General features: G+C 38.7%; 7 protein-coding genes across 9 annotated transcripts in view; 2 read left to right on the top strand and 5 right to left on the bottom strand.

Annotated features, from left to right (window-relative positions):
- Positions 1–13,034: 13,034 nt before the first annotated feature.
- Positions 13,035–16,585, bottom strand: LOC137026458 (rano class II histocompatibility antigen, A beta chain-like). Its single transcript, XM_067393814.1, has 5 exons — positions 16,573–16,585; positions 13,793–14,059; positions 13,406–13,687; positions 13,206–13,319; positions 13,035–13,099 (listed from the first exon to the last, which is right to left on the bottom strand). The coding sequence occupies exons 1-5, from the start codon at positions 16,583–16,585 to the stop codon at positions 13,035–13,037; spliced, it is 741 nt and encodes a 246-aa protein (XP_067249915.1).
- A 2,123-nt stretch (positions 16,586–18,708) lies between these two features.
- On the bottom strand, positions 18,709–20,285 carry LOC137026457 (rano class II histocompatibility antigen, A beta chain-like). The gene is made up of 4 exons (XM_067393813.1): positions 20,178–20,285; positions 19,665–19,934; positions 19,297–19,578; positions 18,709–18,872 (listed from the first exon to the last, which is right to left on the bottom strand). Exons 1-4 carry the CDS (start codon positions 20,230–20,232, stop codon positions 18,709–18,711), a joined length of 771 nt encoding a protein of 256 aa, XP_067249914.1. The 5' UTR covers positions 20,233–20,285.
- Positions 20,286–21,799: 1,514 nt separating this feature from the next.
- Positions 21,800–44,737, bottom strand: LOC137026456 (uncharacterized). The gene is made up of 7 exons (XM_067393812.1): positions 44,672–44,737; positions 43,901–44,152; positions 43,523–43,804; positions 43,348–43,445; positions 22,360–22,531; positions 21,997–22,278; positions 21,800–21,921 (listed from the first exon to the last, which is right to left on the bottom strand). Exons 1-7 carry the CDS (start codon positions 44,730–44,732, stop codon positions 21,800–21,802), a joined length of 1,269 nt encoding a protein of 422 aa, XP_067249913.1. The 5' UTR covers positions 44,733–44,737.
- On the bottom strand, positions 33,159–40,684 carry LOC137027185 (HLA class II histocompatibility antigen, DQ beta 1 chain-like). The gene is made up of 5 exons (XM_067395100.1): positions 40,611–40,684; positions 34,914–34,983; positions 34,551–34,832; positions 33,459–33,572; positions 33,159–33,325 (listed from the first exon to the last, which is right to left on the bottom strand). The coding sequence occupies exons 2-5, from the start codon at positions 34,927–34,929 to the stop codon at positions 33,312–33,314; spliced, it is 426 nt and encodes a 141-aa protein (XP_067251201.1). The 5' UTR covers positions 34,930–34,983; positions 40,611–40,684; the 3' UTR covers positions 33,159–33,311.
- Positions 44,738–49,059: 4,322 nt separating the features above from the next.
- LOC137026455 (DLA class I histocompatibility antigen, A9/A9 alpha chain-like) lies at positions 49,060–54,122 on the top strand. Its single transcript, XM_067393811.1, has 8 exons — positions 49,060–49,254; positions 49,305–49,374; positions 52,391–52,645; positions 52,818–53,093; positions 53,246–53,536; positions 53,654–53,779; positions 53,944–53,988; positions 54,100–54,122. The coding sequence occupies exons 1-8, from the start codon at positions 49,060–49,062 to the stop codon at positions 54,120–54,122; spliced, it is 1,281 nt and encodes a 426-aa protein (XP_067249912.1).
- Positions 54,123–57,647: 3,525 nt separating this feature from the next.
- Positions 57,648–58,793, top strand: LOC137026454 (uncharacterized). The gene is made up of 3 exons (XM_067393810.1): positions 57,648–57,993; positions 58,074–58,394; positions 58,479–58,793. Exons 1-3 carry the CDS (start codon positions 57,691–57,693, stop codon positions 58,791–58,793), a joined length of 939 nt encoding a protein of 312 aa, XP_067249911.1. The 5' UTR covers positions 57,648–57,690.
- An 8,768-nt stretch (positions 58,794–67,561) lies between these two features.
- The window catches only part of LOC137027184 (major histocompatibility complex class I-related gene protein-like), an 11,937-nt gene continuing 8,552 nt past the window's right edge, over positions 67,562–70,946 (bottom strand). The window contains exons 4-6 of one of the 3 annotated variants that reach the window (XM_067395099.1): positions 68,222–68,335; positions 67,982–68,026; positions 67,562–67,786 (exon numbers count right to left, since the gene is read on the bottom strand). In XM_067395099.1, coding sequence (XP_067251200.1) covers positions 67,770–67,786; positions 67,982–68,026; positions 68,222–68,335 — 176 coding nt within the window. In that variant the 3' untranslated portion in view covers positions 67,562–67,769. The remainder of the gene's footprint in view (positions 67,787–67,981; positions 68,027–68,221; positions 68,336–70,946) is intronic. The other 2 variants (XM_067395096.1, XM_067395097.1) reach the window with 2 other exon arrangements.

Here is a 70,946-nt window from a genome sequence, read left to right as displayed (position 1 = left end):
GCTGACAGACATTTGTAGAGCTGCGGGCTGGGCGACACCTAACACGTTCGCTAGATACTATAGCCTTCGTGTCGAGCCGGTCTCCTCCCATGTTCTCGCCACAGGTCAGAGGCACGGAGAGGCCCCGGCTTAGTGTCGGCTTGCTGCGCTACATGCGCTTCTTTTCTCCAGAGAGTCCCTACAAGGCAGACCCTGTCGAGTCCTCCGATATCCCTTCGGCAGCCGACGTGGCGGAGCGTCTGGCGCCAGGCCTATACTCCGTTGTATCCTTGAGAACCGGGTTTAGGCTGGGTTCCATATGTGTGACCCTACGGGGATCCCATATGGTTGGTTCCACGGTTGCTCCTAAACGAAGCCTGTGTCTTTCCCTCTGGGAGAACCTACCCTTCATCGGGTTGGAGTCACCCCAGCTCTTCCATATGTAGCACAGCCCTACAGGGTTAGTCCATATGTACTTCTCCACATAACTCCTTCGGGGAAGGATGTGGCTTCCGCAGCGTTCCTTTCCCAGCGAAGGGTACGCTTTCCCAGCGTTATCCAATAGTCTCACTGAATGGGTTTTGGGGAACAGCAGTGATCGACTCTCTCTGTGTTAGCCCTGTCCCACCATCCTCAGGCAAGGGGGTTCAGGTGGCTTACAACAGAGCGCTGGAAGGGGGCAGCTCCTGTGGCGCTTTGGTAGGGATTCCTATTCGTCGGTCTGTCCGACGTACGTCGAACGTGACCGACTGAATGGGAACGTCTCGGTTACAAAGGTAACCCTCGTTCCCTGAAGGAGGGAACGGAGACGTACGTCCCGTCGCCACAGTCGCTGTACCCCGCTGATGCTGCCGCCTATCCGGTTCGGCTCCTCAGCGAAAACCTGAAGATGCAACGCACCTGCTGCTCATTATATACCCGCGCTACGAGGCGAGCAGCTGATGCATATGATTGCATGCCAATGTGCATTGGCTTGTTTAGTTACACTCGAAGTAGATTGGCCTCTCTAGCGAGATTCCTATTCGTCGGTCTGTCCGACGTACGTCTCCGTTCCCTCCTTCAGGGAACGAGGGTTACCTTTGTAACCGAGACGTTAAAAACATAAATCGGAAAAAGAAAGACAGCGGGTCGGATTGAAATGTTTAGAATCTGAAGTAAATTCCCCTGGGCGCATAAAACCGTAGAAAGCTGATAGAAACACAGCTTCTAGCAGAGTGTTAATATAAGGGGAAAAGAGACCATTGCGGATGGAAAGAATTAATCTTTGTAAAATGGATAAAGTAATTGGAAGGCGGCGATCTGGACGTTTGCTGGACGAGTTAGCCATGCCTTTGAGTAACAAACGAATAGATGGTACAGTGAAAAGACTAGGATAATTAGGATTAAAATACCTTGCATAAAATTAAATGCCTGCGAGCAACCTACGAATGGAAGAAATTTTTTGATTGCGATTTTCAAAATTGTGAACTAGAAAAGCATAGATGGTCGATATTAAAATGGGAAATAGCGGAATCTGAAAGGGAAAAACAAAACATAAGAAATGAAGAACATGCTGAAGTATAAGCCTTGAGTGTGGAATAAGACATGCCTTTGTAGATATAGTGACTAGCCGATTTGAGCAATTGGTCTTTGTAACAATGTTCGAGTTGTAGGAGGGAAGACAACAGGGTCGGCTTTCGACTGCTGACTGCTCTCTATTTTCAATACAAAACAAAAGTATGCAGACAGGCACAAAACGGTCACAAATCAAGAAATCACTCCAACTAAAATAAACACAGGAAACCTGGAGTGTGGCAGCCAGCAGTCCTTCTCTCTCTCATTCGCTCCTGTTTCTCCTGGCGTTTTATACTCTCTCCACGCCAATTACTGCAACAAGAGACAGGTGTTTGTTATTTGCACTTAACCCACTCACTCACCGCGCCTCTCCTGACGCTCTCCCCCGCTGCAGCGTTCGCTAAACCACGCCCCCTTGCCACATACCCCCACCGCCCGGGGAGCCATCCGGACTGCAGCCAGGACAGGACAGCACCCAGCCCCCTGTCCGATGCGTCCGTCTGCAACAAAAAAGGGAGAGAGAAATCAGGAGAATGAAGCAACGGCCTGCCACACAGAGCAGCCTTTACTTGGGTAAACGCCTGCTGGCACGGCTCCGTCCACTGGACCGTATCTGGTGCTTCCTTTTTAGTAAGATCAGTCAAGGGGCTGGTGAGGTCCGAATAATTAGGCACAAACCTTCTATAATATCCCGCCAGCCCCAAGAACTGTCTCACCTCCTTTTTGGTCTTGGGACGCGGACAGGTCGCAACTGCTGCAGTCTTATCAATTTGTGGACGCACCTGCCCGTGTCCCAAGTGAAAACCCAGATACTTTACCTCCACGCGTCAATCGCACACTTCTTCGGGTTGGCCGTGAGCCCAGCTCCTCTCAGCGACCTCAATACCGCCCTCACATGCTGCATATGCCGCTACCAATCATTACTAAATATAATGATATCATCTAGGTAGGCAGCCGCATATGCACCATGGGGCCGCAACACCTTATCCATCAGCCGCTGAAAGGTAGCCGGTGCCCCGAACAGCCCGAAAGGATGTGTAACAAATTGATGTAATCCAAAAGGCATCGTGAAAGCTGTTTTTTCTCGGGATAATGGAGACAAGGGGATCTGCCAATAACCCTTTGTTAAATCCAATGTCGAAAAAAAAATGAGCCGAACCAAGCCGGTCAAGCAATTCGTCAACCCGCGGCATTGGATATGCGTCAAATTTCGACACAGCATTCACCTTGCGAAAATCCACAAAGAACCACACTGAGCCATCCGTCTTAGGAACCAAAACTATCGGGCTCGCCCAGTTACTGTTGGTTACTTCTATTACCCCCATTTCAAGCATTGCCCCTAATTCCTCCTGAACCACTTTTTTCTTTTGTTCAGGAAAGCGATAAGGCCGGCTGCAAACCACCACGCCCGGCTCTGTCTCGATATGGTGCTGAATGAGGTTTGTACAACCAGGTAGGGGAGAAAACACGTCAGCAAACTCTGCCTGTAATGTAGTCAAATCAATGAGTTGGGAGGGCGAGAGGTGATCTCCCCCTGGGTCCAGAGCGAGAGATTGTTTTTTTATATTCGCTTCTGGTCCAAGATCATCCTCTCCGCTAATCAACGTCGCCAACATCACTGATTCTCCCTCATTCCATTTTTTAAGGAGATTGAGGTGATAAATTTTACGTGCTCCTCTCCTATCTGAGCGTATTACCTCATAATCGAGCTTTCCCACTTGCCGTGTGACCTCAAACGGTCCTTTGCACTTTGCAAGTAATTTTGAACTTGACGTTGGGAGTAATACAAGCACTTTATCTCCCGGTGCAAATTAACGCAAATTAGTTCCCCTGTTATACAGCCGGCTCTGTTTGTCCTGGGCCTGTAACAAATTCTCCATAGAGAGCCGCCCCAAAGTGTGGAGTTTTGTTCTCAGGTCCATCACAAACTGAATTTCGTTTTTAGATTGAGAAAGTCCGTCCTCCCAAGTCTCTCTTATGATGTCCAACACCCCTCTGGGCTGGCGACCATAGAGCAACTCGAAGGGGGAAAACCCCGTGGAGGCTTGCGGGACCTCTCGCACAGGGAACAACAGGGGTTCCAACCATCTGTCCCAATTTTTGGCGTTTTCCTGAACGAATTTACGAATCATTGTCTTAAGCCCGTCCGTTTGTGGGTGAAAGACGCTGGTCCGAATCGATTTAATGCCCAATAATTCGTAAAGTTCACGTAACGTCCGTGACATAAACGCCGTGCCCTGATCAGTGAGGATTTCCTTGGGAATCCCCACTCGGGAGATTAAAGAAAAATATTTCCTCTTAGCGGAAATGTTGCGGAGCAGCACTGCTTCTGGATATCGTCTTGCATAATCCACAATGACTAATGCAAAACGATGTCCTCGTGCTGATCGCTCTAATGGCCCGATGAGGTCCATGCCAATTCTCTCGAAGGGGACCTGCATTAATGGAAGGGGGCGCAAAGGCACTTTTGGGGTGGCCGGTGGATTTACCAACTGACATTCACGACAAGCCGCGCACCACCTGCGCACATTCTCGTGAATGCCCGGCCAAAAAAATCGGGTCATGAGGCGATTTAGTGTCGTTACCTGTCCTAAATGACCAGCCATTGGATTGGAATGAGCCGCCTGAAAAAGCATTTCCCGGCGGCTCCTAGGTACTAATAACTGGGTTGTATCTTCTTTTGTCTGAGCGTCTTGGGTCACTCGATACAACCTATCTTTAATTATTGCAAAATATGGATATTTAAGCGGTTGTTCAGGCTGGAGAGGCTGACCGTCGATGGTCCTGACCTGTTCAAATGCGCGTTTCAGCGTCTCATCCTGAGACTGCTCCAGGGGAAAATCATCGTGCTCCGAGAGAATTATTCTCTCGATTTTGCTCTGTTCACCCGAGGCAGTACTCAGTGGTCCCGGTTCAGTCTCTCCCAGCTGCACACTCTCACTCCCCTCCGACGCATTTTCCCCCCAAGAGGCATCCGTACATAAAATTCCCAATAATTCTTTAAACGCTGGCCAATTCATCTCCAAAATTAACGGATGCCGGAGGTGCGGATTAACTGCCACTTCAACACTATGATTTTGTCCCCAAAATTTAATAATTACCGGCAAAATAGGATACTCAACCACGTCCCCGTGCACACACCATACTTTAACCATGCGGCTTGTATCCAATGCCCCGGATTGTATCAAACTTTAATGGATTGAGGTTTGATTACATCCTGAATCCACCAATGCCTGATAGGTACCCCCCTTGATACTCACAGGTATTTGGTACCACCCAGCCTGACCGGGGGCAGCCTGTGGGACATCCGGGACCCGGATCATCGTCCCCACCTCCATAACAGGACACCTATCCACAAAATGGTCCGGGTCCCCGCAACGCCAGCAGGCCGGCCCAGACCTCCCCACTGCTCCAGTGGCAGGGAGTGAGTTAAGTGGCTGATGTGGAGAGAGCGGAGAAACAGGGGCGGGGTCCAACCCGGCGGGACTCAGGGAGCTGCATAATGGTTCTGGCCATTCCCTCCCCGCCCCCGGGGCGGGACTCTAGGAGTGCTGGGCGGACGGGACCTGGGTAAAGGGACAGGCCGAGAGAGAGAAGGAGAAGAAAAAGAAGGAGAGAGGCGGATGGCAAAGGTTCGCTGACCCCGGGGCACGCCACCATATGGTCCTCCGCGAGATGGATAGCCGACTCCAGCGACGTGGGGCGGTGGCACTGGACCCACTCGGCTGTTCTTCTAGGGAGCCGAGTGACGAACTGCTCCAGCACCACTCGATCGATGATCTCAACCACGTCCCCGTGCACACACCGTACTTTAACCATGCGGCTCGTATCCAATGCCCCGGATTGTATCAAACTTTGATGGATTGAGGTTTGGTTACATCCTGAATCCACCAATGCCTGATAGGTACCCCCCTTGATACTCACAGGAATTTGGTACCACCCAGCCTGACCGGGGGCAGCCTGCGGGACATCCAGGACCCGGATCATCGTCCCCACCTCCATAACAGGACACCTATCCTCAAAATGGTCCGGGTCCCCGCAACGCCAGCAGGCCGGCCCAGACCTCCCCGCCGCTCCAGTGGCATGGAGTGAGTTAAGTGGCTGATGTGGAGAGAGCGGAGAAACAGGGGCGGGGTCCAACCCGGCGGGACTCAGGGAGCTGCATAATGGTTCTGGCCATTCCCTCCCCGCCCCCGGGGCGGGACTCTAGGAGTGCTGGGCGGACGGGACCTGGGTAAAGGGACAGGCCGAGAGAGAGAAGGAGAAGAAAAAGAAGGAGAGAGGCGGATGGCAAAGGTTCGCTGACCCCGGGGCACGCCACCATATGGTCCTCCGCGAGATGGATAGCCGACTCCAGCGACGTGGGGCGGTGGCACTGGACCCACTCGGACGTTCTTCTAGGGAGCCGAGTGACGAACTGCACCACTCGATCGATGATGTCCTCCACGTCGCTTCTGTCGGCCAGCAACCATTTGTGGCAGGAGTCCCGGAACTGTTGGGCCAACACGAAGGGTCGGCAGGACTCGCCAAGCTCCAGGGAGCGGAAGCGTTGGCGGTGCAGCTCAGGACTCCGGCCTCCGGGTCGTCCTCAGGCCCCATCTTGTTCAGCGGGAGATGGGCGGGCACAGCTTGATGGACCGTGGCTTCCGGGCGAACCTCCCGGTCTATCCGGCTCCAGAACCTCTCGCGGTCTTCCTGCTGGGCTTGGAGGACGGCTTGGAACCGCCTCTCCTGGTCATGTCGTAAGTCAGCTCTGCAAATGGTATAGCAGAGGACGCAGTTGTGGCGGTGGCATCCATCTTCCCTCCTGGGTTTCGGCACCAGTGTAACAATGTTCGAGTTGTAGGAGGGAAGACAGCAGGGTCGGCTTTCGACTGCTGACTGCTCTTTATTTTCAATACAAAACAAAAGTGTGCAGACAGGCACAAAATGGTCACAAATCAAGAAAATCACTCCAACTAAAATAAACACAGGAATCCTGGAGTGTGGCAGCCAGCAGTCCTTCTCTCTCTCACTCGCTCCTGTTTCTCCTGGCGTTTTATACTCTCTCCACGCCAATTACTGCAACAAGAGACAGGTGTTTGTTATTTGCACTTAACCCACTCACTCACCGCGCCTCTCCTGACGCTCTCCCCCGCTGCAGGATTCGCTAAACCAAGCCCCCCTTGCCACAGTCTAGTTTAATATTATCTTTGCTAGCGGAGGGCAGGGAGTTGGATCCTGATTGGCTGAAGGGCAGAGCCGTCTGAAAGCCTGAAACGAAAACGAGACAGAGAGTCAGCAATGATATTACAGTGACCAGGAATGTGCGCAGCCATAATGATGAAATTATGAACGACGGATTGCCAGATTAAACGTGTCAGAAATGGCATAATGGTCAGACTGGAAGATCTACCTTTGTTGATAATAGCTACCGTAGCTTTGTTATCACAAAACATCATAATACGTTTGCAAGACCACTCGGAGCCCCAGAGAACACTAGCTACCACCAAAGGATAGATTTCATGGAGCGTGGAAGAGACGGAACCTGATTCAGGCTTAGGAAATGCGTTTGGCCATTTCTCGGCAAACCATTGCCCTTGAAAGAACCCCCCAAAACCAATAGAAGGAGCAGCGTCAGTGAACAATTGCAAATCTTCGGACGATTCAGGAACTTCGTTATAGAAAAAGGAAATACCGTTCCAATGATTTAGTAAGCATGACCAAAAACTGAGATCGGACAAACACCCTTCTTCTAACCGAATTGGATCGCTTAATTTTGGCACGGAGTGAGCAAGAGTTAACAAACGAGAAATAAATGTCCTGCCTAGAGGAATAATAATCATCGCGAAATTTAGGTGACCGAGCAGAGAAAGCATGTCGCGCTTAGATACGGATCGTAACGAAGAAAAAGATTAAAGAAACTCTCTGATTCGTAAAAGCTTCTCGTTTGGAATAGAGGCTTGCATGTTAACCGTGTCGAGAAAGATGCCGAGAAATTCTAGCGTAGCTGAGGGGCCCAGGGTTTTCTCTTCCGAAAGGGGAACGCCGACATCACTAAAAACTTGTTTAAGCGTGTCAAGAATTGAAGATTGGGAAGAAGGAAAATCAATAAGCAAAAAATCGTCAAGCAAATGTAAAACGAAAGGAAACTTACAGGCGTTTAGCAGGATCCAACACAGTGCTTCAGAAAGGGAATTAAAAATGTGGGGACTACTTCTACACCCGAACGTGAGCCTCACTGCAAAGTAAAACTTTGATTCCCATCTAACGCCTGATCTTTGGTAGCGAATGCTTTAGGGCAGAATGAAGCCGAGTGTCTGTGAGCGCTGCATATAGCACATGATAAGATCTTTTGACCGCCAAAATGACGGACGAGCAGTTCAGTGTCTGTGACAGACCAGTTCATTCTTGTGTTGTACAGACAAATGAAAGAAGCGGATTTAGCAGAGAAAGATTAATGATATTCATAAAATAATGTCCCTCCATATCTTTGATTAAAATCCGCCATCATTGATAAGTAAAGATCGAGTTCTTCCCTTCGATCTGGGAAAGCTTGGCACAGAATGTCTCGGTAAATGCTGAAAGCAACTATTATAAACATGTATAATTATGTAAACTAATATAAACATGTAAACAAATATAAACATGCAAATTTAATAACTTAAATTTGCCAAATGAGAGATTTCGTTGTAATCTGGGATTGGAAGTTTTGAGAAATACTGCCATGTCACCACAATTCACCATTTGTCTGTCAGCTGCGGGTAAAGGAAGCAATAAAGTTGCCAGGTTTATATCCTTACCTTGGATGATGTTAGCTCTTATTTGGGGAGACACCGTGACTGCAGCAGGTGAAACAAAACGCCTACCAAACTCTTGGGCTGGAAGAGCCGTGGAGAGACTGAAGTTTGATGTAACGGGCGGGGCAGAAACCTGTTGGAATGGCATCTGGATTGTATGATGAGAAGCTGGCAGTGCAGAGGAGGTCGAAGGCAGACACGATGAAAAGCTTGATACGGCAGGTGGAGGAAGATCCGTTGGAATTCCTAGAGATCTTGAAGGATGATTTGCTGAAAGGTTAGAAGTCGCGAACGCATTTTCGAATTTCAAAACCTTCGATTCTAAGCCTTTGACAGTGTCTGAAAGGCTATGAACGACCTGAATGAGCTGCGAATTAACATCCACGGATCCGGAGACGGCCGTGGGAGAAGTTATCCGTACTGACTGCGAGGATCTTTTGGCTGGATGTGGAGAAGATGACTTGGCTGCCCTCTTCTTGCCGGCTTGCTTAGTCTGGCCTGGCGGCGCTGAAGTTGAAGCAGCGGTGTCGGCCGTAATTGGTGGACTACCCAGGGTATTTTGGGCCATGAGAAGCAGGTCTTCTCTGGATAATCCTTGACTGAGAGGTATTCCGACTGCTTCGAGAGTGTTGATTATTTTATCCGAAGACCACTGAGCCCATGAGGTGTCGCGGCACTGAATGCGTGAACTACGATGCAGGGAAAGAGGAGATGGTGGAACAAAATCCTCTTCGGAATCTGAATATGCGCACACGATATGTCTGTTAGAAGACATTTGTAAGGTTTGCAACTGACGCTACATTAATGAAGTTCGCGTCGGCATCTGCGAACTCAGACAAGTGTAAGTACCAATCTTTTATACTCCAAGTGTTAGATAATGATTGGTTAGATCTGAATTAATAGTGACATAACATTTGAGTCTTCCCGGCAGAACTTGCGCTAGAGCTTCATTTCTTTGCTGGTTTAGAAAGGTATAAACAGAAAATCACAACATATGTTGGACGCGATCCTTATGTTATGAGGAGGAGCTACTTTTCTGCTGAATCGAGGAGGCAGATATAGAGGATGTGAAGCTGCCGTCACGTACAGTTCTAGTCTGGGTTTGTTTATATCGCGAGCTGCCTTTCTACTGTGAAGTTAGAGCAGTATTTTGATTTTCTGTCGTTATTGTGAAAAATGCTGAATCGGGAATTGTAATAGGAACTCACGATGTTGTTTGTGGAAAAAAAGGATGCGTTAGCGCCTAAGCACCAAATTTACTTTTTATGTTATAACTAATGCCTGAGTGCCATTATAGTGTGAGTAATATCTCTGGATTGTGATTTATATTGCTATTTGCTCATATTTGTATATATTACTTTATTTTTTAGTTTCTTTATCTGCAGCCTGGAGTTTCCTGACATTTATATGTGCCTGATTGCGACGGCGGGGAGACACATAAAGCAAATCTGCCTGTGAATATTTTATATAACTACGATATAGGTAGGTTTAAATCCGCGTAATCACTTATATCAATGTTCTATATATAGTCATATTGTCCATCCCTAAAAGTTTTATAGTATAGTGTTGTTGAAAAACACCCAATTATGCAGAATATAAGATGGAAAATATTTAATTGAGTTGTAAAACTAATATATAACAATACAATATATATATATGATTTTACCTCAAAATCCAACAATTTGACACAAAATGATAACTGCAAATACATGTTTCTCTGCCTGGAGTCTAGCTGTTTCTGTGAATTGCAGTGATCCATTTGGTTTTTTCCCTGTTGCTTTCTGCAGTTTTTAAATATATACCTCAGGGTTTGTGTCAAAGCTATTTGTACAGTCAAAGCTCTTTCCCGTTTTGGATGTGTTTTGTGTGTTATTCGCGACATTCACGCTGAAAACCAATGCTGCCGCTCAAGGGGCTCGCACACCGGACGCGAAGCTCAGCGCCGCGACACGTCTTTCAACTTCGAACACATTTTTTAATATTTTTTTCGGAGTCATAGCTGGGCGCCGCGGACAGGCACCGAATGTCGCTGCCGGTGTGCGTAAGTTACACTCATAGAAAACAATCCCTGATAGCACACGTACATCTCGGAGACGTCTATTTGATGTGCGTGTTTACTGGAAGACGTATTATTTAGGGTGTTTGCTCATCTGGAATACGTCTATAGGACGTATCCTGTCAGATGTCAAATAGACGTTTAGAAGACGTCTTTAAGATGTTAATGATTTAGAATGCATGTAAAACTGACATCTTATAGACATCTATTAGATGTTTGTAAACAGCAGATGCTTTCCAGATGAAGTGATCTTTAACAGACGTACGTGTGCTATCTGGGATGCTTTCGAATTTTAAAGACGTGGCGAGGCGCTGAGCTTCGCGTCCGGTGTGCGAGTCCCTTCAGTCTTTTGCCACTCAGTGGCCGTGACCGCAGTTGTAACGGTCGACGGTGACGTCACGTGCATACCCTCTATTTCCATGTGTGAGCTCGCGATGCCATCTTGTGGACAGATTGCAACAACTTTAATAATGTAACCTGGATTGCCTATGTGAATGTTATTGATTTAGATGTATAATACTTATTGTTATTCTTTAATATTTTCAGACCACTCACTGTTACCACTTCCTGTTACTGCTTGAAATGAATCATCAGTAAACCTCAAACTCTGGTTCAACTGTGTCTTATGTGTTCTTGCCGACACACCAGTGCGGATACAACTCCACCTCCACCAGCACAAATACAGTCCTTACCCAAATCTTCATAATAGTTGTCATTTGTTGAAATAAATACAAAAATACAGCGTGTCTGTGTCCTGAACGTGACCCTCCGATTCTCCTCCGTCGTCATATGGGAAAGTGAATATTTACAAAAACAACAATAAAACTAGTTACATTTACACGCTTCCAACAAATAAATGGATCGACTTCTGTCAGCTTGTTGAACACATTTATTTTATTTGGACATTTTCTACCATACGATGGCTGAAGCAGCAGCTCGTGACACTGTTCTCATGGTAACCAGATCAACTTTGTGAACAGAAGCTACTACAAAACTGAAGTGAAAATACCAAATTATAATTAAATAGGATAAAATATCTTCTCCTCCCTGCAAACGATAGCATGAAGAACGTGAATATTTACCCAAGTCAAAAAGGTAAGCAGGTATCCATATTCATTTAAGTATTAGCAGATGCAAAACGCTAAAAGGCGACAACTTTTAAAGTTAAAAAACGAAATAAGTTATAAAAAACGGTATAAGTTATGTAAACGATATAAACACCTTCTGGGTTCTCGATTTTATCGATGTGAGCAACCATAAACGACGCAAAACATGCAAATTTTGAGTTTTTGATATGATTCCTATATAGCTAGAAACATCACTCCTTGCCCTCCTGACTCATTCGTGCTGCTGTTGTGACGTCATGTGCTCAGTTCGTACAGCTTATAAAAGCTCTGAACGCACGATGTATACAATTAATTAGTAGCCTGACGATTCTGTTCAGCACCGACAACATGTGAGAAGTGCCAGTGCGCGAGAAGCGTACCAGCCCACTTTGAGCACTGACTGTTACTACTAATAAAACCGATCTCTGGGGCCCCCAAAAGTGCGTGGGCCCTTAGAATTGCCCTAACTTTTCAGTGACCAGAAAGCTACTAAAAACATATTTAAAACCGTTTATGTGAGTAGGCTTACAGTGATTCAACCTTATTATTATAAAGCAAATAGAATATTTTTTGTGTGCCAAAAACAACAAAATAGTGACTTTATTCAACAATATCTAGTGATAGGCGATTCACAGTGGTTCAGAGCGCCAAAATCACATTATTTCAGTAAACGAGGCTTTGTTACATCATAAGTGTTTTGAAACTTCAATTGTTCACGTGAGTTTGGCAGTTTGATGCGCACTCCGAACCACTGAATCAAAACAAATGATTCTTTAAAATTCAAAGCTTCATGAAACAGTGTTTTTAATTGCCCATAGATATTGTTGAATAAAGTCACTATTTTGTTAATTTTGGCACACAAAACGTACTCTAGTCTCTTTATAATATTAAGTTTGAACCACTGTAGTCGCATTAACTGTTTTAAATATGTTCTTAGTAGCTTTCTTGGAATTGAAAAAGGGAGTGTTATTGCTGGCGATGCAGGCCTTACTGAGCCATTTTATAAAAAATATCTTAATTTGTGTTCTGAAGATGAATGAAGGTCTTGCGGATTTGGACCGACATGAGGGTGAGTAATTAATGACAGAATTTTAATTTTTGGGTGATTTAACCCATTAAATGGACTATCTGCCTTTGACATCATAGCACATACAATGGCAAGATGGGCTCAAATGTGTGAAATGTTTTAAAATATTGAGAAATCCAGTCACACCAGTTTACTGACTATTTAATTAGATGAATATGATATATGCAGCTGCATATACATTTACTAAAAATGTAGTAAAGCAGTTCACAAATTTGCAAACGTTTTTAAATGTGAATGCAAAAGTCTCGGGGCAAATGCCATCGTAGGGACTCAGAAGACACAAAATTGAGAATCATAAGCCAAGCAGAAAATCAATAACCAAAGAGAGGTGACAGTGAAGAGTTTATGTACTTTATGACTACTTAATAAACATGGACAATCAGAAGATGTGGCACAGGTGACTGATGCCTGATTGTTGTCATACAGTCCTCATGATGGATCTCTTGAGATGTTGCAGTCCCAGATGTTGTGACTTACTGCTGGTCATCACCGTCCATTGTTTGCAGTGGAAGTAAACAAACTAGAAGTCTATAAAAGCCTGTAGACAGCATCAGAACAATAAATTTCCAATTGATAATGACAAGGAAGATGAATTTTCTTCACACTACCAGCACACCAAATGTGTCTTCATTATGAATACCAACCTGTTTGTTTTCTTTTATGGTAAATCAGACCTCCGGCTGCCATCACGACCCCCATCACCAGCCCCACAGCCCCAAGAATTATCTTAGACCTTTCAGACTCAGATAGAGAAGGATCTGTAAAAAATGAAAGGAAATTCATAAAAATGTGCTGTGGGGCAACAAACCGATTCTTAACACTATCAGTATAACTCTGTTCTGACCCCAGTGATAGACCATGGGTCTATGAAAGCTGGCGTGCTCCACCACACAGGAGATCTTCTCTCCAGGTTTGGGAAAGTATTCCAGGTGGGAGTGAATCTGGTAGTACCAGTCTCCATCAGCCAGCTCCTCAGTGGAGGTCACATCCGCCGTCATCTCTTTATCATCTCTCATCCACGTCAGCTTGATGGGTTTGGGGTAGAAGTCATAAGCACTGCACACCAGAACAGCTTTCTGATTCCCATTAGCTTCTCTATCCAGCCGGATAATGACTTCTGGTGGTACTGTGTAAGTGGAAAAACAAAATACAAGGTTTTTATTCTAATAAAAATATATCTTACATCTTTAATTTAAGCATGTGTAGTGAATAAGTGGAAAATTTCTTTCACCTGTCAACCCTACATTAAGGAATATTAAATCTCCAACTTTTTTGCATTGATCCAGCACAAATTCTGGTTGCGCACGTAAAAGCTTATTATTATTATACTCTTCTGCCAGTTTCTCTCCAAATTCAGTGAAACCAACAGCCTTATCCTCTGTGCTGTTATATCTCAAATGTTCAATCATGTTGTAGTTGACCGTGAAGATAAATTCAGTGTTTTGTTGAGTGTCAGGTAGTCGACAGCGAACTTGGACATATCCGTAATTTCCCTGTACTAAAGTAGAAAAAGGAATGAAATTAGAGAAAATAAGAAGATACTAAAAGCAAAATTAAAAGCAAGCTTGTCAGAAAGAGTAATAATGAAAAAGAAGTGTGATTTTTGTAAACTCTACATTAGTAGAACCTTTGAATATTGCAGTTGTTGAGGAAATTATTCAAGAATTGTTTAGTTATTATTCAAGATTTGCTTAGTTCCAATAATGCAACATGATTATTAAAAGTGATTCTTAAACAAAAAAACAAACAAAATACCCCCCCCCCCCCCCCCCGCATTATTTAATTTTGAGAACTAGAAGCAATAAGGAGCTTTTAGCCTGGTTTTAGTTATGTTCAGTTCAGTTCAGCTTCTTTCATGTCACTATAGCTGGGAAATCTTCCAAACCAAGAAAGCAAGACCAAAATGTAAATCACTGATGATAACATAAAAAGGCCTGTTTCTGCATTATTTAATTTTTGAGAGCTTAGGAGCAAAATCAACACAAGGTATTTTGCAAATAATAATACAAAAATATTTAAACTTACCTGCTTTAAATAAAGTATACAAAAACACTGCCAAATGTACCACAAGATTGTCCTGCATTTTTGAAGTCCTGCTGCTATGTGTAGTTGTGACTTTGAATACAGTGTGCTGCATATGGACTTAGAAAAGGCAAAACCAGTTTTCATACCGACACTGTATGCTAAATTTAGCTTAGATTTCCCCTGCATAATGTTAACCCCACTGATGCTGTATTGTATGCTCCAAAACTGAAACTTTTGGTAATTTTTAACTCAACTCTATCTTAAACTAATTTGATGCAAACATTTGAACTTTTCAATTCAATAAGAAGGATCTGAAACGTGCAAACATTTTGGTACAAATACAGAGAATTGGGATTAAATAGGTTTTTAAATCTTTTAGAATCCCTGGACTTTATCCCAGAAACTATGTGAAATTAATAATATGTCAATAATACTGTGATTGTCTTCTTTCTGAATTCGTCCCTTCACCTGTCAGACACTAAGGACAATGTGAATGTGACAGATGGATCAATAGTCAGCAGATATTTCCCCAACAAAAATGGGACACTGAATGTATTTTCATACCTGAGCTTTATTCCAAGAAGACGGAGACATTTACAGCTGATCTGTGGAGCACAAAGCACTTCAACAACCTCAAACCAGAACATGGAAATAGTTATACTGACACAATGCCATAGTTGTCATTAGTTGTGCTGTTTTTCCCATACAAATTTGCATTGCAAAATACATGACAAAAATACTGATTCTTCTGTGTACTGTATCTTATCTAGATCAAATCTGAGTAATTATGATGATATTCGTCTGTGCTGTTCCTAATCATCTCAACATAGTTGGTGCTTCCCAATTCTTATTTGTGCATCCTTGTTTCCTTTCCTCGCGTCTCTGGGATGTGAGTGAAGGATGCAAGGAAAGAAAGCGAGGATAGAGTAATCGAAGGAAATGTTATTTGTATATTGGGATATTCATGATCACTCAAGCGTCACTTCACAGCATCATTACAGCTGCGCTCGATGGATCTGCCCTTATGTTGTTGAAGTTTGGTTAGAAACAACTTGTAAACACTCCCTGCATTCCATTCGGAAGGGCTCATCCCTATGCCCTAATCCCTTCAAAGGGTTTACCCTCCGGAGTGAGAGCTTCGAATGGATGAAGGGTGTAGGGGTCAAAAAACTGCATCATCTTAACGAGACAATCAAGGAGGCGCCTTCATCTTTTTTTCCCCCCTGGTTTACTCTTTGTATTAATATGCATTAATTTACTGTAGTAACATTATAAGGTTGCCTACTGCTGGTCTTTTACATTAAATATAATGCATATTGTGTATATGTATTTTAAACATTTAAATGGACTGATAATAGGAGCTGTAAAGTTTTTTTTGTCATTTTGACCATAATAATCAAACCAAATCTAACTCGTATAAATATTACAGTAGTATAGAAAAATACTATACATACATTTATAGGTAAAATCATTCTGTGAAGTCAAAGAACTTCCCTGTGCAAAGGATCATGGGGGCCCGAAGTGTCCATCAGTTGTACTCTTCTGCCTTGTCCAAATACCGACACTTGCGGTCTTCGCCACTTGAGAGCTTGTGCATGCGACAGGAAGTAAGTGCGCAAGACTGTCCAGTGTCGTATGTTTGGGTACTCACACACCCCGAAATCGCAAGATGTCAAGGAAAACATAGGACTGCAAGTTAAATTAATTATATACATATAATAAAGTAGTAAAATATAAAGTATCACACATTTTATTGATGCAAAGATGAGTGGGCTATGTGTATTTTGTACAACTGCTTTTTATCACTTAAAGAAGCACCACAATTTTAAAATAGCGTTAGTTGCATATCAACTGCTGAACAGATATTTAGAAGTGCATTTTAAAATGCAAAGTACTGAAAATAATAATAATAATTTAAAAAAGTTAACACTTGCATTTTTTGCAAGACTGTGTGTCCCATTGGGCAATCAAAAGATCTACACACACTTGCAGTCTTCATGCCCACTTGAACACTTGAGCCAAATACAGGAAATACGTCATGTAAGTAGACAAGTGGTCAAGTGCAAAGACCGCAAGTGTTCATTCCGAAGGGCCCTTTGAAGTGGCCATTTTTCGGTTTGGAAAGACCCTTCAATATGGCGGCCATGATTGTTTTCACTCCGAAGTGCCCTTCAGAGGGCGATATATCCCGTTTGGAACACACTGAGTATCACACATTTATCTTAGAAATGCCATTCAGTGAGTGTCCACACAGCTTGTTAGTTCACTAGAGAATAACTCTTTCATTAGGCCTATATATATGCTATGCACTATATTATTTACATCACCTGTCTTGATTATTTGTGGTTTATGTTTAATGTATGTAAATAAAAGTTACATAAAAATTAAATAAATCTGTCATGAAAACAAGTTATGATGGCCACTATGTAAATGAATATATTTTAACAATGAATTGAAGTAGAAACAGATTTTGAAGTTAATGCAAAAACTGCCTTATATGCAATTTACATTCTTGAATACAAATTTTATGTTAGTTTTTATTATTACATCAAAAAATAAATAGCAAATTAATTTAAGAATTTGAGCTCTGTTGTTAATATTATAGTAATGTGCAAGAACGTGCTCCCATATTACAGCATTAGCAGAGATAGATTTTTTTTATCTTTTTAAAAAAAGTAAATATAATTGAATTTATTTAAAGAGAGAGAGACAATTTGTTCAGTAAACCACTGTTTAAAAAAAAATGAACCATGACTTCAATAGCGACCAAGGTAGTAACCGTCATTTCTGTGTACCTTTACACTAATAATCGAGTTTTGTTTCTATAAAACAAATCAACAGAGGTCATTTGACAGACTCAGGAGGCAGCAAAAAAAAAAAAAAAAGAAAAAAAAACCCTGAGCTCTCCACTTTAACATGTGCTTTACTTAATCACTCGCTTTTTCGACCTCTATATTCTTAGGTATCTTAGGTATACTGCTGCCATCTACAGGACAATAATGGGAATAACAACTGATCACCACAGTGTGAAGGTTTGGCAGGTTCGCAGCAGCAGTTAGGCCTGCTAACACATGTTGTGTATTCTTCCAAACAATATTTGTAAATATATTTAATGTATTCATATTTTCAAAAATATGTATTAACTTTTATATAAGATATGATTTAACAGTAGCCTACCATTTTTTTTTTTTTTGTGCTTCTTTATATTTATTTATTTAATATACTTCCTTTTTTTCTGGGGAAAGAATACTGTATGTATTACAGAGATCAGGAATTTTTTCTGCCAAACTTCCTCATGCTTCTTATAAACATGGCTATTCTATTGTGTCTATCAGTCTTAACATCAACTTACCGTCATATAATGTCCAATTATTGTAATGTTTGTAAGTTCAAATGAAACAAAAAACCATTACCATTGTTGTCATCTTGCAGTTAAAACATTGATACAAATATTACAAATAGTACATTCATAATATGTATTTAGAGTTAAAAACACCTGATTATCAGATTTTATCTTGAAAATTGATAGCAGCTGCATTTAAATGTAACCTGAATTACAGAATTCAGATTTTTTCCCCAGCTGTCATTGGTGGTGCACTTTTAAAAAGATTTAGAATAGAGCCACTGTACTTTTTATCCATGATATAAATTCCGATTGAGGATATTTATCCATAAAGCAATATATCAATTTATCTTCACTGAGATGTCATACACTCTAGATTGTAGACAGATGATGAATCAACATAAAGCATGGATTCAATTGAATTAACCTTTACCAAAAAAAAAGGAAAAAAAAATGCAATTATAGAACAAACCACAGAGGAGAACTTCTCTCTTTGATCAATCAATAAAACAGCTGTGTACATTGGCATTGCAGTTGAACTGGTTGTGTTTGGTGTCTCTGAAGATCTTATGGAAGGTTCATGTCTTTCATAAGCTGATACAGTCAGTCACTCATTGTTCACTGTTAATTGCTGCTGAGTATCGGCAGAGGTGCAGAACATCTGATGTATTGACTTCCAGCTCATATGATGTGTGCTAGTAAATGAGGGAACATGAATATGAAGTCATAAGTATTTTACAACATAATAAAAATGGAGACATCATGATATTTCTAATGCCTTATTGCAATTTTGTTTTGAAAATGTGTATGTGAGTGTTTGTAAACCAACCTGTGTGTTTTCTTTTGTAGTAGATCAGTCCTCCTGCTGCTATAATCACCCCCAAAACCATCCCTGCAGCACCAGTTATCATTTTATTTCTGTCAGACTCTGACAGAGATGAATCTGAAAAATAAAATAAAATTGTGCTGGAATATTCTATGGTTTGTTAAGCCTTGAGATAAAATTGCAGTTGATAACCAGCAACTCAATGAGTCACCTGAGAGTTTCACTTTTAAAAAATACAATAGGAACCTTTTTTTTTTTTCATGTTGATTTATCTGATTTTAGAATAAATACAAGACTTTCAAAAGGAGGCATCAAAATGAAATAAAAACTGAGAACCACTGAACTATAGTGATGCTGGCCTAAACAAGATTCCTCTGTGGTTGGTTAAATTGTTTAGGCTATGAAGCAAACATAATGGTTTCCTCTTTTTCAGATGAAAACAATAAGGGAACAACATAACAAACAGACACAGCAGAAACTATAGTTTGGTTTCTGTGGTCATCTGTCTCAGTGTATTTTATAGTATCAACCCTGTTCTTACCCCAGTGATAGACCATGGGTCTATGAGAGCTGGCGTGCTCCACCACACAGGAGATCTTCTCTCCAGGTTTGGGAAAGTATTCCAGGTGGGAGTGAATCTGGTAGTACCAGTCTCCATCAGCCAGCTCCTCAGTGGAGGTCACATCAGCTGTCACCTCTTTATCATCTCTCATCCATGTCAGCTTGATGGGTTTGGGGTAGAAGTCATAGGCACTGCAGATCAACATGGCTGGACTTTTACCACTGGCCTGCCTTACTAACCGGATGATGACTTCTGGTTTCACTGTAGACATTATGAGGTTCATTTTGTGTTTCATGTTGATTCACATGTGTGGTTTCAAAACGTTTTTAGTGTTCAATGCACCTTACCTGTTTGTTCTACCAAAGGGAGGAATTGCTGCCCAAAGTACTTGCATTTGCCAACAGTTATCTCTGCCTCCTTATGTAGCCACTCAGGTTTTTTATTAAAATCATCCGCCCATTTCATCGCATATTCAGTGTAAGCAACAACTTTATTTTCAGTACTGCTGAATCTCAGCAATTCAGTTTTGTCAAACTTAAATGAATAGATAATCTCAACATTTTGTAGAGAACCATGTACACGACAGAGAATTAGGAAGACGGCATAATGTCCATGAACTGAAAAACAAACAGCCAACAAAACTTTTGTAAGTTTATTAATAATAATAATATGTAATAATAGAATAATACATGTTCTGATACAGTCTGTTTAACTTTGAAAAATCACAAATATTTCTAAACTAAAAAATTCAGAGTAAAGATATTTGTATCTACAATTTCAATTTAAATGGCATTTTTCGTAAAAATTTAATTTAATGTAGAACAATATTAAATTGCTATATTAAAGTCAGATTAGCTTACCTGTTTTAAACAAAACATGCAACAAGGCCAGGTGTATCACAATATCATACCGCATTTTGCATTCAGAGTTGTTTTATTGGCATAGAGATGGAATGAGCACTAAAGCAGTTACAGTAAATGTCATAAATTAATGCCAGCCCAGTTTGGCATCTCAACTCATCAAACTGGAAAATCAAGCTTATGACTGACCCACAAAATAACATGTGATTGAGTAACTTACACTGGGACATTTTTCATAAGAGCTGAGCTACAAAAACTGAAGTGAAAGTTCTGTGAATATTTGCTGGCAGATTGTTCATAAAGTAACTGTTCATTCATTTGACTGTAATAGTTTTTGTTATTTGTGTTTTCTGACTGAGGATTGAGATTTTAGTTCACCCTCTCACAAAAAAACGATTAGAAATGTGTGTCTAAAATGTGAATGTTTCTGTTCTTGCCCCAATACTTTACATCATGATCACAATGTGCTCATTTGTTTCTATAGTTACCCATTAGTTTCTTCTTAAAGGTGCTAAAGAGGATGTTTTGTTTTATACATTTTTGCAATATTACTTGAAACTGTCTTTACTAACTGATAAAAGACTATGTATTAGGTGCACTGAAAGTAATAATATTAATATACATCATCTGTGCACGAGGTAGGGCCTTAAAAACATCAGCCAATCGTTTACATGATCATCGCATAAACGATTGGCCCTCTGGCTTGTCAATCACTGCCATGACGTTCCTTGTGAGAGACGTGTGCGGCTGCGCGCTCCAGTAACTTTCCACACTCCACAGGTGCCGCATGCAATGTTTTTGTCAGGAGACAGGAGTAACAACTGCAGATTATGAGTTACCTGCGGTGAGTCCGACATAATGAATCCACTAACACGACACATCGAATGCCGGTGGTAAATACTCGTGTTCCAATTCTCGTGCTCAAGTTTTGGGAGGCGTTCCCTCGAAATGAACTGTGAAGGAGGGGGGTTGTTCTTACGCATACGCTCATTTCAAAAACTCACTTACAGTCTTTGGTTTCTCAGTCGACGAAAAGATCCTCTTTAGCACCTTTAAGTTGCCGTAAGCCCTGTGTGTGGTTTGTGTTTGTAGTTTGTGTTGCTATTGTGATTTCCTGTGTTTTGTTAAACAATGTCTTTATATTTTTTGGAATACTCCTTACACCTTCATCAGCCAGGTGTAACAACAGTGGGACAATATATATATATATTATCTTCAACATTTATTTGAGAAGAACAAATTAAAATTTTAACATAAAAATATATGATTTGACATATACTTTTCCATAGTACCATACATATTAAAATTGTAATCTTCAAAGGTAGTGTTGAAAAAGGGAATTTTTTTACAAGTTTCTCATGACCCATGATGCAGCTTCTAAGTATAGAATTTAAAGTTCACCACACTAAATGCAACAGTAGAATATTATATCATGGCTTATAAAGACTTTTATAGCTGTATAACACTTCCTCTGCTGTGTATAGCCTACAATACAGCCCTGAAAACATAAAATCAAAGCATCTCACTAGCAAAATCAGTGCAAATGCCATTTACAGTTATTAACATTAAAATAAATGTATCTTTAGCACACAGAATCAAAACATCTACATGTATCAGTATAATTAGTTGCAGTTGATTCTTTTGGCAATGAAAAAGACTCCAGTGGCCAAACCCAGCAGCCCAAGAGCCAGACCAACTCCACAGAGCACTGATGGACCGATGCTGGGCTCCTTTATCTCTACATCTGCACAGACACAAATGTTTGTTAAATTCATCATGTGTTTCTAAAAGGAATTAGATATGAAAATTAAATACCCACTCCATGTTCTGGTTTGAGGTTGCTGAAGTGCTTTGTGCTCCACAGAACAGCTGTAAATGTCTCCTTCCTCTGGAATGAAGCTCAAGTATGAAAATACATTAAGTGTCCCGTCATTGTTGGAGTGATATCTACTGACTGTTGTTTCATCTGTCACATTCACATTGTTCTTGGTCCATGAGACTCTGACGGGTGGAGGGAAAAATCCAGTCACATGACAGATCAGGGTATTCTTGACATTCAACTGTGCATCACTTTTGGGATATATTGAGGTCCAGGGGGATTCTGAGGAGACGGACACCACCAATCATAATATGACATTTCAAGCATTTCAGTATTTTTTTGTATGCCTGTTTTATGTCTTACCAAGTGGTACAGATGAATTAGCATATGCCTCTTTAAACACTTCATGAAAGATTCTGCAAACAGATACAGCCTTTTTTGCGTCCTCATACAGTGACGAAAGCTCAATTTGGCCAGCAAAAAAGTCAGGTAATGTCATGATTCCTTTTTGCTCTTTGAAATCCACATGTGCCACCTGATCATCATCACATTTGACAATGAAATCTTCTTGATCTGAGTCACCGCATGCTAGTATCAGCCCAAATTCATGATAACCTAAAATATTAGGCCAGATTATTATTATTGGGAATATAGAGATATAATTATATTAAGGAAGTTATGATCCCTTTAAATAGATGTACTTTTGCAACTATTATATAATTTTTTAAAAGTATTTATCAGCTATTTATAGTATATAAAAACATATGTACAGTTACCACTATCATACCTACAATACTGTATACTGTGTGTGAAAATATCAAGTTATAATCACTCATACTCACATACTTACTGCATATACTGGAACATTAAAGTTACAAAATAACAGAAATGTATTTATGGTACCTCAACTGATATGTACAAAGATAACTGTTGGTTATTAAGATATTAAACAGGTGGTACAAAACAAAGAGCATATGGGTTTTACTCATTTTTTCATGATACAAGAAATTTAGGCAATTTATGATGAAGCAATAGTGATTTTATACTTACTTTGGGTGTTAATGTAAACAACACAGACACAGATGACTATAATTCTCAAGAATCCTTCCATTTCAGTAAGTCAGTGAACAGTAAGAGGATATAGCAGAATATGCCACTCAAATAGTATCAGCGGCTTTTCATGTCAAACAGCACAACCTTCTCTTTTTTTTTTTTTTTTTTTTTACTTACATCATCCAATTTGGTCGTGTAGTCATCCGGTGACATAATAGTCTCTAAGGCAGGGGTGTCAAAAATGAAATACTGCCATTTATTACTCACCCTCATGCCAATCCACACCCCTAATACCTTCGTTCATCTTGGGAACACAAATTAAGATATTTTAGTTGAAATCCGATGGCTCCGTGAGGCCTCCATAGGGAGCAATGACATTTCCTCTCTCAAGATCCATAAAGGTACTAAAAACATATTTAAATCAGTTCATGTGAGTACAGTGGTTCAGTATTAATATTATAAAGCGACAAGAATATTTTTGGTGCACCAAGTAAATAAATAAATAAATAATGACTTATTTATGACCGATTTCAAAACGCTGCTTCAGGAAGCTTCGGAGCATAATGAATCAGCGTATTGAATCATGATTCAGATCGTGTGTCAAACCGCCAAACTGCTGAAATCACGTGACTTTGGCACTCCGAACAGCTGATTCGACACGCTGATTCATTTATGCTCCGAAGCTTCCTGAAGCAATGTTTTGAAATCGGCCATCACTAAATAAGTCATTATTTTGTTTTTTTTGGCGTACCAAAAATATTGTTTTTTTAATATTAATTTTGAACCACTGTACTCACATGAACTGATTTAAATATGTTTTAGTACCTTTATGGATCTTGAGAGAGGAAATGTCATTGCTCCCTATGCAGGCCTCACTGAGCTATCGGATTTCAACAAAAATATCTTAATTTGTGTTCAGAAGATTAACGAATGTCTTACGGGTGTGAAACGGAATGAGGATGAGTAATTAATGACAGAATATTCATTTTTGGGTGAACTAACCCTTTAACACAGGCACATGCTAAATACAGACAAAAAGAGGAGAACAGACGTGCCAGCAGAGAAAATACTGTACCATGCACAAGCTCACTGTTCGCAAAAAATAGGAAAAATAATATAAATATTGAATTGGGGATGATATGAATGTATCTCTGAAGGGAGCTGTCTTCAGAAAAGTTTTGATGTCTTTCCTCTTATCTCTGTATAAAGTAGTAGCCTATTGATGCTTTGTGAATAGTGTTAACGATGAAAACGCTATCACTGCTGTTCCATAAGCGCCACCTACTGTCAGAGAGTGAATTTGCATTTCATTCAGTCCTTCTGCTGATTTTGTTTTGTGCGTCTTATGTAGAATAATATCACAAAGCTAAAGTCAGACAATGCTGTTTTTGCTGTTAATCTTGAAATTATACAATAATTTATCCCTCTACCGCATAGTGTTGCCATATGGCAACATACTCTTTATGTTCATTTCCTTGCCACCGTCTCTTTAAGAGAACATTGTAGTTTTTTTTATTGGTAAGAGAAGACCTTGATTTAGCCAATGATGTGCTTTGGTTAAGTCACATGACATGCATTTTTTTTCTGTGACGCGTTATCTGACAGACTGCCATCTCTTGTCGGTAGTTGCTGAAAGCAAACTAAAACGTCAGTAACAAACAAGGACCTGCCCATGTCACATTCACAAAAAAAATGTTAACATCATCTCAGGTAAGGTATGAAGACACATTCACCACTCAAAAATGTTTTTATGAAATTAGTTTTTGGTAAATCGAGAAAATGTCTGTGTTGCCATATGGCAACACTGCGCAATAATGGAATGACATTATTATAATATGTTAGATAGCTAGCAAAGATCAGCTGCAGTCTGTTAAGCTGTAACAATAAAAACATTTATGCTAGTGATATAATGTTGATAGTCGGTTGGTAGTCGTATGTTAAGGACTGCCATGGCATTTGTATTATGGATAAAATCAACATCAGAGATCTGCCATCACAGCCATGTATACTGGCCCAGACCTACCACTGTCCTACCATGGTGTCTCAAAAAGGCAGGTGCAAGTGTCTGTAAGTGTATTGTAAGTGTGAAGAGCACCAAATGTGATGTCTACATGTGTCTCACCTTTGGAAAAAAAAAAATGCTTTTTGAAGTTTCATACAGAAAAAAGGTTAAATTTAAAGAATATAAAGCATTATTCAGCAAAAGAGAATGGAAAAACACAAGATGTTGGAAAATAAGTATAAGGTATTGTTAATAATTACTGCTAAAACTTATAATAGCACTAATTGATTCAATACAAACAACATTTCTGAGGAAAAATATGAACTATATACACTTACACTTATTCTAAGTTTTTCCACTATTGTACGTTGTTGCCATATGGCAACATATCATAAAGTACCTTAAAATAATATTTTTTTTTTCAAATTGTTTTTACAGCACTTTAAGTTAAGCCATTCTAAGAAAAGAAAAAGAGTCAAATTTTTTTTTTATAGATTTATCATAATGCGTGCGGTAGAGGGTTAAATTAAAAACAACTGCTTATGCGCATAACATTTTTGTTGGGATTGTGATAAAAATGCAGTGTTTGCCTCTAATATCAAAGAGCTACACATATTTTTTGAACAAATAAACAACAAATAAAAAAGAATCTGCACCCAGTATCAGAATCGCCCAATTTGCTTCTAAAAAAATTGGAATTGGCCATAAAAAATCAATAGGTGCATCACTAATAAAAAAATACTAAATAAAGCATTACTTTAAAAATCTAATAGTCTTTCCGCTGTAAAAACAAATGCAGTTTTAAAGAGCAGTGTACTGTAACTGCAAATTAATTTGTTGTTTATATGGTTAATATTAATGCAAATATCAGCGTACTAAGGTTTTTTAAATAAAGGTCATTCGGCCTGCACACGGTTAATTTTTTTTCCAATCCGGATCCAGCTTAAATCAGCTTAATCAGTTTTAGCAGTTTCTTTTCAGCAGAGTTGTATGTCTACATAAAGACCTTTGGTGGCAATAGTTTCTTTTTTCTTATGATGCTTTTGGGAAATGCAGCCATGTTTGAGCTACTAACAGGCTAAAATCCAGTTCAAGGAATGTATGGATGTCATAATAAGTAAGACTAAAAAAATAGGTAACAGTGACCTCTGGTGGTTAACTTGTGGAGTATAAGTCTCAAATGTGATGGAAGCAGAGACATGGTGAAAAAAAATGTAACCCTTTATAGTAAAAGCTGTAAATTAAAGTGAAACAAATTTTCTTGCAAACTAATTTGTATTGACAAAATACAATAAAACCTAGAAATAGATCACTAGAGTGAAGAAATCTTAAAAACCAAGAAAACAAGACCAGAATATAAATCACTCATAACTGACAATAACATAAAAAGGCCTGTTTCACACGGTTGACACAAACAAAGCGAATAGTAGATGATACTTAACAGTAAGTTTGGCTGGTCATAAGTAATCAATTCAAATAAAATTTTATTATAGGCATATTTTAAAAGTTTTACAAATACATGCATTTTGAATGCCATTTAAAGCTTAAAATAAACATTAAATGGAATATTTTACCTGTCTGCTGCCTTTGACATCATATGGAAAGATGGTCTCAAATAGTATAATTTTAAAATATTGACAAATACCAACCAATTGTACCAACAGTCTACTGATTATTTACAGTTTTTCTCAATCGATTTGACACATTTCTCTGAATGAATGTAGTTGCTCTCACAATTAACACAGCAAACTATACACACTCTTATGCTGGCAAAACAGTTCAGTATTTACTGCATAATACTGCATTATTCTAGTAAGGCATTTATCTGTAAATAAATACTAACATCAAAACTACAAGTGTGCTCTCTGTTGATCTGATAACAAATTCAGTTGTAGATACAAAACATGAATGATATGACAAGTTTAGTTGCATAATGGTGAGTTTTTGCCCCCAAATAAATAAATAAATCAGTGAATCAGTGAAGTTTATAGATCTTGCCTCTCATTTACATCTGCAGCAAAAAGTTTGTGGAAAAAAGTTGTAGTTTATTGCGCTTTGAAAGTAATGTTATAAAAATGTGATAAATGCTGTTTTACCAATTGATGTTTTTCTTTTTGGTTGATACATTGACACACACTACCACAAGACAGACTGTTCGTCACTGTATACAAAAATGTCTGGTTTCAAAGTTAACAGACTGAACAAAACCTATAGTCACCATCATAATAATACTATATAGTGTAAAACAACAGTAATCTGCTACTGAATATGAATAGCATAATCTTTTATTGTAAGGGACATGTATCAACATAGGCTTAAAATTTTTTATTTACAGTTTTTCTCAATTGATTTGACACATTTCTCCAAATGAATGTTGTTGTAACAGTTCAGCCCATGCACAGTTCATCCCTCCAGCAGAGGGAGCCGCCACCTGAGTTTTAGCGGTACTTCCTGTTTGTAGCCTTGTAAGCCATGTGCTTTTCTGAATACCTTGCGACGTATTGCATGTTAACTCTGCCTTACCAAGCCTTTAATCTTATCTCTGTCTATTCCATGTGTCTTGACCATTTAGCCTGTGTTTGGATTTACCCTTTTGTCGACTGTTTTGGATTTGGCCTGTTGTCTGCTTGCCTTGCTGTGTTTTTGAACCTTGCCTGGACTTTGACTACGTCTTTTGCCTGCCGTCTTGTATTGTTCATTGGCTGCTCCAAGTCTTTATTAAAACCAACAACTCATTTGTTAATCTCGTTCAGGTGACTAGAGCTGGGAAATCTTCAAAGCCAAGAAAGCAAGACCAACATTTAAATCACTGATGAAAACATAAAAAGGCTTGTTTCACAAAGTCGACACAATGAGTGAATCATTGAGTCATTCATTCAAACATATTTTTTAATAATTAATTCAAATTTAAATTTTTAAATAGACTGCAGCGATTATCATTTTGTCAGAACCTATAGTAACATACATTATCTTGTTTAGTATTAGAATTTTAGACAAAAAATATTTCATCAAGGTCCACCCACTTGAAGATTTCTGGCCTTGCCACTGGGATACACCTGTGTATCCTCACCCATAGCTCCTCAGGAAGCTTCCTCACTCCTCGATCCTCACCTCCTCATAGTGAAATGAGACGGTGCATTCCAAACGGGAAATATTGCCCTCTGAAGGGCTCTTCGGAGTGAAAACAGTCACGGCCATATTGAAGGGTCGTTCCAAACCGAAGTGCTCAAAACTGGCCACTTCAAAGGGCCCTTCGGAATGAAGGGTACAACTGATGGACACTTCAGGCCCCCATGATCCTTTGCATAGGGAAGTTGTTTGACGTCACAGAATGGGTACAGGAGGTTAGGAGTTCGATTTTACCTATAAATGTTTAGGCCTTTATATAGTATTTTTCTATACTACTGCAATATTTATACTAGTTACATTTGGTACATTATTGTGGTCAAAATGACACTGTACTTCAACAAAAATACTTTACAGCTCCGTTTATCAGTCCATTCAAATGTTTCAAATACATAGACACAATATACATTATATTTAAAGTAAAAGACCAGCAGTAGCTTATAATGTTACTACAGTAAATTAATGCATAATAGCCTACAAAGAGTAAACCAGGGGAAAAAAGACGAAGGCGCCTCCTTGATTGTCACATTAAGATGACGCTGAAGTGCGTTCCAAAAAAAAATGTTTTTTTTAACCCCCTACACCCTTCATCCCTTCGAAGCTCTCACTCCGAAGGGTAAACCCTTTGAAGGGATTAGGGCATAGGGATGAGCCCTTCCGAATGGAACGCAGGGAGAGAATCGAGATGTCCATCAAGATGGCTAACTTTGATCTGTTTCCGGGTCACAGGCTGCAGGACAGAGGAGAGAGGAAATAAAGAAGCATCAGTTTGTAGCAGCAGATAGTGATGGGCGATTCCAAAACGCTGCTTCATGAAGCTTCGAAACCTTTATGAATCTTTTGTTTGAAATCAGTGGTTCGGAGCGTATTTCAAACTGCTAAAGTCACGTGATTATATCATAATTGTTTCGAGACATTTCGAAATTTCAATGCTTCACTGCTGGAGGCGATCTTTCTGAACCCAGCAGTGAACCATTGAACAAGTGTCTATGGTTTTTACCTGATTTCTGATCAGTTTTATACATTTGTAGACGTTTCAATTACACATTAGTATAATTAAAATGAATAGTTAATAGTCTTTTGGCCTGTTTAGCTCTACCATAAGTCTACCATGGAACAAACAAAACAAGAACTAACAATGCCATATTTGTAGTTGTGTTGATTTGCACAGATCCAATGCAAATTTGCATTGCAAAATCGAAAATAATAATAATACTGTCTTCCTTAAATTGACATTTAGATATATTTTATTACTACTCATCTTTCAGTAGATGTTCATTCATTGTGGTTTAAAACTGTTATTAAAGTTTATGTTTTAGATATTTTTTTTCATTTTGGTGTGGATAAATTTTTACACACTACTACAAGATGCAAAAAGTATCAAAATGATGTCTGGTTTGCTTCAACAAAACTTTATTTTCACTATCACAATACATCTACACCATAACTACACTCTTGTCGTGGCTGGAGTTTAAAGTTGAGGTGGCAAAAGTCGTTGGTCAAACTTTGCAGCAAAACTTAACTTAGAACACGAGACTCTCAATTGAAAACAAAGTTAAAGTAAAAGAAAATGAAAGTTAGTAAGAAATTGGATGGCTTGAATGAGCTGCTTGTCTGTCCTTCATAGTCTGTTCTTTTCTACGCCATATTATTCTGTTGTCTTATTCTTTGTTCTTACTTCAAGTCTTAGTTTTAGTCCTAGTGTTTTTCTCCTATTGTCTTAGTGATGTGACTGTTTAACCTTAGGTGTTTGTCCAACCTCTTTGAGGAGTTCTGGCCAATCAGGTATTGTCTTGTTTCAAAGGTGGCTTTTTCCGAGGTGTTATCTCAGGGCCTTTTGAATTACATGATTTATATTAAACGGAATATGGTACATAGATTTCATTCAAGCCATGCTCTAAATTGAGAATAAAGATTTGCGTTCATACCAGACAAGACATACTTTCAATCAACCGTTCAAAAGTTATACAATTACATGAACTGTAAGTGTTTATCACATGTATAAGGGGTAGCGTTATGCAGTTGCAAGATGTGTGATAAGTCTGTTTTAAATTGTCTTGGAACAATTAGATGCAGTTTTAGTTGTAGAAACAGTCTCTGTGGGGTTTTCTTTAAAGTTTCAACAGTGTCACTTAGGGCTGGGTACCGAACTCTATACTTTTTAGGTACCGATCGAACTGCCTCGATACTACCGAATATCGAAAAGTGTCTTGTCATTCGGTACCAAATTTCGGTACCTCAGAATGGAGCCGAGTAGAGGGGCGGAGAAATGCTTTCGCTGTCTCGTTGAGGAGCAAGTAACGTTGCGCTACATTATTATTTATATCTAAATATATAAAACTATACGCGCGAGAGAGACTCTATGTGCGAGAGGGCGAGTGAATCAACGGTTTCGTTTTCAGTTTATCTCCGAATGGACGGGTGAGAAACGGCTGTTTATGTGAGCAGCCGGTTCACTGCAGATACTGTTAACAGAAAACAAAAGTGTCGCACTGCCTGCAGAAACAGCGGAACGCGCAATGTTTTTTAGACTAGTTATGGACAGGTACAACACACAGCAGCTTTACATCAGCGTTCGTCCCTCAAGTCTATGGAAACACGCGACCGGTTCGTGACAGGCTCGTTCGCCTGCACGAGCACAGGCTCTGCCTCTGGCTCCAGAACGCGAACAATTCTGCTGAAAAAGGGGTATCCGCGTCCTCCTGATACTGCGGATAATCTGCGGGTCGGGCCAAGTAATAAAAAAATAACATTCAAATTAATTGCGGGTGGATGAGAGAGGAATCATTAATGTTTTGATTTTAATAAAGACACAGAACTCTTATTTCAACGAACTTGCGTCACTCTTACTTCCGCTTTGATCTTGTTAATAATAATTAATTTTTTGAAGAAGAACAATTGCTGAGTGATTTAAAAAGAGCCTCACATACTGAATTTTTGCATTGAAAACTAAACTTTATTAAAACTATTTGCACTGATTTATTGTGTTGGGTAAATTTAGTTAATTTGTGCTTTTTTTATTCCCCGCAGTGGCTCAGGAGATGAGTCTTTGAGTCTGAAAAAAAGTCAACAAAATTAAAATATAAAACCAAATATTTTTTTTTTGAGGTTATGTAACCTTGTTTAAACAGATTTTATAAAATTGGTATCGAAAAAGGTATCGTTTAGGTATCGGTATCGAAGTCAAGGTATCGGTATCGTCTCGGTATCGAAAATTTTTGAACGATACCCAGCCCTAGTGTCACTCATAGGTCACTCAGAGAAGCAGGTCTGCATTGTCTCTCTCTTTTTATCTGGAGATCAAAGACTCTGACGTTATCTTCTTGTGGCCTAAACTGTGTTATCTTTTTGACCAATTAGTTTCTACAAATGGCTTAAAGTTTGCCACCTTTCTCCTCAGTCAGAAAGCATGTGTGGCCATAAAAGTACCTAGCAGGGGGTTGTTTTGTAGACGGACTGGTGCTGAAAATTTGATTCTCTAAGCTTGGATCCTGCAATGTTGATTTGGGCCTCTGGAATTATGTTTTGAAAGAATCATCTGAAAGATTCATTTGTCTGGTTCGTCCTCAATCCCTACATGAGTGATTATTATATCTAAAAATAAATAGCAAATTAATGTATGGTTTAATTTGGGCTCTGTTGTTAATATTATAGTAATGTACAAGAATTTGCTCCCTATAGTTTACAGCATTAGCAGAGATTTTTTTTTTTTTATCCTGAAGAAAATTCTAATTATATTTGAATTAATTTAAAGACACACAATTTGTTCAGTAAACCACTGTTTTAAAAAAAGAAAGAAAGGAAAATAAGCAACTTTGTTTAGTTTTCTCCCTCCTGCTGTACCAAATTGGTACCGAAAAGTGACTTCAATACTGAGGTACGTACTGAACCGTCATTTTTGAGTACCGTTATACCCCTATTACTCAGTGAAAAATATTTCATACAGTTGCCCTTTCATGGTCATATTGATGAGAAATCAATGTCAGATTAGTAGCAAATTGTAGGTCAACTTAATCAAGTTAATGATAGAGTTTTGTTTCTATAAAACAAATCAAATCATTTGACAGACTAAAAAAAAAAAAAAAAATTATTATTTAACCTTTATTCCTTGAGCACTCCACTTTAACATGTGCTTTGCTTAATCACTCGCTTTTTCGACCTCTATATTCTTAGGTATCTTAGGTATACTGCTGCCATCTACAGGACAATAATAGGAATAACAACTGATCACCACAGTGTGAAGGTTTGGCAGGTTCGCAGCAGCAGTTAGGCCTGCTGACACATGTTGTGTATTCTTCCAAACAATATTTGCAAATATATTTATTGCATTTATATTTTCAAAAATATTTATTAACTTTTATATAACATATGATCTAACTGTAGCCTACCATTGCTTTTCTGTGCTTCTTTATATTTATTTATTTATTTTACTTCCTTTTTTTTCTGGGGAAAGAATACGTAAGAGGACTGTATGCATTACAGAGATCAGGAATTCATTCTGTCAAACTTCCTCATGCTTCTTATAAACATGGTTATTCTATTGTGCCTATCAGTTTTAACATCAACTTACCATCATATACCCAGTGTCCAATTATTGTTTGTAAGTTCAGTGAAACCAAAAACCATTATCATTTTTGTCATCTTCTGGTTCAAACATTGTTACAAATATTACAAATAGTACATTCATAATATGTATTTAGAGTTAAAAACACCTGATTATCAGACTTTATCTTGAAAATTGATAGCAGCTGCATTTAAATGTAACCTGATTGGTGGTGAAAGATTTATAGAGCCACTGTACTTTTTATCCATGATATAAATATCCGATTGAGATTATCCATAAACCATACATCAATTTATCTTCACTGAGATGTCATACACTCTAGGATGTAGACAGATGATGAATCAACATAGAACATGGATTCAATTGAATTAACCTTTACCAAAATAAAAATCAATAAAACAGCTGTGTACATTGGCATTGTAGTTGAACTGGTTGTGTTTGGTGTCTCTGAAGATCTTATGGAAGTCTCATGTCTTTCATAAGCTGATACAGTCAGTCACTCATTGTTAACTCTTAATTGCTGCTGAGTGTCGGCAGAGGTGCAGAACATCTGATGTATTGACTTCCAGCTCATATGATGTGTGCTAGTAAATAAGGGAACATGAATATGAAGTCATAAGTATTTTACAACATAATAAAAATGGAGACATCATGATATTTCTAATGCCTTATTGCAATTTTGTTTTGAAAATGTGTATGTGATGTTTGTGAACCAACCTGTGTGTTTTCTTTTGTAGTAGATCAATCCTCCTGCTGCTATAATCACCCCCAAAACCATCCCTGCAGCACCAGTTATCATTTTATTTCTGTCAGACTCTGACAGAGATGAATCTGAAAAATAAAATAAAATTGTGCTGGAATATTCTATGTAAGCAATAAGGTACGAGAGGCTGTGCTACTGACCAATCAGAATCAAGGACAGGAACTAACCGTTTTATAAGTAAGCAGTAAGTTATGAGAGGCTGCTGTATCGTGAATAAGACACGGCCGAAGGGTGTTGTATAGGCACAATGGGAAGCGAAGTACTCACGATACAGCACCAGCCTCGAGTACCTTATTGCTTTTATAAAACTGTTACCACACAATAACTTAACTGTTAAAAGGACAAGATATTGCAGCAGACATTTAAACAGATTTTTTCATTATGAACATAGGACTGACCTGAAGGAAAATGCTAAATCTGAATGAAGGTAATACTGTAAATTCGCTCACTCGATCTCTTTCTGATACATAATACAGTAAGCTTCAATGAACAATATTGAGAACAAGCAGTTTACGTTGCTAAGAGTGGTTACTAAGGGTGTTGTGTAGTGATACACAGAACTGTTGGGTGAAGCGGCCATAGCCATGTTTTATCATGAATAAAACACAGCTATTGACCAGTCAGAATCAAGGACAAGGAACTAACCATTTTATAAGGTTTGCTATGTAATGGACACAATTCTGTCAGTTGCCTTGAGATAAATTTGCTATTGATAACCAGCAACCCAACGAGTCACTAGAGTTTCACTTTTTAAAAATGAAATAGAAATTGCTTAACAAAGTTTTAATTTTGTTAAGAATAAGTTCAGAAGACTTTCAAGGGAGGCATAAAAAACAAACTGAGAACCACTGAACTACAATAATAGTGATGCTGCCTTAACAAGAGTCCTCTGTGATTGTTTAAATTGTTTAGGTTATGAAACGAACAAAATAGTTTCCTCTTGTTCAGATGAAAACAAAAAGGGAACAAGCAGACAGTAAAATCTATTGTTTGGTTTCTGTGGTCATCTGTCTCAGTGTATTTTATAGTATCAACCCTGTTCTTACCCCAGTGATAGATCATGGGTCTATGAGAGCTGGCGTGCTCCACCACACAGGAGATCTTCTCTCCAGGTTTGGGAAAGTATTCCAGGTGGGAGTGAATCTGGTAGTACCAGTCTCCATCAGCCAGCTCCTCAGTGGAGGTCACATCAGCTGTCACCTCTTTATCATCTCTCATCCACGTCAGCTTGATGGGTTTGGGGTAGAAGTCATAGGCACTGCAGATCAACATGGCTGGACTTTTACCACTTGCCCGCCTTACTGACTGAACAACGACTTCTGGTTTTACTGTAGACATGATGAGGTTCATTTTGTGTTTTGATTCACATGTGTGGTTTCAAAAAGTTTTTAGTGCTCAATGCATCTCACCTGTTTTTTCTATCATAGGGAGGAATTGCTGCCCAAAGCGCTTGCAGTCTGCAATGTTTTTCTCTGCCTCCTTATGTAGCAACTCAGGGTTTTTATTAAAATCATCCGCCCATTTCATTGCATATTCAGTGTAAGCAACAACTTTATTTTCAGTACTGTTAAATCTCAGCAATTCAGTTTTGTCATAATATATTGAGTAAATGAGCTCAACATTTTGTAGAGAACCATGTACACGACAGAGAATTAGGAAGAATCCATAATGTCCAAGAACTAAAAAACAAACAGCCAACAAACCTTTTGACAGTTTAATAATAATAACACTGATACAGTAATAATAATCATAAAGTTCTGATACAGTCTGTTTAACTTTGCAAAAACTTCACAAATATTTCTAAACAAGAAATTTCAGAGTAAAGATATTTGGGTAACACTTTACATTAAGGTTCCCTTTGTAAAGGGTTTATAAAGGTGTTTGTTAATGAGTAATAAGTCATTTACAAATGCATTATAAATCATTAATAATGCAGTTATAACTGCATGAATAAAAAGGCGACTTTAATGCAATACCTGCCAAATAGTGAGCCGTTTTTAACTCACATGTTATAAATGCTTAATAAATGTATTTATTAACATATTTAACTCAAAACCAGATTTCTGGTTTATTTTATGATGCAGCAAAAATTGACTATCATAATTAGACTGAAGGTTGTTGTATTTGTGCTTTCTTATTAATATCTCATGACTGCCACTTGTCTTACTATGTTGCTTACCAGAAGTTTTTGTCTTACCCATGATACTCTCCAAAAAGGTCATGATGCCTCTCCACAGCAGTGTATAAAAACAAAATTATTGTTTTTTTAAAGACAAAATTCCAACTTTATTTTGAAAATAAAACAAAAGATAATAACCATAACTTGATTAGATATTAAAGTCTGTGTGAACCGGAAGTTGCAAACGACTCTTCTCCAGTGTTGTGACGTATTTCCAAGTGAAACAGAATATTGAATAGAGGGCAGAGTTTTACTTTAGTGCTCCTCCTTTCCATCTCTCGCACTCCTCCTCTCCATATCTCACTCATAGCAGACGAACGGTTGCAGAAGAGTGGTTTACACGTTTTCAACCCAAGCCGTCAAACTGACGTTATCAGAGAAGGAACGCCATTCCAGACCAGAAGTAACTTTTCAGATTTTGATTAAAGATTACTGCGGCAAACAAGTTTTTTCTGTGTTTTAACTTGCACGGATTCATTGTTCACCACAAGACCCGTAATATGACCAGTAATAATATTAATGTAAAGTGAAAACCTGTGAACCATTTATTAATGAGTTATGAACATTAACAACCTATGAAAAGGAACCTTAATGTAAAGTGGAAACCTGTTAACCATTTATTAATGAGTTATGAACATTAACAACCTATGAAAAGGAACCTTAATGTAAAGTGGAAACCCGTGAACCATTTATTAATGAGTTATGAACATTAACAACCTATGAAAAGGAACCTTAATGTAAAGTGGAAACCTGTTAACCATTTATTAATGAGTTATGAACATTAACAACCTATGAAAAGGAACCTTAATGTAAAGTGGAAACCCGTGAACCATTTATTAATGAGTTATGAACATTAACAACCTATGAAAGGGAACATTAATGTAAAGTGGAAACCCGTGAACCATTTATTAATGAGTTATGAACATTAACAACCTATGAAAAGGAACCTTAATGTAAAGTGGAAACCTGTTAACCATTTATTAATGAGTTATGAACATTAACAACCTATGAAAAGGAACCTTAATGTAAAGTGGAAACCTGTTAACCATTTATTAATGAGTTATGAACATTAACAACCTATGAAAAGGAACCTTAATGTAAAGTGAAAACCTGTTAACCATTTATTAATGAGTTATGAACATTAACAACCTATGAAAAGGAACCTTAATGTAAAGTGAAAACCTGTTAACCATTTATTAATGAGTTATGAACATTAACAACCTATGAAAAGGAACCTTAATGTAAAGTGAAAACCTGTGAACCATTTATTAATGAGTTATGAACATTAACAACCTATGAAAAGGAACCTTAATGTAAAGTGAAAACCTGTTAACCATTTATTAATGAGTTATGAACATTAACAACCTATGAAAAGGAACCTTAATATAAAGTGAAAACCTGTTAACCATTTATTAATGAGTTATGAACATTAACAACCTATGAAAAGGAACCTTAATGTAAAGTGAAAACCTGTTAACCATTTATTAATGAGTTATGAACATTAACAACCTATGAAAAGGAACCTTAATGTAAAGTGAAAACCTGTGAACCATTTATTAATGAGTTACGAATATTAATAACCTGTGAAAGTGAACCTTAATGTAGTGTGCATCGTGTTTATTAAAGCAGACGCAGATCTCTTTTGTTTTTTTCCTGGTGACATATTTTATTGTTGAAATATTAATAAGCAATTAATAATTATTCTTGATACCATGATAAAGGATACTGTAATTTTTTGGGAGTGCCAGAGCGGTTATTTATTTAATATAAAAAGCTAACACCGCGAATAAACATATAATATACAAACTAACACAGCGATTATAATATAAACACTTGAAAAACATAGTCTGCAATGTCACTTCAGTTAGCTTACCCATCAAATCAGTAACTTTAAACACAAATTTTACTTTAGAGCATGCCCTGGTAACTGCATGACTTCTTCTCATGATAGTGGCAAGGCTTTATTGGATGCTCACTAGCGCCAACTCCTGTCACACGCCAGAACACGCATGCTTAGTGATGTAACCCTGAAAGAGTATATAAGTATACAGAGTATATAAGTATATAAAGAGTATATATAAAGAGTATATATTAGTATAGCCTAATATATTATTGTCATGTCTAGTTTTCTATAACTTTCTTCATAATAAAAAAAATGCTTCATCTGAATCCTGCTCCCTGACTGCTCTTTACACCAAATGTGACAATAATGTATAATGAGCAATGCATTCTTCTTCTATTTATAATTATTATTATTATTATTATTATACGCAGTAGTAGTAGGCTATATACTTTATTATTCTCTTTCGGGTTCTCATCACTATGCGTGTTGATTCTGGCGTGTGACAGGAGTTGGCGCTAGTGAGCATTCAATAAAGCCTTGCCACTTTTGAGAAGAAGTTACACAGTACTGTTCCAACATGCGTTGAAGGGAATTTGTGTTTACTGATTTGATGGGTAAGCTAACTGTGGTGAAATCGCAGACTTTGTTTTTCTAGTGTTTATATTATATTAGTAATCGCTGTGTTAGTTTGTAGTTATCTTAAACAAATAACCGCTCCGGCGCACCCGCGCATGTACTGTACGGATGACCAAAGCCAAATAACGTACTCAAGTTACAGTGGCCTTTATCATATCAGAAATATCTATTAAATGCATATTAATATGCTGCTAATGTTCTGTAATGGTGCATTAGGTCATTGATTTAATGGTTTACACAACTGTTAATTTAAAAAAATACATATTTAGGTGCCTTTATTCAGCTTGTATCAAATATGTTTGGCTTATAGGTGTGATGTTTATTATCTTTTCTGAATACTTGATTGTTTCTCTGAATGTTTTAATTTAAGTTTACCTGCATAAGCCACTTTTCATGAGAAGTCATGCTCTGTAACTTTGTGCTGTAAAAGATTTTTTATTTTTTTCAAGTTTAAAGTTGTGTTTACTGAGACATTCATCAAAAATAAAATATTTCATCTGAAAAAGATATTATCTTCTGTGTACATTAATAATTAATAAATACATGATTAACGTGTGTTCACACTACATTAAGGTTCACTTTAATAGGTAATTAATGTTTATAACTCACTAAATGAGTTCCACTTTACATTAAGGTTTCTTTTCATAGGTTGTTAATGTTCATAACTCATTAATAAATGGTTAACAGGTTTCCACTTTACATTAAGGTTCCTTTTCATAGGTTGTTAATGTTCATAACTGATTAATAAATGGTTCACGGGTTTCCACTTTACATTAAGGTTCCTTTTCATAGGTTGTTAATGTTCATAACTGATTAATAAATGGTTCACGGGTTTCCACTTTACATTAAGGTTCCTTTTCATAGGTTGTTAATGTTCATAACTCATTAATAAATGGTTAACAGGTTTCCACTTTACATTAAGGTTCCTTTTCATAGGTTGTTAATGTTCATAACTGATTAATAAATGGTTCACGGGTTTCCACTTTACATTAAGGTTCCTTTTCATAGGTTGTTAATGTTCATAACTCATTAATAAATGGTTAACAGGTTTCCACTTTACATTAAGGTTCCTTTTCATAGGTTGTTAATGTTCATAACTGATTAATAAATGGTTCACGGGTTTCCACTTTACATTAAGGTTCCTTTTCATAGGTTGTTAATGTTCATAACTCATTAATACATGATTAACGTGTGTTCACACTACATTAAGGTTCACTTTAATAGGTAATTAATGTTTATAACTCATTAAATGAGTTCCACTTTACATTAAGGTTTCTTTTCATAGGTTGTTAATGTTCATAACTGATTAAAAAATGGTTAACAGGTTTCCACTTTACATTAAGGTTCCTTTTCATAGGTTGTTAATGTTCATAACTCATTAATAAATGGTTCACGGGTTTCCACTTTACATTAATGTTCCCTTTCATAGGTTGTTAATGTTCATAACTCATTAATAAATGGTTCACAGGTTTTCACTTTACATTAATATTATTACTGGTCATATTACGGGTCTTGTGGTGAACAATGAATCCGTGCAAGTTAAAACAAAGAAAAAACTTGTTTGCCGCAGTAATCTTTAATCAAAATCTGAAAAGTTACTTCTGGTCTGGAATGGCGTTCCTTCTCTGATAACGTCAGTTTGACGGCTTGGGTTGAAAACGTGTAAACCACTCTTCTGCAACCGTTCGTCTGCTATGAGTGAGATATGGAGAGGAGGAGTGCGAGAGATGGAAAGGAGGAGCACTAAAGTAAAACTCTGCCCTCTATTCAATATTCTGTTTCACTTGGAAATACGTCACAACACTGGAGAAGAGTTGTTTGCAACTTCCGGTTCACGCAGACTTTAATATCTAATCAAGTTATGGTTATTATCTTTTGTTTTATTTTCAAAATAAAGTTGGAATTTTGTCTTTAAAAAACAATAATTTTGTTTTTATACACTGCTGTGGAGAGGCATCATGACCTTTTTGGAGAGTATCATGGGTAAGACAAAAACTTCTGGTAAGCAACATAGTAAGACAAGTGGCAGTCATGAGATATTAATAAGAAAGCACAAATACAACAACCTTCAGTCTAATTATGATAGTCAATTTTTGCTGCATCATAAAATAAACCAGAAATCTGGTTTTGAGTTAAATATGTTAATAAATACATTTATTAAGCATTTATAACATGTGAGTTAAAAACGGCTCACTATTTGGCAGGTATTGCATTAAAGTCGCCTTTTTATTCATGCAGTTATAACTGCATTATTAATGATTTATAATGCATTTGTAAATGACTTATTACTCATTAACAAACACCTTTATAAACCCTTTACAAAGGGAACCTTAATGTAAAGTGTTACCGATATTTGTATCTACAATTTCAATTAAATGGCATTTTTAGTAAAAACAAATTTAACATAGAACTATTTCATCACTACATTAAAGTCAGATTATAGCTTACCTGTTTCAAACAAAATATGCAACAACAAGGCCAGGTGTATCACAAGATCATATCGCATTTTGCATTCAGTGTTGTTTCACTGGCATGGCGATGGAATGAGCACTAAAGCGGTTACAGTAAATGTCTTAAATGATGCCAGTTTGGCATCACAACTCATCAAACTGGAAAATCAAGCTTATGACTGACCGACAAAACAACATGTGATTGAGTAACAATGGGACATTCTTCACAAGAGCTGAAACACAAAAAACTGAAGTGAAAGTTCTGTATGCTTTCTGACAAATGGACATTATTCATAAACTAACTTGACTGTAAGTTTTTTTTTTACTTGGGTTTTTTCATCTGAGGACTCACATGAGATTTTAGGTCACCCTCTCACCCAAAAAAGATTCAGAAATGTATGTGTCTAAAATGTGGAATGTTTGTGTTCTTGCCCCAAAACTTTATACCCTTTTGTGTGTGTGTGTGTGTGTGTGTGTGTGTGTGTGTGTGTGTGTGTGTGTGTGTGTGTGTGTGTGTGTGTGTGTGTGTGTGTGTGTGTGTGAATAAAAATGCACTCTCTGTAATATATATACAGTACAGTCCAAAAGTTTGGAACCACTAAGATTTTTAATGTTTTTAAAAGAAGTTTCGTCTGCTCACCAAGGCTACATTTATTTAATTAAAAATACAGCAAAAATAGTAATATTGTGAAATATTATTACAATTTAAAATAACTGTTTTCTATTTGATATATTTCACAATGTAATTTATTCCTGTGATGGCAAAGCTGAATTTTCAGCATCATTACTCCAGTCTTCAGTGTCACATGATCCTTCAGAAATCATTCTAATAAGCTGATCTGCTGCTCAAGAAACATTTAATGTATTTAAATAATATTTGTGTACAATATTTTTTTTCAGGATTATTTGATGAATAGAAAGTTCAAAAGAACAGTGTTTATCTGAAATCTAATCTTTTGTAACATTATAAATGTCTTTACTGCCACTTTTGATTGATTTAATGCTTCCTTGCTGAATAAAAGTATTCATTTCTTTAATTTCTTTTCAAAAAAATAAAAATAAAAATTCTTACTGACCCCAAACTTTTGAACGGTAGTGTATAATGCTACAGAAGCTTTGTATTTCAGATAAATGCTGTTCTTTTGAACTTTCTATTCATCGAGGAATCCTGAAAAAAAAAGTACACAACTGTTTTCAACATTGAAAATAATCATAAATGTTTATTGAGCAGCAAATCGGCATATTAGAATGATATCTGAAGGATCATGTGACACTGAAGACTGGAGTAACGATGCTGAAAATTCAGCTTTGCATCACAGGAATAAATTACTTTGTCAAATATATTTAAATAGTACACAGTTATTTTAAATTGTAATAATATTTCACAATATTACTGTTTTTTACTGTATTTTTAATTAAATAAATGTAGCCTTGGTGAGCAGACGAAACTTCTTTTAAAAACATTAAAAATCTTAGTGGTTCCAAACTTTTGGACTGATATATATATATATATATATATATATATATATATATATATATATATATATATATATATATATATATATATTCATTCAGGAGAATATGCTATGATATTATCTAATTGTCCTATACTGTTGATCCACCACTTAGTTCTATTAAAAACCCCTAGTTTGACCAGTCCTTCAAGTCACTAAGACACCCAACCAGAAGAAGCTCTTGATATATTGTTCAGAGAAACCTCTAACTTCATGTGCTGTTGCAGTGAATGAAGCAGTGAGAAAAAGGCTTCAGTCTTTTTGCTATGATTACAGTATTAACTTATTGTAAATTTTTATTTTAACTGTCCATTTTGTAACTGTCTATTTTTCATTCACTGTGACATTGCAACACAGTATTTCAAATGGCTTTTTTAAAACTGTACAGTTACAGTGCAAAATGCAGTTAGTTGAAATATAACTCAGAATCAACTGTCAGATTATGTTATGTTTAATAGTTCCTGTGTTCATGTTTTCTCTCTTTGTCTCCCTGGTTACTCATTATGTGCTTATTTGTTTCTATAATTACCCATTATTGCCACCTCTCTCTCCTTAAGTTTCCTTTGTTTGCCCTGTGTGTATAAGCCCTGTGTTTCACTTACTCCTTGTCTTTTCTCGTTGACACTAACTGGGTCATTGTGTTGCTATTGTTTGCTCTTGTGATCTCCTGTGTGTTTTGTTTAATAATGACTTTATATTTTTGGAATAGTCCTTCCATCTCCATCAGCCACACATAACGTCAACAGTGGGAAACAATTGTTTATATTTTTAATCAACATCTTTAACTTCAATATTTGAATATAAAAAATATGTGATCTGACATATCTGTCACAAGTAGTTTTTTCATAGATAAGTCTACGAAGGTAGTGAAATTTATTACAAAGTAAGAGTAGTTTCTCATGATCCATGATGCAGCTACTACTTATAGACTTTAAAAACCACCACAATAAATGCAACAGTAGAATATTATATCATGTCTTATGAAGACTTTTATACTATTGTATAACCTCCTCAGCTGTGTATACAATATAGAGCCCTGAAAACAAAACCAAAGCATCTCACTTGAAAAATCGGTGCAACGGGCATTTATGGTTAATTAACATTAAAATAAATTCTAAAATGTACCTTTAGCACATATGCAACTTCACAAGAGAACCAAAACAAAAAGAACATCTACAGGTGTCAGTGTTATTGTATCAATATCATTCAGTTTCTTTTGGCAATGAAAAAGACTCCAGTGGCCAAACCCAGCAGCCCAAGAGCCAGACCAACTCCACAGAACACTGATGGACCGATGCTGGGCTCCTTTATCTCTACATCTGCACAGACACAAAACTGTTTGTGAAATTCATCATGTGTTTCTAAAAGGAATTAGATGTGAATAATAAATACCCACCCCATGTTCTGGTTTGAGGTTGCTGAAGTGCTTTGTGCTCCACAGAACAGCTGTAAATGTCTCCTTCCTCTGGAATGAAACTCAGCCGAGAAAATACATTCAGAGTCCCATCTTTGTTGAAATAATATCTGCTGACTGTTGATTCATCTGTCACATTCACATTGTTCTTGGTCCAAGAGACTCTGACGGGTGGAGGGAAAAATCCAGTCACATGACAGATCAGGGTATTCTTGACATTCAACTGTGCATCACTTTTGGGATATATTGAGCTCCAAGGGGATTCTGAGGAGACAGACACCACCAATCATAATATGACATTTCAAGCATTTCAATAAAAAATGTTTTATTGTTGTTGTTTATGCCTGTTTTATGTCTTACCAAGTGGTACAGATGAATTGGCATATGCCTCTTTAAGCACACCTGCAAAATTTCTGCAAACAGATACAGCCTTTTTTGCGTCCTCATACAGTGGCGGAAGCTCAATTTTTCCAGCAAAAAAGTCAGGTAATGTCATGATTCCTTTTTGCTCGTCAAAGTCCACATGTGCCACCTGATCATCATCAAATTTGACAATGAAATCTTCTTGATCTGAGTCACCACATGCTTCAATCACCCCAAATTCATGATAACCTAAAATATTAAGCCATATTATTATTATTATTATTATTATTATTGGGAATATAATCATATTCATATGTAAATGTAGACAGAGATATAATTATATTGAGACAAGTTACAATCCCTTAAAGAGATATACCTTTGCAGCTATTACAGGTGTATATTCATTTTTGGAGAAGTATTTATCAGCTATATATAGTAGGCCTATATAAAAACACACAGGTCCCACTACAATACCTGTAGCCTACTGTATATTCTGTGTGAAAATATCAAGTTATATATAATCACTCACTCACATACTTGCTGCATATAGCATTAACGTAATAACAACAACAACATAACAAAAATGCACACATTTTTATTTATAGCACCTCAATATGTGCAAAGATAAGATAAAGATATTAAGGATAAAGATATTAAACAGGTGGTACAAAACAAAGAGCATATGGGTTTTACTCCTTTTTTCATGTTATAAGATTTGTTGAGGAGCAAAGGTAATTTATGATGAAGCAATAATGATTTTATACTTACTTTGGGTGTTAATGTAAACAACACAGACACAGATGACTATAATTCTCAAGAATCCTTCCATTTCAGTAAGTCAGTGAACAGTAAGAGGATGTAGCAGAATATGCCACTCAAATAGTATGTCAGTGGCTTTTCATGTGAAACAGCACAACCTTCTCTTTAAGTTTTTTTTTTTTTTTTTTTTTTTTTTTTACATCATCCAATTGGTTGTGTAGTCATCCAGTGACATAATAGTCTCTAAGGGAAGTCCTGAGCAGTGCTGCAAGAAAGAACAAAGTAGGCTATAAGGAAGTTTGACTGTATAGGTTAAGTTGTTTGTTGACCACTAGATGGTACTGCTGGATAACATTAATTAAACATAATCTAAACGGGCCTTCTCTGTGAATTTCATTAAAAACTAACTGATCCACAACTCTGCGAAGTTTAAATGAGACTGATTTTGTTTTTGTTTGTTTTTTAGTTGTTGTTTTTTTTTTTGCATTGCATTGCAGATTAGGCTATATGTGAGAATGAAAAAAATAGGCTTCAGATTTGAGAGGTGATAATAATAATATGCGGAGTGAATTCACGCCTAAACAAGCAGAACCGGTTTTATCATACTTTAATATCAGATGCGGAGAAAAAAATCGGGCCTATAACTTTGAATGAGATCTGCATGAGTGTGGAGAAAGTTATGCTGAGACAATAACTGATGAGAATGCTGTTTTTTGTGTATTTGTTGACATGCTTTGTACTCGCCAAAGCAGGTAAGAGGACGTTATTTTCCTTTAGATCATCTAATGCACAATCAGATGTGTAATTTCAAAGGTTTACGTTACATACAGTAAGCCGAAAGTTACGACAAAAAAAGTCAGATCGATATATGCTTTAGCTCTATGAAAGTGAAACTCATGAGAACTTGAGACTTGGCGCTATTTATGAAATAGCCGAGCAAATACGATTCAAAGTAATAAAATCTGTTACAGCTAATTTGAAAACGACTGACGAATACCTTCATCTGATCGATTGAAAGCAGCATATAGTTCTGTCAGGGCTGTGATGATTGACAATAGCATATGGAGCAACTCAGCGTGTAAAGGACTCTATATAATTGTAGTCTAGTATCTAATCTAATCTAATGCTGCTAATTATAGTAGTACCAATATAATCTGATTTTTCAGCGATGCATGACTTTTTAATGTGACATTTAATTTCTTACACATATAGGATATCTCGACTCAACCCCTTCATTCAGGTATGGCAGAAAAAAAATCTTCCCTGTTTCATTTAAAGGAGTAGCTCACCCAAAAATGAAAACTGTCATTATTCTTATTCTTATGTAGGGTGACCAGACGTCCCGAAAAATTCGGGACAGTCCCGAAATCTAAACTGTTGTCCCGAATCCCGAATCTGGCCCTAATTGTCCCGAAAATTATACTAAAGCAAAATCTTGAGAAGTTATTGTCTGATAAACATTAAAAACTGTCTGCGGAGGTTGAGTCGTCCTGCAACCAGCCCCCGCCGGCTGCTCATTGGCTGCAGCATCTTTTTTCTAAGTTCTAAAAAAATACCGTAGGCGTCTAGGCGCGAATTTAGATATGCATGTCCTTTTTGTTTTAAGCCTTGATGAAGAGAGCGCAAGTTGCTGCAGCCGCGAGGAGGACAGTGATGAACGCGTACACTGAGTGATTGATTGTTCGCAGCACTGTGTACAAAAAAATACTTCACTACACAATTATTTCGTTATTTTCGTTTAAGCTTATTAGCGTTAGGCTATACAGAAGGTCTGATTTATGCACTGTTACTTACAACAGTCATTGTTGTTTTTCTTTTCACAATGACATTTGAGTTCATGATTTTAATGTTGTTTTTTTGTGGCAGACTAAAGACTAATGACAGACTGTTGATCTTTGAATAAAAATATGTTTGGTTCAGGTTTGAAATTCATTATCTTTTATGCTACGCAGTCTAATATCATAGAATCGTAGAATTGGTTAAAGGATTAGTTCACTTTTAAATAAACATTTGCTGATCATTTACTCACCCCCATGTCATCCAAGATGTCCATGTTCTTCTTTCTTCAGTCGTAAAGAAATTAAGGTTTTTGATGAAAACATTCCAGGATTTTTTTCCTTACAATGGGCTTCAATGGGCACCAGACGGTTCAAGGTCCAAATGACAGTTTCAATGCAGCTTTAAAGGGCTTTACACGATACCAGACGATGAATAAGGGTCTTATCTAGCGAAACAATCGGTCATTTAAAAAATAAATAAATAAAATGTTTTATAAGTTTTATAAGCACAAATGCTCGCCTTGCTCTGTTCTCGGATGCGCATTCGTGACGTCACGTAATACGCAATTACGTTGAAAAGGTCACGCTTGACATAGGCGGAAGTACCAAGTCAGTGTTTATAACTTGAACGTGCAAATACTAAGTCAAACGCCGTTTACAAAAAAATGCAAAAGAATTAGGCTATAAAGAACAACAGATAACACTTTACTCTATTTAATGCATTAACTAAGATTGAGCAATAGCTACATTTGTTACAAAAAGTGTTATTTTTTGTTAATGTTAGTTTAGAAACACAACTGATCATTGTTAGTTTTATCTCAGGTCCATTAAATAAGTTATTTTGATTTTAGTAATGCTATTAAACGGTAACTAAGAAATTAGCATTAATTAATAATAATTAATACTTTATAAGTATTTTTATTGTCAGTTTAGTGATAATGAATTAACATGTTAACTAATGAAGCTGTATGTTTTACTGAACAATAACAAATAATCAGAACATTTCTAATCATTAGGGCATGTTGTAGTCCAGATTAAAATATAAAAATGTTTAGGTTTGAAAATAATATCCTTTTAAGTCTTTTTTTAAGTATTCAGTATTTGGTGCTGTGATGAACAACACTGAGATTACAAAAAAATGAATGGCTGTTTGAAGCATTTTAAAAACTTCACCAGCGCAGTTGCTTTGTTTATGGGGTTTCCGTGGTAACCGCTGCATGCTGCTGTTCCATCAGCGCCCTCTGCTGTCAGAGAGTGATCGCGCACTTTCATTCAGCTCGTCTCCTTCACTCGTTCCATGTGCTTCTCGTGCACGTTGGGATTGTTTACATCTGAGCGCATGTCCTTTTGACGCAGAATACAGCGGTGTTGTGCATTTTATACGATTGATGGGTAAAGTATTCTTAATTGCCTTATAAAAAAATTAATAATTGGTAATAAATTATTATTTACGGTATTCTGAAGTGCCAACGATTACAATATTGTGCATATTCATTATCGCGATTTATCGCATTACCGAATATCGGCACAATTCTACCTACCTTTTTGAACCGGAATACAAAGAGGAAGAAATTAAGCAGGTGGAAGAGACTGCTGTGGCGACACACACCTCTCCAGCATCGGGCAGACGTGGTGGTGCACATGTGGCAAATGCCAACCATTGCCAACAGAGGAAGAATCTCAATGCTGCCACGACTGGACCATTTCAATCCCGCCATTAGAATCAGTCGGTGAGTCCCTAGTTGCGTCCCAAATGACGCACTATACACTATGCACTTATACACTATGTATTTGTGCACTATGCACTCATCCATGTAGTGCGTGAATTGTATAAGGTTATTTTGTCATTTAACAACAGAGTCCGATCCTCCCTTCCCCTCCACTACTTAATTAAAGCTGCGACAGTTGAGTGCACGAAGTGTCCAACATTCCACACTTCGTTTTTTCCGTTAATTTAGTGCATCATCCGGGTATTTAAAGTGCACTTTTTCTTTTTGGAATTTTCAGTGTGAACGCACTACTCGCACTATTTATACTTAAAAACGTCATAGAATAGTGCATAAGTACGCGAATTGGGACGCACCTCCTGTTTCCATCTCGCTGCATTACCGGACAAAATGGATTTCCACCGTTACTAAGCAACAGCATCGCACACCTGACACGAAGCTCAGCACCGCACCACGTTTTTAAAATTCGAACGCGTTGTTTTCTATGAGTGTACACACCGGCGGCGACATTCGTCCGCGGTGCCCAGCTACGACTCAAAATCCTGCCGCGCCACAGAGTGCCATGTACATTGTTTTGCATTAAATGTATATTATATTTCTCTCAAATCGTTGTTAATGTACATACTGACTTCACCCTGTGCTGCAAGATACATTAGTTTTACACTTTAACAGCTTGAATAAAGTCTACAAATGTATAATAAACGTAGCCTTTTCTTTCTTTTTGCTCTGTTGTGCCATTTTCCATGTACACTAACCTCAGTGCGAAATATTAAAGCATATGTAACGTTTCCCTGTTGACGTAAAACACTCCCATTGTGCAGCTCTTCTATCAGTAGTCGAGTCAAAATTGAGCTCGCGCGTATATAATGTGCGCGTCCGGTGTGCGCTTAGGATGGACTGGGCAGCTGGGTCAGATGAATCTTCACAGGTTCCCTTGCAGGTTGGCTGCGTCGCTGAGGAGCCGTGTGACACAGGCAATGTCTGCCGATGCAGAGGTCCTTTGCGGACTGGGCTACGCTGCTGTAGAAGCCGTAGGGGTCAGATGAAGTCCCTCAATGCTGGGGCCCTTTTTGCAGGTGGAAGCAATGTAAAAGGTTTTGCTCGCGAAAACCGTCTTGTAGTCTCTTTCCTCGTCAGGTCAGAAACTCAGGACGTGGAGTGTCTGTTAATGTCTCCTTCTCCGTCGAGCTAGAAACGCAGAACAAGGGTGTGTCTACCTGGGGGACATATTTATCCCTTTCTGATGAGGAGGAGATTGAAATGTGGTGCCTTGCCGATCCTGGAGTGTGATTGGCTACTGTTATCTGAAGCAGCCCCGGTGTCGCCCACCCTAGTGTGGAACTCATTTGCATAGCATAAAGTACAGTGTTAAAATAGTGTCTTTAACCTTTTACCCATGCATTATTTCTTTACCAAACCTCTTTCAAATTATTAAAGGCATCGTAGGGAGCCGATAGACACCAAACACGATATGAAATGGTTAAATCATCGTCCATGCATTTGTTTATCTGTTAACAGGTCTGTCCCATGACCTGTTGGTTTAGCAGTCAGTAACCATTAACATAAACTGTGCTTTGCATGAAGATGGAGTGGATGTGATGCAGTTTAGATCAAATTAAGGCTTCCAAACATAGGTATGAATGAATTTAGATAGATCTCTGTGGCCTTTCTCCAACCAGGAGGTCCTGAAGGAATTTTTATGGCAGTCCTCGTCTAAACCTTAGGAATGAGTTTGGTGGTTAGAGTCAATGTGTCGTCCAATGAGAAGTCCTCTCCTTGGTTTTGGTGGGTGCAGAAGGTCCCCCTTCCTGTTCTGGAAGAGGTGTCTTGTAGTTGTCCAAACATCTTATCTGATGTTGCTGAACACTTATTAATGTTCATTCACCAAAGATCCAATCACGGTGTGGCACATCTTCTTACACACCAGCAGTTAGAGAGGGGCCCTGTCGCCATCTTGACTGTTGTTCACAACAGTATGTTCAAGTGCTCCTTAAAAATATAATCATAGAGCCCAATGACGTGATCATTTAATTCTACTTGGCTTTAAAAAGTGTTTGTGTGTGTTATGTATGTGAGTGTTTGTAGGGTCCTTTGGTATATTTTTGTAGAGTAACAGTTTACGTTCAGTGCTGTGCTTATATCTGTTCTACCAGGACTACAATGTGGCCAGTCAAAAATAAAGCAAAAATTAAAAACAAGAGACAGAGACAAAAATGGGAGATAGAGACACAGCCACAGCAGAACAGAATATGAAAGGGAATAGACTGATTTTCCTGCTATCAGGAACTCAGTGTGACTTCGTGACTTTTTATTATAATCAACATTGAAAGATTTTTTGGAACAGGTTTTTGTTTTTGACACAATGTACATTTTCCTGCCTTCTAGTGGTTAAAAAAAACTGCATGCATCATTCAGAAGAACATTAATTATTTTGATTTTGCTTTTGGCTCTGCGTGTTTGTGCAGATGAGTATGTTGAACTGGTGAACACAAGATGTGTGTTTGCCTTGAAGCACTGTGATGACAAATCAGGTCCTCCCTCAAAATCAGGGGCACGTTCAAGCTCAAACCGGTGTGCAACGTTTTGCTACGGTTTCCGGGTTGAACAACATGTTTCCTGGAAACGGTGTGCAACAGGTTTGAGATACGTTTTCTCTTGTTTGGTGGGTGTGTCAAAAATGTCAACCCAATCAGCATCAACATACATATAAACCATGCAATATTAAAGAGACAGCTCATAAATGTAATTAACAACTAAATAAATTCATAAGAGCAAGTATATTGTTTGCACATGTGTATTTACATTAATGGCAAAATAACTTGCACAATAAGAGCACAAGTATAGATCTGGAACTTCTTTAAGTCTGTCTAAATATAATTTATTTGCAATGTCTTCTGGTCCATATCCGAATGTGTGCTAGACACTGATTAATGTAACATAAAAATACTATGCTATTTTGCTATTGTATTGTGGAGTGATACTTTCATAAACTTCCATAAACAAAGGCAAATGTTTTATCACAATAATTAGAATTGGACAGCAGGGCAGTGACTGTAACATCGAGCGTATTTTGCAGTATTAAACTTGTATTTATACCGATTTCATCAGGCTCCGAAAATTCTTTAGAAAGAACACAAAGAATGGCCTTCTCAGCTGCCATAGTGTCAGCACTTGCGTCATCAGAACGGGGTGTTCAACGCACCGACGTTTCCATTTAAAAAACGTTTTGCAACGTTTTGTCGGGGCTGAACGCAGGTCAGGAACGCCCAGGTCTTGATGTCCTTTGGTTTTGGTTCTTACAAAATTTCACACTCAGGATATGACCTCACTAGTATGTAGTCTAGACCACCTAAACCGAGACTAAGTCGAGACCAAGACCAGTGTGTTTCGAGACCAAGTCTTTGAGGGGTTGAGACTAAGACAAGACCAAGACCAGACTAGCACTCTTCAAATTCATCTGAAAGATCCACACTTACTGCTTAAGAACTGTTTTATTTTTAATCAATAATTACAATAATAAGACACTATCTAGAGCTGTTACCAATCAGTTGAAATCACCAACAACAAAATGCATCTTTTAACTGCAGGGTTGGAACAGACGTTGCATCTGAATTGGTACAATTACAAATGCATAAATAATGTTGAGATTAATGTTTTAAAAATAAAATTTTGTTTTTTGAACATTTGTAAAAATTAGTATCGCATTTGCAATTGTGCTCATATTTGTGAAAACAGCCCTCTTTCTTGTAATAATGCTTAATTATATCATATGTTATAATGTAAATATCAAGATTTTATACAAGTACTTTTTTTTTGCCATCTTGAATTTTGTGGGCATTTATATTAATTTTGATGACATTTTTTGACACAATCCCTTTTTGATTTCTGACCCGGCACACCAGTAACAAAATAAATGAAATTAGACATAAGTTATTGATTGCATTTGAAGCAGGACGTTTTACATCCAATCAAATGAATGATGTTAACATAGAAATCAGACAATGCAACGGCATTTTAGTGATATCCCCGGTCTTGTGGTCTTGACCGATCTTGAAATAAAATCCTGAGTTCTTTTAGTCTGAGACCAAAACCAAGACAAAACCAAGAACTTCAAAAAATGGTCTTAAGATCCGTCTCGAGTACAACACTAGACCTTACATCACTGAAATTTCAATTCTGGTGATTATCAGCTTGTATACTGCATGTTTTTTTTGTATCCACAGGTTCTCACTCATTGAAGGCATTTGTAACGTATATTGCTGGACAGACACCATTTCCTGAGTTCAGTGTTGTGCTGATGTTGGATGATCTGCAAATAGGATATGACTCTGTCACATGGAAAGCTGTCTATCGCACTAACAGTGATTCAAAATATTATGATGAAGAGCAAAGTGACGCTGATACTGTATTTCGTGATATGTATAACATCTTTAAAGAAAGAGAAATTTATCTTAAGGAGATCCAAAATCGCACATATGGTGAGTACGAGCCACAATAATTACAATACAAAAATGTAATAACAAATATAATTTGTATGTGTTTATGCAAGAAGCATATACAATTTTGATGTGGAAGTAAGAGAGCCTTCATATGCTAGACACAGTAATCATAATTTTTTATTTTTATTTTTTTTTTCCCATTCCTTTAAAGGAGTATATGTTCATCAGAGACTTGTTGGATGTGAATTGTTGAACTATGACAAACCAGGTCCACTTCAGAGATTGGACGCTTTAGATGGACAAACTATAGAGGAGTTCACCTTTGACATGGAAAACAACAGTACAGCAACAAAAATGACATGGAGGCCGTGGGACCAACAAAAATGGCTTCGTATAAAGTTTATGTATGAAAATGTTTATCATCCTATTTGCATTAAAGTTTTACGAAGGTACCTGAATATGGAAAAGAACAATGTGCTGAGAAAAGGTGAGAGAATCAAGCTGATTAACTTGACTAAATAAAAAGAAGCATAATCAGCAAATATGACCCAGACAGCAGTACTGACAGAAAATACATGTGCCTCTGAATGTTTTATGAAACATGGGAAAGTTAATAACAGATCTCATCCTTCACTGTAGTGAAACCCAGAGTCAGACTCATGAAGAAGACACTCACAGACTCTCAAGAGCTTCAGATCAGCTGTCTGGCCACTGGTTTTTACCCCCGTCACATTAACCTGACTCTGTTCAGAGATGATCAGCCTGTGGATGATGATCAGATCACAGGAGGAGAGATTCTGCCCAATGGAGATGTAACTTACCAGATGAGGAAGAGTTTGGTGATCAGCGCAGAAGAACAACGTGAAAGACACAAATACAACTGTACAATGAAACACCTCAATCTGGACAACAAACTGGACATTATGTTTGGTAAAGAAAAACTAACAATTAATTAAACAAAATGCCACAACAGGCTTAATATCTCTTAAATCTCTCTGAAGCTTACTGTTTTCTTTTTTGTGTAACCCTTTTTTTTTGTAATTTTAGATGTGGCTGAATTTGACCCAGGATCCTTCAGTCTGTCTGTAGTTATCAGTGTGCTGGTGTTGATGTGTGTGGCTGTTCTCATCATAACTGCTCTCATCATATGGAGGAAGAAGAGACAAGCTGCTGGTAAATGTTCTGTACATTCCAGTTCATTATACCTGATGCTAAATTAGAAAAAGAAACCAAACATCAGTTCCTTTTGAGACACTCTTTTAAAGTCCACCTATGCAGTTTTATGCTTCTGTAGTGTTACTCTCTGTTCATCATTTAACTGTGTCACTCTTATTCAGAACGGGGATCTGCAGCATCACAGATTGATTACTCCCCTACTCCATGTGAGTATGCTGCACTTTTTTTTAAATAAAATAATATCAATAGAGCAACATATATATTTTATGGTAATTTTGAAAATTTCTGTAAATGGCTACCTTTTTTCTTCATTTCAGCTTCCACACATGATAAAACATGACAAGTGTGTCTATGGGTCAATATTAAAGTCAAGACAACAACAAAATCTTATAGCATTTTCTTGTTGGATGCTATTGGGTTTTTGGTGGATGCTTTTTTGGTTGTGCCTGCCTTTAAACCTTTAAAAAAATCACTTGAACACCAAGTGCATGTGCGCCCCACACTTTGAGAACCACTGGGTTATGCTGTGTGATGATAACCACCAAATTGGTTGATTAAAATGACAAAGGATTGTTATAGGTAATGAATGTATATAGTATGCAACATAAAAATGCCTGTGGCCCGAAATCTTAATATTGTTTAAGAACAATACTAACCATGTCTCATTCACTGAGGTATGCACAATATGTGTGTGAAATATGCATTTATCTGTTTTCACAGATAATTTTTGTTACAATTGTATTAAAAATTTATTCTGAATTACAAAAACATAGGAACAACTTGGGGTATTCCAGAAAGCAAGGCTAACTCACCGTCACATACCCTGAACTCTCAGTTGAACCTAAACCTTGTTTACTCGGGGTATGTCGGCTCCAAAACATACGTGAAGAGTTAGTTCAATCAACCTTCTGTTGGTAACCCAGAGTTAATGTGCACCATCAGAAATAGCTACTTGCATACCTTGAACCTAACGTTGAGGTTATCCTTTATCCTTATCAATAAACTTACCCAGGTATGTCACATAACCTGGGCCCATATGTATAAAGCCTCTCAGAGTAAAATTTTAGTCTTAAGTGTGTCAAAATTCTAAGAATTATGTCATTTTACTCTTATTCCTAGACTTAAGAATAAGTGTGATTCATAAAGGTCTTCTTCCGCAGCATAGTCGCTGCATCTGAAATCGCACATTTCCCTACTATATAGTATGTAAAAAACAGCATGCAAGGCGAGTATTATGTCCGAATTCATAGTATTCGAAAAACAGTAGGCGAGAATTACCCGGATGAGATACTGCTTCCGCCCGAATTCTGTAGTAAACATACGATGGATGGACGCTGTGCCTTCCCGTGAGGCCACAGGAGAGGATTCTTCATAGGCTATTCGAAAATGGCGGAAAGCAGCGATGCAGCTCTTTTCAAGTCTAAAAATTAGTCATAGACTTTGCTGAAAGTTGCTTTTAGCTTTAATTCTTAATTTTTTGACATTTAAGTCAATGTTTAATACTATTCTTAAGAGCATTTCTGAGAAGTTTTATACATACGGGCCCTGGTATCATATACATCTTAATGCTTGCTCCTAATCTGGAAATTTAGGTGCAACTTTTAAAAATTTGTGGCGTGTTGCTTCTAATTTTAGGACTTGTATGCAAAGCATTTGAACTCTAAAGGCCCTGAGATACTTAAAGTGAAATCAAAGAATTAACTGGTTTGATGTTATTTTGAAAAACAAAACAAAACAAAAAAAAAACAGGCCAAAACAAAGTTCGTTTGAAGTTTGAAACAGCTTGCCAAAAGCAAATTTTCCTGAAAAGTTCACACTGTTTATTACATAACAGCTAGATGTGCTCTGTGGCTCCACCTTTGAGGTGGAAGTTTTTTCCGATTGATTTATTCTGTTCAGTCCATCAACATCAGATGTCTGCGAGTAAAAACATGAACACTGTAGAGCTGCTTTATAGTAGAAATTGAAGTTGTAATTGAAAGAGACACTGACACTGTTTTTTCATGTTTAATTCTGTAAAGCTGCTTGATTTTAAGCAACCTATATAATTAAATATGACATAATTGGACTGCCGAATTGCGGAGCTTCTGCAAACCACATCACTGTCCGGAGGATTATGTTGTCTGTTTAGTTTTCCTTGTGTTTTGGTTTCTGTTTGCTACTTAGTTCCCTTAGTTACTGAGTATGTTCACCTGTTGTTTATTGAGTTACCTTGTTATATCTATAAATTAAAGTTCTCAGCTTCCTCTGTTTATTGTTTCGTTGTCTTTATGTGATTGTTATTTTCTTGTGTTTATTTTTTTTTATTATTATTGAATAAAAGACGGGTCTTTGTTATATCCTTCTTCTTGCGATTTACTACAGCCACAAACATGACAGTCACTATGATCAGATGCTTTTCCCTTAACTGCTCTTTTCTCTCCACTGTTATTATGTGTAATGAGAACAAACCTAAATCATAAATGTTTTGCATGTCAGTTATGTGAATCTCTGTATATAAGTACCCAGCAGCAAACGTTTTCAGAACTTTGACTAACATTCTGGCAAGTTTCTCTTAAAGGTGCCCTAGAATCAGAATTTGAATTTACCTCGGCATAGTTGAATAACAAGAGTTCAGTACATGGAAAAGGCATACAGTGAGTTTCAAACCCCATTGTTTCCTCCTTCTTATGTAAATCTCATTTGTTTAAAAGACTTCCGGAAAACACGTGGATCTCAACATAACACCAACTGTTACGTAACAGTCGGGATCATTAATATGTATGACCCCAATATTTGCATAATGCCAGCCCATTCGACGCATTAGACAAGGAAAAGCAGTATTAACGTCTGGATCTGTGCACAGACAAGGTAAGCAAACAACAACAGCGAAAAATGGCAGATGGAGCAATAATAACTGACATGATATCATGATATTTTTAGTGATATTTGTAAATTGTCTTTCTAAATGTTTCATTAGCATGTTGCTAATACACTGTTAAATGTGGTTAAAGTTACCATCGTTTCTTACTGTATTCACGGAGACGAGAGTCGTTGCTATTTTCATTTTTAAACACGTGCAGTCAGTCTGTATAATTCATAAACACAACTTCATTCTTTATAAATCTCTCCAACAGTGTAGAATTAGACGTTAGCCACAGAGCATAGCCTCAAGCTCATACAGAATCAAATGTAACCATCTAAATAAATACTTACTCACATAATTCGAAGCATGCATACAGCATGCATGACGAACATCTTGTAAAGATCCATTTGAGGGTTATATTAGCTGTGTGAACTTTGTAAATGCACTGTAATATAGTCGAGAGCTCGTGTGGCAGAGGAAGCGCATCTCTTAAAGGGGCCGTGCTGAAAAAATCAGTGCATAGTTAATGAAGCCCCAAAATAGGCAGTTAAAAAAAAAAAAACAATCTAGGGCACCTTTAAAGTTATGATCAAAGGTTCTTCCAGTAATAGAATAGAATGTTCATTCAGAGTTAGCTGGGCTTTAATATGGGTTACCAAAGTCAATGAGGTCCATCAACTGTTTGGTTGCCCATATTCTTCCGAATATCTTCTTTTGTTTTCAGCAGAAGAGAATTCATACAGGTTTGGAACAACTTGAGGGTGACAAAATGATGACAAAATTTTCATTTTTGGGTGAATGGGTGTCAACATTTTGTTTTTAGAGAATTGTGAATAGGTTTTTAGTTAAAACTCCTAGCTAAGAACGTTTTGGACGACTAGTACTGACTGAGATAAAATTCATAGTGAATACGGACCCTGGGCGCACATGCACAATTCATTGTTTTGCACTATATTAGTTTGTCCACAAGGTGGCAACAGTGCCCCAGAATAGTTGATTCACAGGTAGTCGAAGAAAAAATGAATAAACAGAAGAGATAAACGCGGGCAAGCAAGTTACAACAATGAATGGTTACTTGGATGAGCTGTTGTGCGAGGAAGTTAGAAAGTACCCTCATTTGTACGACTCCAGCTTAAAAGACTATAAAGATGCGTTTATGGGTAGTAACTCGTGGAGAGAGATTGCCCAGGCGCTAGGAAAGGACGAAACATTCTGTCGACAGAGGTGGAAATATCTTCGGGACAGATATGTCAAAGCTGCGAAGATGATAAAGGGCGAAACGGGGGAAAAAAGACCAATACCACGGATTGTGGTTCTGCTCGACTGGCTCTCGAAATTCATCAAACATTGCAACGGTGAAAAATTGGTAAGTTAAGCAATGTGCTGAGTTTTAACTAAGCTGAACGTAACGTGCATGTCTGACCTCATGTGTTATTACTATTTCAGAACGAGTTTAGATACTTGGATGAGAGATTGGTCGATGAGGTTAAAAAGTACCCGCATTTGTATGACTCCAGCCTAAAAGACTATAAAGATGCGTTTATGGGCTGTAACTCATGGCGAGAGATTTCCCAGGCGCTAGGAAAAGACGAACTATTCTGTCGACAGAGGTGGAAATATCTTCGGGACAGATATGTAAAAGCTGCAAGGATGATGAAGAGGAGTGACGATGCTGGGGGTAAAAAAACACCCCCGATTGTGGTTCTGCTCGACTGGCTCTCGAAGTTCATCAAACACAGAGAGACAGACTCCAACGGTGAAAAACTGGTAAGCAAATGTGTAATGTTTTAGTGATGTTATGCTGACATTACTGTGCATTTCTGACCTTCTTTATTGTTGTTATTAATTTAGACCGAGTTCAGTTATAGTTCTGACACTATCGTCCCACTGAAGCTGGAGTGCATGGCATCGGACCTGTCTGACAATGACATGGAGCAGAATCTGAAGAAGGAACAGTTCACACCGGTGCAAGAAACAGTTGTGGCCCGCATAAACAATTATGATGAAGAGAGAATGATCGACGATGAAGATATGTGTTTTGGGAAGATGGTGGGGAGGACACTGTCCAAAATGACGACTAGGAACAAAGCCCATGCCCGTTTGGAGATCTCACAAGTGCTCTTCAAGTGGCAAATGGTGGAGTGCGATTCTGCAGCGCCCAAATAAACTGTAGTCTACTCTTTCCCATATACATATGTATATAAATATACCATAAGTTTTATACTTTAAAATAAAATTTTATATATCTTATTTGCAAAGTCCAGGTGTTTGCACCGAAGGAGTGGATTCACAATCCCTTTCCCAATCATTTTTTACAAATAGTTTTCTTGAATCTCACAACTTTTCTGGTATTAATGTTACTGTCAATGTCTGTTTTTGGTATCTTGTCAGGGATGCAGTAACAGTGTTTCTTCATTTAGCCCTGCTTCCAGAGAGTAAAAATATATGTCAGGTGGTTCAACAAACAAGACTTCTGTATAGACCTTAGTCACAGCAGTACCATCTTTGATTTTTAATGGGAATGAATGCAAGGCTGCGAGTTATGGACATAGGTCTTCTCAGGTCCTAAAATCTGTACCTGACCAGAATCACTTCTTACCTGAATCTGACATGCATAAAATATTTTTATTAAAGAAAAACTCGATCCGAGACAGATCCGACAAAATTAGACCAAAATTGGACCCGACCTGATGATTTTCGAACCCAACTATATCCGAACATAAACGGCATTGATGTGTGCACAGCCTGCAGTCAGTCAGGAAAAATCCCAGTGTCCTGCTAACTGCTTATTTCTTAAAAATACACAACACGAATGCCCATTTATTTTACAATTCCCCAGGCCACTAATACCGAACCCGACCCGTCTCCGAGGCACTCGTCAAAGTTTTGGACCTGAACTTGCTAGGGTCTCGGGTCAACCCTCAGGTTTTCGGATCCAAGTGAACCCATGAAGACCTTGAAGACATGCATCTCTTCAGAGGGTTGTGCTGTTATTTAATGTGTTTTTGGATTGTTCTGTTGACAAAATACTACAAAATTATCTTTCCAAGAAATTTCAGTAGACAAAAAAACTCCAGACAGCATGAGCTATGGAAAATTATAAATGTTCTAGTTGCATTATACAGCTTTTTAAAGCAGATGCCATTAAAAAAAAAACCACACATTACCCCAGTTTCACAGACAAGGCTTAAGCCTAGTCTCAGGCTAAAATGTATGCTTGAGCTGTTTAATTGAAAGCAACTTGCACTGACATCTGACATATAATATAAACTATGTCATTGTTTTGCCTCAGCATTCACATAAGTAATGTTTTTTTTTTCTAAGACAAGTCCATAACCGCTACTTAAATGCTTTAACTGAAGCCCAATTAAATATGCTAATCTGACTCTGCCTGTCAGTGAACAGTTCCAGTTTGTTTTCTGTCATGTGACCTTTTCTTTTTAAGCAGCTGATGCCAGTCTGGCTCTGAATTCAGTATGGGTTGCAAGTGTTTGTTAGCTCGGTTTAAGGCCTAATTCTAGCTTAATCTAAGCCCCGTCTGAAATTTTTCCCTCTCAACCTCACTTTCATACCTGTCATGGTGCTGCTCTGGATAAGGTCTATAGGATGAAGCTGTTTTCTGCATCAGTTACAACATTAGTTGGACCTGGAGTACCCCCAGCACTGCACATTTTTGATGTCTTTCTAATCTAACACCTCCATCTAAAGTCTTGAAGTCTTTATTAGTGAGATGATACGTTGAATCAGGGGTACTTGATTAGGGGATTATCTGAGGGTACATTTACACAACAACAGTGTACTAAATTGAAAAGTTTTTTTCCTTTGCCTTTTTATGCGTAACAATAACAACGTTGTCAAAACGATCCCCATTCACATGGATCTGCCAAAAACACAAAAAACTCTGTATTATGCAGCATGCCAGGCCAGTAGTTGGCAATGTCACTTTGTAAAGAATCACTACGCACCTATAGACTGAACACATAATAGACATGCACATTACTTTACATTGAGACGTTTTCAAAAACGTCCACTTTGAATCCTATTTTCAAAAAGGTTTGCATTTTCAGGCCCCCAAACGCTGTTGCCGTATAAATGAATGGCAAAAATTTTTCAGTTTTGGTTTGAAAACGCTGTCGTTTAAACTACCCCTAAAATGTGTAATGTTGGAGAGATGGGGGTTACTCCAGGACCAAGGTTTGTGGAACCACTTAATTTTAGACTACTGTGAATGTATGCATACTTTAAAACATTCATCAATAACGTCTTAAATGTATTTTCTAAATTTACTAAAAAGTAAGAACAATTGAAACCAATGGTAAGCAAAAATCAAATAACCTGGATGGTGTTATAAACGTGTTACGATGAAATTTTGTGCTTAAATATACTTCCGGTGGTAGATTCCCCTATTACCCATGGCACAAAAATGGTCTACTACATGTGACAAACAACAAATAATGTGTTTTTCAACAATATTTTTATTTATTGAAAATTAATTTTAATTACATAGACAACTATTACATTTAAATAGGGTGAATTCAGGTTGATTGGGACACTTTTTTCCAATTCCTATCTCAATGGCAAAAAGTGTCCCAATCACCCTGAATTCACCCTGCATAGACTACTAATATTATTCATTATTATAAATTGTAAATTATGCAAAATTACAACATCCTCCAGTGTGAAAGCCCCTTTAGGCTTGCACTTCTGTAAATTGACATTGGAGAATTGATAAGTGCCCAAGAATACAGTCAGTGGACCCCTGTGCAGATCATAATCAGAAGAAAAAGAATAGCCATAAACTGACTTATCTTTTTTAACAGCTGTCAAATATGACAATAGAAACACAAGAGTCTGCATTCTCTCAGTAAATGAATCCCTGCACTTTAGCTCATGTAGATTGTGTATGATCTCATTGTTGAGGGTTACAGCCTCTTTGGTCTTGCCGGTCTTTCCAGTCTTGTTTATAGTGCCTCTATTATGATTTTTCAGATATTACCTTTCATGCAGTGTGTAAAATAGCTGTTAATAAATGTAAAAGGTCTGAACTGAAAAGTTTTAAAGATCAAAGTGCATGACAAATAAGTTATTGTTTGCCAAAAGATAGAACCAATTCTGAACTTCTTAAAGGAGTCTTAAGCAATTACAGTCTCACAAATTTGCTTAAGCTCCAGACAACAAAGCTCCTAGGGTCACTGAGGTATTCAAACCTCTCCTGCAGTGGCAGATTTAGGCATGGGCGACATGGGCAATCACCCAGGGCGGCCCACACGCACGAAAAGGAATGTGCAATTGGGGTCTTGCCACTTATTTGCACATCATGTCAATGATCAATGATCTGTGTCGGTCAAGCAGCCTAAATTAGAAAAATTAAGTAAAGAAAATGTGCAAAAATAAATAAATAAAGGTATGCATGCAGCTATCTCGTTATGAGTATAATATTGTTTTTACTGTGAACAACTTTTTACTGTGTTCAACTACTAGATGGCAGCAGAGGATTACTCAATGGCTCATATACCATTCCCAAGTTGTCATTTAGAAATCTTAAAAATGTTGCCTTCGGAGGATGCATTGCAAGGTAGGAAGGCATCAATGCATGTCTGTATCACGTGAAGCACCTCAGCCTGTTGTATAATGGCAGTGATGTCAGTGGCCAGTGTTGCGAATAAATGTTCTATATTTGTTATATCGCTAGTACACATCCAGTAGGATGGTAATGTTTGTGGAAAGTGCTTTAAGGAGCATAAAAAAAGCTGCAGATTACCCATTACTACAGTGCACATTAGATTAGATTTGAATCTGTTCATTAAAAAACAACTTAAATGGCATACAGTGATACTAGTAACTAAAAATGTAAATCCAGTATTGGCATCAGTTCTGGCAGGTCATGTCAGTTAAACTCACATCAGCTGACTCCCAGCTGACTCACTACAACGCCTATCACAGCATCCATATATAAGCTCCTCAGTATTATCAGCAGCTATTGCATCTCTCAGAAGCAATTACCCTCCTCCATCCCCAGCTCCTCCTCTCATCAGTCAGGATTTACCCTTAAGATTCCCCTGAATCAGACTAATTCTTGAAATATGTGTTTGTTGAAATATTGACATTAATGATATCCGCATTATGTTGGTTCTGTTCTGTTTACCCTATGGGGGTTATTTCTGCTCTCCCTGCTCTTATCCATGCTAGGCTGCATGGATGCACAGAGAGATCTTGCCCATAACAGAAACATACCGCCAATACAAACTCTATGCATTATCAATCATATTTGACGTTAGTGGTCCTGACAGATCTGTAATGTAATTGTTGAAATCTGAAAGCCATAGAAAGAATACATTTATTTATTCAAATCTTTATTTTTTGTTTTCCTTCAATCATTACAAAGTGTTATATCATTATTAGGCATACGTAGCAGTAAACATTACATTTTAAGTCTAAATTATTTGTTTAAACCTGAAAGCCATAGAGAGAACATTTTTTTCATTAAACCACAATACAATGCAATATTTATAATTAAATTATTCATTTTCTCTTTATTCATTAAAATGAATAATATCAGCTAGGTATGTCAGTCATAGTCATTACAATTCATATTTGGTCAAACCTGAAAGCCAAAGAAATTGTTTATTTTCTTCTTTCAATTAACAGTACATTATCACCTAATATTACTCAACACCTTTTATTAAATACTACATATTTGCTACTACACATTTGCTTGTGGTAATGCCGTAAATGAGTCCTACCTGCAACATTCCCTACTCTGCCTTCTCTTTTAAAATAACATTTTTATCATAGTAAAATCTAGTAAAAGTACTGTTTAGTGTGAAACATGTTGAAGATTAGCGGACAGGCTGTCGATTTATCAAATGATAAGCTATTTCCTCACAAAAGCAGTTTATTCAGTGTATGAAGTCTTTTAAAAAAACGGCCTCTTGTCTCCTTCCCTGCATACCGTATTAGCTGGTGTTATGCTTTTTTCAGCTAAGGCTGCGGTCTTGTCTTCCAGTGGCTTTAGTTAAACTAAAAAATAAATATGTCTGAAATAGTTGCACTGGGTGGTCAGTTTTTGTGTAAATGTAAATTTTTGTCCAAAGTTATCCACTTTTGATGTCATTGCAAGAAATTACTAATGTAGTAATTAAATATTCTCTATAGCTATAGCAATAGACTTGTATGTGTTAAAAAGAAACTGAAATATGTAGCCTAACGCAACACATGTATAAAGAAAAAGTTAAATCTAAATTGTTCAGGCCGTCGTTCTCATGTAATCATAATTTTATACTATAGGCTAATGTGATTTCTCCTAAATAGTTTGATTTCTTTTTTTTTCTTCTTTTTTTTAAATAATAAAAAAAAATCTGATCGATCATTTTGCTAGTTTGATTTTCAAGATATAAATATGCTAATCTGACTCTGCCTGTCAGTAAACAGTTCCAGTTTGTTTTCTGTCATGTGACCTTTTCTTTTAAGCAGTTGATGCCAGTCTGGCTCTAAATTCAGTATGGGTTGCAAGTGTTTGTTGGCTCGGTGTAAGAATTTGACAGGTTGGCACTGGTTCCCCCGTGATGCTGACAGAGCTAGATTGTGGCTGCAGGCGGTGGGATCCCCATCAACTCTCGACACGTCAAGATTGTTTGTGTGTAACAAGCATTTTTTACAAGAAAGCTTTTATAGACATGAGGAGTTTGTCATTGCTCATGGAGGTAATCTCAGAAGAGAAGACACTGAACAAAGTGTCAAATACCTTTCCATCCCTACAGGGCAGCAGGTAAGAGTCCTAATAATCATGATCTTGTCAATCTTGCTGTCCTTTTGTGGTTTAGATGAATAAGAATAATCAGTTTGATTATTAATAATGAGATGATCACAGACCTATTCGAATAAACAAGATGTTTTTTCTTTTAGTTTCACTTTAGCTGCTGGCTGGAAATATTGGATTTTTGCCCAGTGACTACAGCTGAAGGAGGAAGTCCAAATATGGTCATTGGTGAGATGAATTTATCGTGAAGTCGAACAACAAGCAGCCACGCCTCTGGGTTCTTCACACAGTCAGATCAGAAATGGCTATTCAGAGTAAATGTAGTTTCATTGTTTTAGTCATGTGAAACATTAAATAATGTAACAGTTTTTGTTAATGTTAATAAATGTTATTATAAAGTGATAATAATGTCTTATAGTGAAGAATTGTACATAGGTTGTTTTTTTGTACATAGATTTATCATTTATTATGATTTAAGATTTTTTAAATATTTATTAAATCAAATGTTAAAATGCCTGTAGTTTAAAATATGATTTATAAATCAAGCAATAGTTTAAAATAATATTATCATAATTCTTATAATCAGCTGACACATCTTAATGAGGCCTTAAAGAAAGCTATTCTTGTTTTTGATATTAGTTTTTGATCTGTCTGCTCTCCCATCATAGTTATGGATAAACATGTAATACATTTTTTTTTAACATAATATATAACTTTAATATGTGTAATATATCTTTAATATATTTCTAAATGAACCATATATAAGCTTTTCCAGGTGAAGTCAAACTGACTGATTGTTCTCTTTACATAATTTTTTGTTTTCTTGTTTTAGGAAGCAACAGGAATTCCAAGATATTGAATGTATTGTGTTCCTTATGTTTCAGGCTATAAATTTAGCTTGTCTGGTGTTTTCCCATGTGTGTATCTTATCAACATCAATTATTCAAATCTTTGTGGAAAGCTTGTATTACAAATGCATATTTTCAATAAAAAAGACTTGAAGATCTTTAAGTTAGTGGGGTTATGTTTACATGTGGCAATGTGTGCCTCTGACAAAGACTCTGGTGAGAATGTTTTCCTATCCCTGGCCAGGTGTGACCCTTAAGTCTCAGGATCCTGTCCAAACAAAAAGGTTTTCTGTTAACAACTTATAGTTGGAAGTTACTTTGTTCTGGTCTGGGTATTTCAGGGAAAGTGGAAAAACAGTCATTGGGATTCTGTAAACCGAATACCACCGTACAGTGCTGTGTGATTCCTGCACTCACACTGTGTGTAATTGGATTCTCATTGTTTAATTAGCCTATGTAATTGGCACAATACATTTTTACCTAAAAATAAAATGCTATATTTGATTTATTCAGAACTCTTTTGAAAACATCATTGTGACGACCAGGGCGGGCGAGAGCCGTGAGGGAACGGCGCGAGGCCGGTGACGCAAGTGATAACAAGCATCACCTGGGAGGCGCACCGGCCTTGAGTCTCTCACGGAGGAGCTTCGGGAGGATAAAAGGAGGAGCAACGACCGTGGAGGACGAGAGAGGACCAGGCCTGGACTTTATTTTATGTTGTATTATGTTTGTGTGGCCGGCAGACGTCCGCGAGGGTCTTTCGTTTTGTTTGTTTATTTTGAGATTAAACTTTTGTTGAATGTTCGCCGGTTCCCGCCTCCTTCTTCTCATATTTACGAACTGTGTTACATTGGTGCCGAAACCCGGGAGGAAGGAGGGACATGCTGTCGGAGAGCCCTCGCTGCTGAGGGGGATCGCGGTGCTGCGGAGTTCGGGCAGCGCGGAAGTGAAGACCGCGAGAGGCTGCCCGAGGCGGTGGTACTGGAGCCTAGTGAAAGGTGGGACGGAGACCCAGATGCCGTGCTCCTGGGACGAGGTGGGGTGGCTGCCGTCCTGGACCTGGAGGGAGCGGAGGAGTCGCCGCCGTCTGTCGTGGGCCGGAGCCTGCTGCCGTCCGCCATGAAGGGGAGGAGCAGGGGACGGGGGACTTGCTGCCGGCTGCCCTCAGTCGGAGGAGCCATCGCCGGCCGCCAGGAGGCGGTCGAGGATCGGGCCGTCCACCGAGCGTCCAGTGCCACCGCATGGCACCGCGAGAAAGAGCCTCTTGGCAGGCTGAGGACCGAGCGGCAGTGTGTCGGGGAACCGGACCAAGAATTTTTTTTTCTCTCTTTTTCCTCTCTCCCCTCTCTCGTCCTGTCGCTCCCCTTGCTTCCGTCTCCTTTCTCTCGTCTCGTCTGTCCTTACCCCCAGGTGCTGCGGCCGCCGAGACAGGCCCCGGGGGGGAGTAGAGCGCAGTCTCGGAGGTACCCCCCGACCTGCGAGGGGCGATGGGGGTATGTGGCGACCAGGGCAGGCGAGAGCCGTGAGGGAACGGCGCGAGGCCGGTGACGCAAGTGATAACAAGCATCACCTGGGAGGCGCACCGGCCTTGAGTCTCTCACGGAGGAGCTCCGGGAGCATAAAAGGAGGAGCAACGACCGTGGAGGACGAGAGAGGACCAGGCCTGGACTTTATTTTATGTTTTATTATGTTTGTGTGGCCGGCAGATGTCCGCGAGGGTCTGCCGGCATTACTTTCATTTTGTTCTTTGTTTATTTTACATTAAAGTTACGTTGAATGTTCGCCGGTTCCCGCCTCCTTCTTCCCATATTTACGAACTGTGTTACAATTGTGACTAGTAGATTGTCATAAGGCTGATGTCCATGATAGGTCAAATTCAAGGCTCACGAATGAATGGAGCAGTTGGCACATCATCTGAGACCATTTGATTTCTGTCTAACACTGACTAGCAAGTTGCATGAAAATGACTAAAAAAAATACACTTTTTGTACGAGCAAGCAGTTGGCGGCTGACTTAAAGGTATTAGTTAACCTTGCACCACTAAGATCAGACTGGCAAGTTTGTGATTGTGAAAGCCGTGTACCCGGCCTGCGTGAGACTCTGTGTGACATAGGATCCCTAATGAACGAATAATTAAAAGTATGGGATACCTAAAATAATCAAATATTTAATTTAATATTGAATTTAATTTGAAATTGGAATCAGATTAAATACAAAGCTATAGAGTTAAATTGAAATGAAATTATTACAAATTAGAAGCACAAGTAAAAGACCTACACAGAGAATTCCTTCACCCACACTGTTGGATTCCATCATTGGGCCAAGGGGTGCTCCCTACATCATTTGATGGTCATTATAATAACATAACCCAAATGGTATCCACCAAGCAAATGCTACAATAATTTAAGGTTTGCCTGTATTGTACACTTTCCACAGTGTCTCATCAGAGACACCAATAAGAGAGTCTGACATCCACGTGAGACCAAATATTGTGTGCACATTTCTTCAGAATTTGGGTCCATCTGGGCTCATTTTTCATGTAGCATCTTTTACTGAAGCAGAAAAAAAAAAAAAAGTTTCTCAGTTCAATAGTTTCTCAGTACATTTAAAGTATAAATGAGATGTAAACAATATAATATTGTTTGTGTTGTTGAAATAAGTGTTGAAAAGTAAACAATCTACAATAGATATTTTATTCCATCACTATAGCAGTAAAAAAAAAATAAAATAAGTTAACATTTTCTCACTTGGAATATAGACGAAATGACTCTGTGATGGTTTGGCAACTGAACCTAAATGAGAATGAAGCAGTTACACACTTGTACAATAATAGAGTTCAGAGCATCACTCAACTACACTTAAGACTAGATCTGGTTAAAAAAGAGATTGATTTATCCTTTTCACAAAAGAACTGAATATTTTCCGGTTGCTTTAGCACACTATTTGAATATCAGATAAAAAAAATGTATTGCCTTTCTATATGTTACATTTACCAGCAGAAGTTGTCTTCTTCCTCCATATGATGAATGCAGTTATGATGAGAGCAGCCACACACACCCCACTGACAGACAACCTAATGGATCCTGAGTCAGATTCAGTATCTGAATTTAGGATGATATGGAAAAAAGTGATATCAGAAGAAATCAAATATCAGTAAGCTACAGACAGCTGACAGAGGTAGTTTTTGTTGTTGTTCTTGTTATTAAAGGGTTAGTTCACCCAAAAAATGAAAATTCTATTATTACTCACCTTCATGTCACTCCAAACCCATAAGACCTTCTTTTATCTATATTTTTGATGAAATCCAAGAGCTCTCTGACTCCTCCATAGACAACTATATTAAAGGAGCCCTTGATCATGTTTTTAAAAGATGTAATATAAGTCTAAAGTGTCTCCTGAACGTGTCTGTGAAGTTTCAGCTCAAAATACCCCTGTTACAGATCCCTTGTTTCCCTGGACTCCATTTCCCAGAATCCTCCTGTTCTCCACACCTGCACTCACTTCCCTCGTCAGCTCCTCATCGTCACTCATCACCTGCACCTGGACTCTATTGTCAGCACTCCCCATATATTGCACTCACTCCCTTCACTCCTCGTCCGTTCTCTGTTTATGTTACCGTATGTTGGATGTACTCTGCCTTTGTGTTCATTAAAGTATTGTTTGATTGTGGAAATCCGTATCAGCCTCATCTCTACACCAGCATCCGTAACAGAAGAACGGACCAAAACTTGGGATTTCCACAGAGAAAAAAAAATGGAGACTTTCCCCAGCTCCCTGGATCCAGCTCCTCCATCGCCTCTCACCCTAACAGCCAGCGAACGCATTATCGGGCTCCTGCAGGTAGGACGTTCGCTGGAGAGGTATGTGGAGGAGTTCGTTGAGCTTGCTTACTTGTCTAACTGGCCCGACGCTCAGTTGATCTCCCTGTTTTTGGATGGATTGGATGACGACACTATCCGTTTTGATGAACCTGTTTTTTGTTTCTCTTTAAGCGATACTATCAATTTAATTTTGTGGTTGAATGGCTCCAAATTCTTGGTAGAAGAGGTTCAGGATCAGTGTTGTCGTCCGGTCCATCCAGAAACACGGTTGGCCGGGCCAGTTAGTCAACCTCCGGCTTCCTCCGCACACCTTTCCAGCGAACTCCCTGCCTGCCCCACACGGGACCCACAATCCTCAACTGGGTCCCGTAAGCGGAGGAGGAGGAAGGAAGCCGCTTCAGTGTCTCCAGAGCCCGCTCCAGTGTCTCCAGAGCCCGCTCCAGTATCTCCAGAGCCCGCTCCAGTATCTCCAGAGCCCGCTCCAGTATCTCCAGAGCCAGCTCCAGTATCTCCAGAGCCAGCTCCAGTCCCCACAGAGCCAGCTCCAGTGCCTGTGGGGATTTTAATTGTATTTGAGGGGATGAAATGGCCCTCAACCCCAGTCTCCTCCGAGCCAAGTTCTCCAGTCTCCTCCGAGCCAAGTTCTCCAGTCTCCGCCGAGCAAGCAGCGCCAGTCTCCGCCGAGCAAGCAGCGCCAGTCTCCGCCGCCGAGCAAGCAGCGCCAGTCTCCGCCGCCGAGCAAGCAGCGCCAGTCTCCGCCGCCGAGCAAGCAGCGCCAGTCTCCGCCGCCGAGCAAGCAGCGCCAGTCTCCGCCGCCGAGCAAGCAGCGCCAGTCTCCGCCGCCGAGCAAGCAGCGCCAGTCTCCGCCGCCGAGCAAGCAGCGCCAGTCTCCGCCGCCGAGCAAGCAGCGCCAGTCTCCGCCGCCGAGCAAGCAGCGCCAGTCTCCGCCGCCGAGCAAGCAGCGCCAGTCTCCGCCGCCGAGCAAGCAGCGCCAGTCTCCGCCGCCGAGCAAGCAGCGCCAGTCTCCGCCGCCGAGCAAGCAGCGCCAGTCTCCGCCGCCGAGCAAGCAGCGCCAGTCTCCGCCGCCGAGCAAGCAGCGCCAGTCTCCGCCGCCGAGCAAGCAGCGCCAGTCTCCGCCGCCGAGCAAGCAGCGCCAGTCTCCGCCGCCGAGCAAAGTTCTCCAGTCTCCGCCGCCGAGCAAAGTTCTCCAGTCTCCGCCGCCGAGCAAAGTTCTCCAGTCTCCGACGCCTACGAGCCCTCAGCTCCAGCCGCCGCCGCCGAGCCAGCCGCTCCAGCCGCCGCCGCCGAGCCAGCCGCTCCAGCCGCTGCCGCCGCCGAACCAACTGCTCCTATGAGCTGTGTTTTTGAACCCTCCAGCCCAAAGACTGTTTCCCCTCCCTGCCTCCCTCTCCCGCCTCCGTCCATATGTCTCAGCACTGAACCTTCACCTCAAGCCCCCTCGCCCAGATCTCCACCTCGGACCTCTGGGCGATTACCTACACCCCGGCTCCAACCTCCCTCTGCTCCACCGTTGTCCAGCAGTCCACCAGTGTCACCAGCCTCCATCCTGCCCCCGTTCACACCTTGTTCCTTCGTCGGCCTGCCCTCACTTCTGGACTGCACTCCTCCGTCTTCACTCTGTCACTCCGTCCCTCAGCTCCAGTTGGCCTCCTCACTCTCCCCAGTGTTCACTTTGTTGTATGTCGTCTATCTTACACTGCGGCCTTCTGAAGCACCGGCTGCGCTTCGGTCGGCGGAGCCGCTGGTTCCGCCATCTCCCGCCGGTCCTTCAGCGCTGCCTGGGCACTACGGCATGAAGCCTTCGGTCCCTGACCCGCCATGGCGGCCTGCTGCACCTGACCCGCCATGTCTGCCCGCTGCACCTGACCCG

This window comes from Chanodichthys erythropterus, chromosome 9 (assembly GCF_024489055.1).
Source record: "Chanodichthys erythropterus isolate Z2021 chromosome 9, ASM2448905v1, whole genome shotgun sequence".
Lineage (NCBI taxonomy): Eukaryota > Metazoa > Chordata > Actinopteri > Cypriniformes > Xenocyprididae > Chanodichthys > Chanodichthys erythropterus.
The sequence above is the reverse complement of the archived record's forward strand: the minus strand, read 5'-3'. Positions and strand labels throughout refer to the sequence as shown.

Coding starts and splice junctions, on each gene's coding strand:
- LOC137026456 (XM_067393812.1), bottom strand. CDS start 44,732: ATGGAAGGATTCTTGAGAATTATAGTCATCTGTGTCTGTGTTGTTTAC. Junction 43,446..43,522: donor ACCTCAAACCAGAACATGGG/GTGGGTATTTAT, acceptor GTGTCTGTGCAG/ATGTAGAGATAAAGGAGCCC. Junction 22,532..43,347: donor CCACTGGAGTCTTTTTCATT/GCCAAAAGAAAC, acceptor GATGATGATCAG/GTGGCACATGTGGATTTCAA.
- LOC137026455 (XM_067393811.1), top strand. CDS start 49,060: ATGGACTGGGCAGCTGGGTCAGATGAATCTTCACAGGTTCCCTTGCAG. Junction 49,375..52,390: donor GCTAGAAACGCAGAACAAGG/GTGTGTCTACCT, acceptor TTGTATCCACAG/GTTCTCACTCATTGAAGGCA. Junction 53,989..54,099: donor TGATTACTCCCCTACTCCAT/GTGAGTATGCTG, acceptor TCTTCATTTCAG/CTTCCACACATGATAAAACA.
- LOC137026458 (XM_067393814.1), bottom strand. Junction 13,688..13,792: donor CCTTAATGTAGGGTTGACAG/GTGAAAGAAATT, acceptor CCACTTACACAG/TACCACCAGAAGTCATTATC. Junction 13,100..13,205: donor CCATAAAAGAAAACAAACAG/GTTGGTATTCAT, acceptor TGCTGTCTACAG/GCTTTTATAGACTTCTAGTT.
- LOC137026457 (XM_067393813.1), bottom strand. CDS start 20,232: ATGCGGTATGATATTGTGATACACCTGGCCTTGTTGCATGTTTTGTTT. Junction 19,935..20,177: donor GCATGTTTTGTTTAAAACAG/GTAAGCTAATCT, acceptor TTTGTTTTTCAG/TTCATGGACATTATGCCGTC. Junction 19,579..19,664: donor CCCTTTGGTAGAACAAACAG/GTAAGGTGCATT, acceptor TAATGTCTACAG/TGAAACCAGAAGTCATCATC.
- LOC137026454 (XM_067393810.1), top strand. CDS start 57,691: ATGAATGGTTACTTGGATGAGCTGTTGTGCGAGGAAGTTAGAAAGTAC. Junction 57,994..58,073: donor ATTGCAACGGTGAAAAATTG/GTAAGTTAAGCA, acceptor TTACTATTTCAG/AACGAGTTTAGATACTTGGA. Junction 58,395..58,478: donor ACTCCAACGGTGAAAAACTG/GTAAGCAAATGT, acceptor TTATTAATTTAG/ACCGAGTTCAGTTATAGTTC.
- LOC137027185 (XM_067395100.1), bottom strand. Junction 33,573..34,550: donor ACCCATGATCTATCACTGGG/GTAAGAACAGGG, acceptor TTTATTTTTCAG/ATTCATCTCTGTCAGAGTCT.